Genomic DNA, 71,930 nt, shown 5'->3' with positions numbered 1-71,930 from the left:
CCACTTACTCCTATTCTTTTAGGGGAATATCCTAAATTCGCGCTCCAAACTCTCAACTTCTGATGGAGTCCATTGAAAGTTTATATCCAGGGGCGTCTAGGTGCTTCTTTTTCCCAAGCTGTTCCTACCCACACGAGCTCCTTTTTAAACTTGCATGGTAAGACGCTGGATGTGAGATCTGAAGGCCGGAAGGGGTCCCGGGTGGCCGGAGGGCAGAGCCTGAGGCGCCTCGCTGCCCGCGCTCGCCCTGCTCCCCCCGACGCCCGGCTCGCCGGCGCTCGGTTCTCCTCGTTCCAGTCAGCGTCCCTCAGTCTCAGCATTTCTTTTTTACGCCTTCTGATGAAAAGTATAGGTATTACCTAATATGCAATGGAGCCAGTTATTAATTAGTCCTAGAAATGATTCTTTCTTCTGGCTGCTCTCGGCGTGGGGAGAAGCACTGACCACAGCAGAGGTCCTCCCGGGTCTGGCCAGCGCCCGCGGTGTCCCGGCACCGTGCCGGAGCCTCCATCTGTGTCAACTCATCAGCATCCTTAAGGCCATTTCCATAAATAACCCTACGAAATAGCATTCATTCTTTTACATGCTACTTGTGATGCAACTAAGGCTCAGCAAAGTTAAACCGTTAGAGCCGCTAGCCTTTCCCCTGCCGCGCTCTCTACGCGTGTGAGAGGCATGTTCACTGGCCCGTGCGTCTCCCACTTAGGCCACGGGATGCGGGACAGCTGTGTTGTATTATTTCCTTTAAGCCTCGCCTCTCTTAATCTATTCCTAGGGAGAGATGTATAAAAATTGGCAGAATGAAAATTATAATTACAGAGCAGCAAAGACTTTATCCTACTATGTGTCAGTCACTGTTCTAAATATCTTATCACTGTCCTCATTTTAGAGATGAGGAGACAGAAGAACAGAGAGAACAAGTGATGTGCTCAAATCACCACAGCTAATAATACATACACACTGTACTGCCTGAAAACCAAAACGATGGGACTTTATTCCCCGCGAGCATGAATTGCAGCTTCATTCCAGGACTCTCTCTTCCTTCCTCACTGATAGAAAAACAAACAGCAAACGAACCAACCCTCATTCCCCTATCTCAATCTCTCTCTCTTTTTTAAAAATAAAATGACATTTCCTCCCGTGCTCCTACTCTGATTTCTGTTTTAGTTTTTAAGATTATTCCTCTGATAATGATTTTTTTTTTTTTAGCTTAATGCCACAGCATGCAAGTTTCTTAAATCCTACTGGACTTTTTGGAAAACCTCTGAATTGCCAGGCTCTAAGCTCTGAGTAGGGTAAGTGCCCTTGTCAGCCCTCCCCTCCCACTTCTAGAACTTTCTGCCTTAAACCTGACTTTCAGCAGTCTGCTCTCAATGCAGCGTTCCTTCAGGTAGTTGTTTTCCCTTTTTGTTCTGGAAGCACACCTTCCCTGCCCACAAAATGATTGGACTGCATCAAATGAGCAGGGAAGAGGCCTAGTAGTTCTCTTTTTTTTAATATAAACTGATTCATGGTGAAAGGATATGATTATTTGCATCATTTCCATGTACGGTAGGCAGCATAATGGTCCCCCAAAGATGTCCACACTCTACTGCCCCAAATTTGTGAATATGTTATGTTACAAGTTATGGACCTAAAGATGGGGAGAGTGTCCTGCATTGTCTGGGTGGGTCCACTCTAATCACCTAGGCCCTTAGAAGGCAGAGAACTGTCCTGCTGCAAACAGAAAAGAGATGTGAGAGAAGTGGCAGGAGAGATGAGGCAGAGGGGAAGTCTGAAGGAGTTAAAGCGTGAGGACTCAACAGGCGCTTGCTGGCACTGAACATGATGGGGCCACCAGCCAGAGTTCAGGCAGCCTCTAAAAGTTGCAAAGCTCGAGCTGACAGTCTGCAAAGAAAGGAGGTCGTTGGTCCTACAGCAGCATGGAACTGGATTCTGCCAACACCCTGAGTGAGTTTGGAAGTGAATTCTCTCCTAGAGCCTCCAGTAAGAAATGCACTCCTGCTGACAACTCGATATTAACCTGGTGAGACCCCTATTGGACTTCTAAGCCACAGAACTGTGAGGTAATAAATAGGTATTGGTTTAAGCTGCTAAATTTGCAGTAATTTGTTATGGCAGAAATAGAAAACTAATAGAGTAAGAATTTTGTGAAACCATCCACACTTTATCCTGGATCATATTGCTTTCTCCAGTACAGTGTAAGAGAAAATATTATTTTTAAATGAGGGGGAATAATTTTCAACAGCATTAACACAATAAAAAGAAGAATAAACAAAAGGCTTCGTTTAGAACAATCTGAAGACCTATTTAGAAATTAAGGATTCTTTAATTAAGTAATACAGTCACATGGTTCAATACCCAGGCGCTAAGAATAATAAATAACCCTACGAAATAGCATTCATTCTTTTACATGCTACTTGTGATGCAGCTAAAGTTGCAGTATACAGTGAAGATTTTCTCTTCCCTTTATATCATTGTCGACTCAGTTTTCAACATTATCTCTCTATTGCCAGTTCTCACTACTTCTCATATATAACTACTATTCTTAATTTCATATATATAATTCCTGATTTCTTTATGGATATAGATATAAATATGAATATTTTAATTTCCCTTTCTAGTTATATAAAATGTAACATTATACACATTGTTTTGCATCTGACTTCTTGAACGATATATCTTGGAGATCTCTAATTCATCAGCACTTAGAGAACTTTCAAAGAGCACATTTAACATTATATATTTCACAGAAACAGAAATTGCTTTCAATTGACAGTCAAACAGACAGTCAAAGTTCAATCTAGAACTTTTAAATCCATTCCATCCCTAAGGGCAAGAAGAATAGAAGCAGGACTGGAGAAGGTGAGGGAAAATGGGCACCTTTAATTTTCTGTTATAATGCAAATGGATCTCTTTCGGTGTGAAGCCATATGCTATTTCAAGGTGTTCTAAACTTGGGTTCAAAATCACCCTCTCCATCAAAGGAAATTATTTATTCACTCGTCTAGGAGTCACCCCCAGAGAACCTCTTTTGTTGCTCAGATGCAGCTTCTCTCTCTAAGCCAACTTGGCAGGTGAACTCATTGCCCTCCTCCCTATATGGGACATGACTCCCAGGGGTGTAATCTCCCTGGCAACGTAGGACAGGACACCCAGTGATGAGCCGGGCCCCAGCATCATGGGGTTGAGAAACCCTTCTTGGCCAAAATGGGGAAGAGAGAAATGAGACAAAATAAAATTTCAGTTGCTCAGAGATTTCAAATAGTCGAGTGGTTATTCTTATGCATTATATACATATTCCTTTTAGTTTTTGGTGTGTTAGAATAGCTACAAAGAAATACCTGAACTGTGTTCCGGTAGCCTTGATTCTTGTAGACAATTGTGTTACTATATAGCTTTTATAATGTGACCATGTGATTGTGAAAATTTTGTGGCTGATGCTCCCTTTATCCAGGGTATGGACAGACGAGTAAAGCAATAAGAACGATGTGCTGGTTTGAAAGGATGTATGTACCCTAGAAAAGACATGTTTTAATCTTAATCCCATTTCTGTAAAGGCAGCCATTTCTTCTAATCCCTATTCAGTACTGTATGTTTGAATCTGTAATTAGATCATCTCCCGGTGATGTGACTCAATCAAGAGCAGTTGTTAGACTGGATTAGGTGGAGATGTGTTTCCACCCATTCGGGTGGGTCTTGATTAGTTTATGGGAATCCTACAAAAGAGGAAACATTTTGGAGAAAGCAGGAAATTCAGAGGGAGCAGAGAATGCTGCAGCACCATGAAGCAGAGAGTCTACCAGCCAGCACCTTGGAGATGAAGAAGGAAAATGCCTCCCCGGGAGCTTCATGAAACAGAAATCCAGGAGAGAAAGCTAGTAGATGATGCCACGTTTGCCATGTGCCCTTCCAGCCAAGAGAGAAACCCTGACTATGTTTGCCATGTGCCTTCTCACTTGCGAGAGAAACCCTGAACTTCGTCGGCCTTCTTGAACCAAGGTATCTTTCCCTGGATGTCTTTGATTGGACATTTCTATAGACTTGTTTTAATTGGGACATTTTCTCGGCCTTAGAACTGTAAACTAGCAACTTATTAAATCCCCTTTTTTAAAAGCCATTCTGTTTCTGGTATATTGCATTCCAGCAGCTACCAAACTAGAACAAACAACAAATAAATAAATAATAGGGGGCATAAGGGGTAAAAACAATTGGGTAGATTGCAATATTAGTGGTTCAATGAGAGGGAGGGATGAGAGGTATGGATATATGGGGTTTTCTTTTTATTTCTTTTTCTGGAGTGATGTAAATGTTCTGAAAATGATCATGGTGATGAATACCCAACTATGTGATGATATTGTATAAAGGTTTTATACTTTGGATGGACTGTATGGTGCATGAAGATATCTCAATAAAAAATATTTTTAAAAAATAATTTTCAGAAAAAGTAAAACCATGACTCTCATACAGATATAAAAATGATCACATGATCAAAAAGAATAAAATATTCAGGAATAATATGTAACCAAGGAGATGAAAGTCTTCTATACTGAAAACTGCAAACAATTTTTGAAAGAAATTAAAGATAAACTAAAGAAATGCAAAGACAACCCATATTCATGCATTGGAAGATTTAATGTTGTTAAGATGAAACACTACTGAAAACAATCTAATTCAATGTAATCCCTATGAAAATACCAATGACATTTTTTGCAAAAATGGAAAAGCTGATTCTAAAATTCATATGGAACTGCAAGGGAGCCTGAACAACCAAAATAATCTTGGGGGGGGGGGGGAACAAAGTTGGAGGGCTCGTGCTTCCTGATTTTAGAACTTATTACAAAGCTACAATTATCAAATCACTGTGGTATTGGTATAAGGATAGATATACAGTAAATGAAATAGGATTTAGAGTCCAGAAATAAACCCATACATATAAGGCCAATTAACTTTTGACAAGGCTCCAGGACAGTTCAATGGGGGAAAGAATAGTCTCTTAAAAATGATGCTGTGACAACTAGATAATCACAGGCAAAAGAATGAAATCTGACCCCTATCTCACACCATTTTAAAAGACTAATACAAAATGAATCAAAGACCTAAAACTTCAGACTAAAACAAGGATAAATCTTCATGACTTTGTATTAGGCAATGGCTTGTAGCCATGTCACCAAAAAAGTAAACAACAAAAGAAAAAAATAGAAAAATTAGGCTTCAGCAAAATTAAAACTTTTGTGCATCAAAGGGCACTATCAAGAAAGTGAAAATATAACCTACAGAATAGGGGAAAATATTTGCAAATCATATATCTGCTGAGGGTCTTGTGTTCAGAATATATAAAGAACTCTTCTTTTTTTATTAATAAAATCAATCAACATACAATACAAACATTCCTAACGTATGAACATTCCATACTGGTATGCAATCATTGGCTCACTATATCATCACATAGTTGTATATTCATCACCATGATCATTTCTCAGAACAGTTACATCATTCCAGAAAAAAAAAAAAACTCAGACATACCATACCCCTTACCTCTCTCTCTCATTGACCGCTAGTATTTCCTTCCACCCAATTTATTTTAACATTTGTTCCCCCCTATTATTTATTTATTTTTAATCCATATTTTTTTACTCATCTGTCCATACCATAGATAAAAGGAGAATTAAAACAAGGTTTTCAGAACCATACAGTCACTTGTGAAAGCTATATCATTATACAATCATCTTCAAGAAAGATGGCTATTGGAACACAGCTCTGCAGTTTCAGGCACTTCCCTCTAGCCTCTCTAATACACCTTAAACTAAAAAGGGATTATCTATATAGTGCGTAAGAATAACCTCCAGGATAACCTCTCGACTCTATTTGAAACTCTCAGCCACTGACACTTTATTTTGTCTCATTCCTCTCTTCTCCCTTTCAGTATATAAAGAACTCTTATAATTTGACTAAAAAAGACAAACACCACAATGAAAAAATAGGCAAAGGATTTGAGTAGACATTTCTCCAAAGAAGATATACAAATGGCCAATATGCATATGGAAAGATGTTCAATATCATTAACCATTAGAGAAATGCAAATCAAAACAACAATGAGATACCTCTTCACATCCACTTGAATGGATATAATTTTTTAAAAAAGAGAAAATAACGTGTTGGTGAGAATGCAGAAAAGTTGAAACTCTCATGCATTGCTGATGGGTATGTATAGTTGTGCAGCCATTGTCGTGTCAAAATGTTAAACACAGAATTACCATGTGACCTAGCAATTCCACTCCCAGTTATATACCCCCAAAGAATTGAAAATAGGTATCCAAACAAACACTAGTGCATGAATGTTCATAGAGGCACTGTTCACAATAGCCAAAAGATGGAAACAACCCAAATATCCATCAGTTGATGAAAGGATAAGCTAATGTGGTATATCCATACAGTATAATATTCTTCAGCATAAAAAGTCCTATGTAAACATTCTCATTCAATCCTATATAAATAATTCTTGTTTCACTGGGCATTGAGCTAGCAGTTATAACGGCAAATGAAAATGATTGTCATCATTTATGTAGGGCAAAGTGCCCAATTTCTCTGCTCCTTTTTCAAGTGTTCTTGGAGACATAATAAGTCTGGGTCCATACTCTAATCTTCAAGTAGGGATAACTATTTCTAGGAAGTAAGCTCCATCTCCAGTTTTTACAATGTAGAGGTGTCTCCAAGGTCCTGGAACAAATAACCTCTAAATATGTCCTTCAGAATTAGCTCAGGGCATCTCTCATAAGATGTTGGAGACTGTCATGAGTTTTAGCCCTTTATTTCTTCATTTTCATCCAAGGTGATGAGATGGTGGTTGCTCTTTCTTCAGCGTTACTGTATAAAATGAGACATTATCCTAATCTTGTCACCACTTTCATGCTGTTATATGTATATAAATCTTCTAATGTACACTCACTAAGTGGTGTTCTCTCTCTCTCTCTCTTCTATTGATGTGGAAGGGTACTTTTGTTGGCAGGATTGTCTTATTTCCCCCCAAAGAGTCTAAAGAACCCAGTTTTATGAGTTCTAGAAATGTTGGTTGGTATGTGGTATGGTCTTGAAGCTGTTTAAACAATACCATCAGAAGTCCATAGCCAAAAGCACCTGGCATGGTCCTTTTTCAGAGATCTTTGTTGAAGATAGAACACTCTGACCTGTAGCTGATTGCAAGTGCTTTCAGGGAAGCATCAAAGGAAATCAAAATAACATATGTAGATGACAAAATATTGCTTTGAAATCTTTTACTATTGTTTATTATGATGTCTATTAATTAGGGCAGAATATTTTATGCTTTAGTGACAGACATCCTAACATATCTGTGACTTAGCAAAATAAGTTCCCTCCCCCACCCAACATCTTTAAAGAAAAAAAATCTTAGATATTTTTGGCTATTTCTTCATTCGAAAAAATGTAGAATCACCATCACCTCCTCAACCCTCCATACCTTCCCCAACATTTCCCAACTGGAAGTTTTAATTAGAATTTTTTTTTTTAATTGACAAACCAAAACGGCATACAAACACGAACATTCTTAACATTTAAACATTCTATACTTGGTATACAATCAATGGCTCACAATATCATCACATAGTAGTATATTCATCACCACGATCACTTTTTAGAACATTTGCATCACTCCAGAAAAAGAGATAGAAAGAAAAAAGAAAAAACTCATACATATCATGTCCCTTACCCCTCCCTCTCATTGGCCACTAGTATTTCCTTCTACCCAACATATTTTAACCTTTGTTCCCCCTATTTTTTTCTATACCCCTTACCACTCCCTTTCATTGAGCACTAGCATTTCAATCTACTCAATTTGTTTTAACATTTGTTCCCCCTATAACTTATTTATTTTTAATTCATATTTTTTACTCATCTGTCCATACTGAAGAGAGAAGGAGCATCAGATACAAGGTTTTCACAATCACTTAGTCACATTGTGAAAGCTATATCATTATACATTCATCTTCAAGAAACATGGCTGCTGGAACACAGCTCCACAGTTTCAGGCACTTCCCTCCAGCCTCTCTAACACACCTTAACTAAAAAGGGGATATCTCTATAATGTATAAGAAAACCTCCAGGATAACCAGGATAACAGTTGACTCTGTTTGAACTCTTTCAGCCACTGACATTTTTTGTCTCATTTCTCTCTTCTCCCTTTCGTGCGAGAAGGTTTTTTCAGTCCCTTGATGCTGAGTCCCGGCTCATTCTAGGATTTCTGTTTCATATTGCCAGGGAGGTTTATACCCCTGGCAGTCATATCCCACATAGGGGGTGGGGAAAGGGCAGTGACTTTGGTTGCCACGTTGATTGAGAGAGAGAGAGGCCACATCTGAGTAGCAAAAGAGGCTCTCTGGGGGTGACTCTTAGGCCCAATTTTAAGTAGGCTTAGTCTATCCCTTGCAGGGATAAGTTTTATATGAACAAACCCCAAGATTGAGGGTTCGGCCTATTGATTTGGTTGTCCCCACTGCTTGTGAGAATATCGGGAATTCTCCCAATGGGGAAGTTGAATTTTCCCCCTTTCTCGCCATTCAAATAGTTATTTGCAAATAGTTCTTTATTCACTTTATTTACTGACAGAGTGACCGTCAAATCACTCTGGGGTTTATCGGGGCATCACACTGGACAAACCTACAAAATCTCATTGTTCAAATTCCATGTACTTAACGGTGTTCAGTTAACCTGTCCATATAAGTTATATTAGGAAATGCACTAGAAATGATAAAGTATTTTAAATCGCTGTGATTGTTTTATTTATGATAATTTTCAAAAATAAAAGATTCTTCCCATGCAATTCATCAATACTAGCATATAAGATAAACCTAATTATTTTTATCATCTCTCTTTTTATAACATGAAAGAATAAATGTTTGTGATTTTTTAGGGGAAGTCTGGAAATTTTGAAAGACAGTTTTAGATGCAAAATATTCTGAAAGTTTTATTTTACATTTAGGATTTGATTTGGGAAAGGAAAATTAAAAGTTGTTGGGAGAACACTAAACTTAAGAATCGAGCATAGGTTCTTGAGAAACAATTCTTAGGTATTGTTTCAAAGTGACAATAAAACTTTTAAAAATAAACACAGAAGGCCACATGATTGTAAAGAACTTTAGCTCATTCCTAAGTGAGAAATCTTTGTTTTCTTAAATTAAGGATATAATAAGGTCGACATAAACCATAAAATGTTATTCTGCAAAAACACAGAATATTTGCTAAGCAGATTACACAGGGGGAAAGCAACCTTTCGTATTGTAGGTGAAGGCAATAAACAGTAAAGCAAAGCCATAAGCCTATCAAAATTGAAAAATTGTTTTCAACACTTTTCATAGCTTTTCAAGCTATTATAAACAAAGGCAAACAGAAATCATTTTTAAGGTTTTTCCAGCATTATGCTCTTTCATGCTCTGGAATAACCTGCATTTCATTTTAGAACAGATCTGAGGAGTCCACAAGGTGACAGCTAATTTCGTAATATTACTAAAATGTGTTTGTCTTTGCTATCTTCAATAAATTATGTAATCATTTAAAAAAAATTGTGTTAGAGTTGTTTACCAATGGAACAAGCATTTCTAGTTAGCAGTTTTAGATCCTTAAATCAAGACTTAGTTTAATTCATTGCTTATACTGTTTTTCAACAGCAGCATTCCAATTCAAAGGGCCTTTAAATACTGGTGACAAATGACTATGCCCCCAACTGAATCGATGGAATCACTGGAGAATTAAACAAGAAGCAGAAACCTCCTGAGATGTAATTCTCTGAGTAATGTTCTGCCTATCCTTCCAGAATATTAAAAAAAAAAAAAAACCGTAATTAAAAATCATTTTTCAGGGTCTGATTTATAAATCTAGCTCTTTAAAAATCAGAGCAACTGCAAGTAAATGGCCAGATATTCTATTCTTAAAGACTATTTTTCCTTTTACTTGAAGTTTTTTTAATGTGTTTAGGTTTGTCTGTTTTGCTTTCTTGACTCTACTTTCATCATATTCTTTCTAAGCACATTCCATGTCACTGCTTTATAAAAAAAGCTTCACCGATTCCCTCTTATCTTGCAAAATGTTAAATGACTTTGGCACTATATATTCTGTCTCATCTTCTGTTATTCTTTTTACCTTCCTTCTTCAACTTCTTAGAAACAGAAGAGTAAAGATTTTAATACTGGAGGAAATCTCCCTTCAATGGGGTAGTTGGAGTTTGGAGTGACTGGAAGGTGCTAAGTGGGCAGAGTTTGGCTTTTCATGTGTGTGCTCTATTTAATATTTCAGGCAAGAATTTTTTGGGGGGGGGTGCAGGTGGATACTTAATATGTACCTTAGAACATATTTGTCCCTCTAGTGATAAGATAGGGCAGGAATGACACCTTAATATATCACATATAGGTCTAAAGATGTTTTCAGCCTTTACTGGATTCAGTTCACAAGAAGAAAACACTTGTAGCTTCCAAGTTATGTGGGGCTTTTAACCATTGCTTTGGCTTACATTTCTTTGAAAGTAAATGGGAAAGAACTGCTAGGAATAATATAAGCATCCCCAAACCAGGTTTATTGGAGGTATAAAGGGAAATTCAGGCAATGTAGCACTGCTTTACCCAAGTGAAAAGAATGACTGGTGGAATGCAAATCATAACCAGTGACTCTCTACATAAAAATGGGAAGCCCAATGTGCAGGTCAGGGCTGCATAGAACTTAGCTTATGAACTATCATGTTGCTTAGGATTCAAGAAAGTGATCATCCATTTGTTGTTTCCTCAAAATGTCGTTGAGCGCCAATCATTTTCCTCCCATTCAGTAGGTTCTAGTGATGCACAAACAAATATAACAATTCTTAGAGTTACACAAAACTAAAATGGGGAGTCTAAAGTTCACAAATCCTTTTTCTAGTTTTCGAAACTAAGAGTCTGACTCAAAGTCAGATGCCATAACTTTTTTATTCTTTTCCTAACAAACTCCACCATGTAGCTGAAAATATTTGGGACCACAGGTTAAGAAACCTAAGACTAAGCTTCCAAGACAGGTGTTGAAATGTTGTTAGTCTCTAAACTTATTGAAATGAATTCTTGCACAACCCATATGACATTTGATGGTAACACATTATTGAGAATGGAAAACACAATGGAAAAGGCCCCGCTGGGATTCGAACCCAGGATCTCCTGTTTACTAGACAGGCGCTTTGACCAGCTAAGCCACAGGGCCCACCTTAGAAAGATGCCCATTTATATCATATTTATAATGCTTTTATGAAATGTAGTAATTTGCCAGAAGTTTACTTGATTTCATGACAAAGAAAACGTATCTGTGTTTCGGAAAATATACAAAAGCAAAACCTCCAACATGAAACAAATGTGTTTTTCCATGTTAGGCTTTTAAATGATTTCAAATAGAAATGAACAAAATTCCCATTTTGTGGTGACTATCGCACTCTAGAGGTAATATTGGATATTACGACATATTTTCAACATATTTCTCCGTAAATTGATTCATTTTGCACACACATGTTGAGCTGCTACTGTGTGTCAGGTACTTTTCTAGTTATTACAAGTAGAACAATGAACAAAACAGACAAAAATTTATGCCCTTATATAATTTATAACCTAGTGAGAGACGAAGAAGTGTGATTTAAAAAAATCTTCCAGAAAAATTTCGGCATGTCTTTGACGTTGTGGGCACAAGCAGAAAAAGAAAATAGAAAGAAAAGAAAGAAATTGAAGGATGCAAGAGCAGACCCCCACTACTGAGGGCTCAGAGAGCCCATGGCGTTACCTTCTTGTAACCGAGAAATCAGGATTTGAGGGATGATTTTGATTTAATGAATCATTATATAGAGATTCTTTTCTGCTTTCTGATATATTGGAGTAGATAGAGGGAAATTCCTGAAATCTCTGAATTGTAATCCGGTTGCCTTGATCTCTGGTAATGATTGTATAGCCCTTATCTTCTGCCCCTGTGATTGTAAAATCCTTGTGACTATCCTTCATTTGTGCCCAGTTACCCAGTTTTTCAACTTTAGAATCTTGTAATCACTAAAGACAGCCTCTAATGATTATTAATGAAGGGTCTTGGGTCAGCCCAGAACTAACCTGTATCAAGTCCAAAGTTTTCTTGATAACCAAGACTGGATCTCACCAAGCGGGCCCACCTGACATGAGCAGCAGTTTAGACTCTAACTTACAAAGCACCTATACCTCATTCGCCATTTTCTTACATAGATTCTGTGACTAAGCATGTAATCAATCTGTCTATGCTCACTAATTAGATCACTTCTCATTACATCATCTGGGGCCACTGGGCTCATTATCCTAATCCCTGCCCACCCTTTCTCTAATAAAACTATCAGAATTACTGCAGTTTGGGGGGGACAGATTTTGGGTCATAGGCCATCAGCTCTCCTTTTATGTACTTAGCAATAAACTCTCTTTCTTTGAAACCCCGGTGTCTTGGTCATTGAGCAAGTCAGGCAGGGAACTCACCACCTTTGTCCTGTAAGAAAACCAGGCTTATGCACTGTGTGGTGGACAAGAGCCTGGAGACATGCGAAATCCCATAGTTCTCCCTGTGATAGATGCTCAGCAGACCTGGTTTCCTCTGGGCATCTCCCAGTTCTCCCTTCCCAGTCTACGCTGTATCTAATCTACTTTCCCTTTCTCGACACTCCAAGATTCACTCCTTTTGTCCTATGTTCTGCTACCATTTCTCTCCTGACATAAGCAAAATTTTCCAATTTGTTTATTGTGTATCATTTTGATTATATCTATTTTTGCAAAATTGACATTTTTGCTTTGTGGACATATACTTTGAATATACATAAATGGTCTCTTATGTATTCTTATGTCTTCTATTAAGCATTTTCACTTTAAAATCCATCAATGTTGCCCTGTGTATTCCTAATTCATTTCCTCTAATTGCTGAAGTAGGTCCCAGGTTGGGCATTTACCATATCTTTCTTATCTGCTCTGCCAGTGATGAACCCAAAGTTTGCCTTCATTGTCCCAATGCTCAAAATAACAACCTTTACACATCCATGCTCCCTAATATATCAGTGTGAGAATTTCTTCTGAATGTATATGCGGTTGCAGAGTGGCTAACTAATCTCTCTCTAGTCTGTCTACACACCCAATAGTACTGCATGTCCCTTTGTCCCTGTAAGCACTTAATATTATCCAGTCTTCTACTTTGTAATCTTATATGGATGGAGTGATGAATCTCACCATTATTTTTAAAATTTGCATTTACATGTTTTCTAAAGACTTTGAGCATTGGTATGTGTTTATCAAATTGTATCTTATGTACGTTGACTTTTCCTATCATTTGCCCATGTTCTTGTCAAAGTTCATGTATTTTTGACTTGATGCACAGAAGGTCTATTGTGTATTGTAGTTACTAGTCCATTGTCAATTTCAGACTGTACAATATTGTTTACAATTACATTACTCCTCTGTTGCCTTCTTTAAAGGGGAATTTAGCAGATCTTTGATTTGTGCAATCAAATTTATCTCTTTTTTGTGGATATACTGTGCTTTAAAAGTTATGTTTAAAGGGTCGTTCCTTGCTACCAGGTCAAAAAATATCCTCCTCCATTAAAAAGAAATGAATACATAGACTTTCTTTTTCACATTTGGGATGTTGATTCATCTAGATAAGTATCTTAGTTTGACAGATCTGCTGGCAAACTAATGAAGTATCACAGACCCGTTGGTTTAAACAACAAAAATGTATTATCCCACAATTCTAAAAGGTAGATGTCTGAAATCAAAGATTTGACAGGGCCATGCTTCCTCTGAAGTCCGGTGGTGGCCCGCAATCCACGAGGTCCCTTTACTTGTGACCTAACTCACTTACTAAACGGAGGTTTAGTAAGAGGCTCAGATGTGTTTCCTTTAGCTTAACTCCTCACATTTTCGTGTAGTTATCTGTTAGACTATGGCAGCGCAGCCAGGGAGAGTTCAACCATTCCCTCACACTCGGCCCAACTCAAAGCGTGATTCATGATTGACTTTAGGCGGCGAGGCGGAGAAGACCTCGGTGGGTTAGAGCCCCGCGGGTGGGGAGCGGCCTTCTGCCTTACCATTGGACTGGAAAGCTATAGACTTGATTTCAGAAAGCATTTCTAGTCTCGGGTTTGTTCCCGGAATGTTCGATTATTTTTTCTGTTTCTATATACTAGATCTTTTCTCCAGAGCCTGAAAAAGATGTCCTAGCAGTGGGTTTGACAGGCTAATGGTTGAATTTTTCTACCATGGACTAGCCCGCCACAGATTTGAGATAAAAACCAATCGAGGTCATCGGTTTCTAAGGCTGGTGTGTTTTGGTTCTAAAGAGAAATAAAATTTAAGTCTCTGGATGGCGCAGAAGAACAAGTAGAAGTAGGCGGCCTGGGGCGCCCGCCTCAGCCGCGCAGGCCTGGGGAGCCGGACCTTGAAGGCGGGGCATGGGGAGCGGGGCCTGGAGAACCTGGCCTGGGGAGCGAGGCCTGGACGGCGGACCTGGGGGGCGGGGCCTGGACGGCGGACCTGGGGGGCGGGGCCTGGGCTGCGGGGCCTGGGAAGCGCGGTTTGGAGACCCGGGGCAGCCGACGCGGACCACTACTGTGTTATAGAAACAGTGCTCTGGGCGAAGGGTTAGGACAAATTTCCAGCTAGAAATAGAGGGGAAAAGAGAAGCATTATTTATTAGTGCGTGTTATTTGTTGGGAACTAGAATTCGTGCATGAAGGTGTTTTCAAGTGTTGCACTGCTCTCTCCGCAACATCTTGACAAGTTCTTGGCACGTGGTAGGCTCTCTAAATAAACCCTTTTTTTTTGCAAAATGTTAGTAGATGCACAGATCAAGAGTGCTGTTTTAGACATTTTAATATTTTTTCTCGTGTGTTTACAGATGTCTCTATGTGAGTATATTTCAAACTTGTTTGCGAGTGAGATGTTCTGGAAAGATAATTTAGTACCGAAGCCCCATATCCTTAAAATTATCTGTCTTTGAATCTAATAACTACATGTGTGCCATGGTGTGAGAGTGTGGTTCTGAGAGTTTTTATGTTTGAGAACGTGAATCACCGTGCATCGGTTGGTTCCGTAGTGTAGTGGTTATCACGTCTGCTTTACACGCAGAAGGTCCTGGGTTCGATCCCCAGCAGAACCAGCTTACGCAGCACTCCATTATTTTTATTTATTCATCTTTAACTCCTTTCAGAGTAAGTAGTTTACTTTTTGGGTGATAACGAAGCACTGCTGATTGTTCCTAAACTTTTCTTTGGAAGATCCACTTTCGGAAGACTGCTTAGCTCTGGGGCGTCGCGGATTGTCACTTTGTCATAGAAACTCGCTTTGTTTCTGTTGACTCTAGCAGAGTGTGTTACTCCAGACATGAAATATTTTTCATGAACTCAGAATAAGGGCCTAATCCGCAGGGATTCCGCACTAAAACTGACGAAAAGGGTGGCCGCGAGGATCCGGCTTTAGGTCAAAAGGGAGAAGTCCTGGGCCTCAGGTTAGAAGCAATACCAAAGAAAGTCGTAGGTAGGGAGGGATAGAGGCCGACGCCGCCAGCAATTCTCAATCCTTCCTGCGGGAAGGGAACAAAGAGGAGCCGGGGGCTGGGCTTTTCCCAGAAAGTCAAGCTCTCCCAGCTCCTGACCAGGAGTTCTTTTGAAGAAGATGCAAGTTATTTTCTCAGGAGGATGACCTGGGAGGCATCTGCATTTGCGATTCCGAACTAAAAACAAGAGATATCTACGAAAACCTTTATCTTCCACAGTGAGCTTTCCTTGCCCCGTTCAACTCCAAGTCCACTCACCATGGACAAACATCTAGTCAACTTTCCAAGACCCTGTTCTTAATCATGAATAGTAAAATCAGAATTATTACATGCTGAAGAATATGGTAAAGAAAGGTGTAAAAAACCAGGGGAAAAAGGAACTGTGGGACAGAGGCTACATAGGTAGAACAATGCAAAGAATAAACCAATATCAATATATTCAGAGAGATAGGATATAACATCAAATGCTGAAATAAAGACAGGTGTATTTACAGGAGGAAAAAGGCTTTCATAAAATTAAAAATATATATTATAAAAAAATGAAAAATCCCATAAGTAGATAATAAAGCATAAAAATATCCTGGAAAATAGAGCAAAATGTTAGTGACAAAAGAGAAAATAAATGCAGCCTATAGAGGAAGAGTCCAGGATGTACACTATTTAAATAATATTACTTTCAGAAATAAAGAATAGGAACAATAGAAGGAAGATAAACCTCAAAAACATTAGGTATCCTTGATAGCACTGCAGAAAATAAATGTTTATATAGATGGGGATAACTGATTACCCAGCAAAAATAAAAAAAATTTATATGTATACCCCACTACTGAAGAAATAGAGAAAAGCATAAAATACTCCAGATGGGAAAAACAATTCAGGAAAAGGACCAGTAATCAGAATACCTGCTTTCTCAAGATCAACACTGGAAGATGGAATACAACAGACCAAAGATTCAAATCTGAAGGAAGACAAAATCCATCCTAGAATCTGTACCTACCAGAATATCTGGCAAGTGCGGGTATGTAAAACAGAAGCATTTTTAAATAAACATTGTTTCATACAATTTACCTCCCATACTCCCTTTCTCCAGATCTGTTGGAAGATCTGCTCCATCAGAATCAAAAAAAGGAACTTAGGAAGATTTAGAGTACAGAAAATATGAGATGCAAACACAGCACTGGAGAGCAGTGGAGGGATACACCAGGATGAGGGGGATACTGAGGACATACAGTATAGCCGGGAAGCAGATCAGGCTGCAAGAATCCAGACATGCCCAGAGAAGAATTCTTCAAGTAGATGAAATTGAGAAAGCCCTAGAATGAATAAACACTCTGAAAGAAGATTTAAATAAATGGTGGATGATTTAGGGGTTAAAATAATAAGACCTACAGGAAATTATGCAAGTAAAATATGTTTTCTTATTCCATGTAGGGGTGTGGGAAGCAGTCCTAGTTTGTTAGAAATGTTTAATATTAGACAAATGTATAAGGTCTGAACAGGAAGAAATAAGAGATTATTACTTGCAGATGATATATCTACAGAGAAAACTATTGGAGAACCAGAAAATGTTTAAAATCTAGAAATGAGTTTAGCACATTTGCTAGATAAGGATAATAATTTTAATTCAGAAACACGCAGAAAATAAAGTTTAAAAATTTTTACCTAAGACTCTGACAAATGATATATAATACTTACACAGGAAAAATTGTTAAATAGTATTGAAAGATACTTTTTAAATGTGGAGCTACACTATGTTAATAAAAACAATTCAATATCGTAAGAGTGCAAATTCTTACTAAAATTATACGTATCCATTTAAAATACATAGAGAAATAGATTTTTAAAATATCCATTAGAGTCTAATTCTTGGAAGAACAAATTAACTTTAGCAACCTAGATTATTTTTTTGAAAAAGAAGATAGTAGAGTTTCTTATTGTTCTCAATATGAGATATATTGTAAAGGATAGTAATTAATACATATGGTATTTTTGCAGAGAAAGGTAGGTAAACTATTGGGACACAATGGATAGCAACTATAGACCAAAACAAATAATGTAACATAATCTCTGATATAGATAGCACAGCAGATAAGAAGAGAAATATGGACTATTCATTAAGAATGCTGACCCAATTTTACATATAAGAAATATTTCATTTGGATTTCAGGTTTAACTCTGAAAAGCATTTCAGCTGAAGGCACCTAAAAACTCTCCTCAACCAAGGGTCTACCAAGACCTGGGACAGAATCAATGTGAGCTATGATTTACTTCTCTTCTCATTGAGATTGCCTTCACCCATTCAGCTCTGATTAGAGTTTGCTATCACATCTCTCCTTTTCCAACATCTGCCCATAGGAGTCTATTCTTCCCTGGGCCTCACATTTAGGTACAGGAAAAACTAAGAAGGTGGAGAAGTGCCACTGGAAGCCTATTCGGGTTGAGGAAGAGTTTCTACTCCATCGCCAAAGGTCCTGAGGTTCTACTTACTACCTGATTCATCACAAGGCCAGGATCCATAATTTTTTCTGCTGAGGTTCTTTGTGAGATTCAGTTATTCCACGACTTCTGATTTTCACTGACAGGAAAGGGCTTCTTGATTCTTGCTGTTTTGGTTTGCTAACGCTGTAGAAAGCAGTATACCAGAAATGGGCTGGTTTTTACAATGCGGATATTAAAAAGTATATTTGTTTTGAGATATCTTCATGCACCATACAATCTATCTAAAGTATACAGCCAATGGCTCACAATATCATCACACAGTTGTGTATTCATCATCATCATTATTTTTAGAACATTTGCATCACCCTACAATGGGGACTTATTAATTGGCAATTTAGAGTTCTTAGGCCATGAAAATGTCTGACTCAAGGCATCAACAGGATGATACCAGGACTCTGAAGACAGGCTGCCAACATCTAGGACACCTCTGTCACGTGCAAAGGCAAGTGGTCAGCATCTGCTCGTCCTTCTCTCCTAGGCTCATTGCTTTCAGCTTCTGGTTCCGGTGGCTTCCTCTCTGAGCTTCTGTGGGTCCTCTTCTAGCTTCTCCAGGGCTTTTTTCTATGAGCTTCTCTTCATTTCATCTCTAAGCTTCTGTAGGGGTTTTATGCTTTTATGAAGGACTCCAATACAAGGATTAAGACCCCCCCAGAATGAGACCAGTCACATCTCAACGCGAGCCTCCCCGGACCAACTGAGAGAGTTGGGTCGGAAATCCCCAGACTGCGGAGAACAGTGACCGGGGGGTCCCTTCCAAACACGTGACTCCCCCGTCCAGCTGGGAACAGTGCACTCTCCCGGGCTGCGACAGCTGGCGCCCTCCTGCCACGCTTGGCGCCCCGGGCCGACTAGGTAATTTGGCCGGGCGCTCTCCCGTGCTGCGGCGGCCGGCGACCCTCCCCGCGTTCGGAAACCCGGGCCGGCTGGCACTCTTCCAAGACGCTTCAGCTGCTGAACCTCCCCTACGGCGAGAATTTTCCAGAGTTAAAGGACCCACAGCAACTTTCACTGGTGGAACCCGTAGACAAACGTGTCCCACGAGCGCCACCTACTGGGCAGGATAAGAAAAACAGAACCCAGAGATTTCACAGAAAAATCTTTCAACTTGTGGGGTCCAACACCCAGGGAAATCTGACTAAATGCCCAGACGCCAGCAGAAGATAACGGATCACGCTCAGAAAATTGAAAATATGGCCCAGTCAAAGGAACAAACCAATAGTTCAAATGAGATACAGGAGCTGAAACAACTAATGCTGAATATATGAACAGAAATGGAAAACCTCTTCAAAAACGAAATCGATAAATTGAGGGAGGACATGAAGAAGACATGGGCTGATCAAAAAGAAGAAATGGAAAAACTGAAAAAACAAATCACAGAGCTTATGGAAGTGAAGGATAAAGTAGAAAAGATGGAAAAAACAATGGATACCTACAATGACAGATTTAAAGAGACAGAAGATAGAATTAGTGATTTGGAGGATGGAACATCTGAATTCCAAAAAGAAACAGAAACTATCCGGAAAAGAATGGAAAAATTTGAACAGGGTATCAGGGAACTCAAGGACAATGTGAACCGCACAAATATACGTGTTGTGGGTGTCCCAGAAGGAGAACAGAAAGGAAAAGGAGGAGAAAAACTAATGGAAGAAATTATCACTGAAAATTTCCCAACTCTTATGAAAGACCGAAAATTACAGATCCAAGAAGTGCAGCGCACCCCAAAGGGATTAGACCCAAATAGGCGTTCCCCAAGACACTTACTAGTTAGAATGTCAGAGGTCAAAGAGAAAGAGAGGATCTTGAAAGCAGCAAGAGAAAAACAATCCATCACATACAAGGGAAACCCAATAAGACTATGTGTAGATTTCTCAGCAGAAACCATGGAAGCTAGAAGACAGTGGGATGATATATTTAAGTTACTAAAAGAGAAAAACTGCCAACCAAGACTCCTATATCCAGCAAAATTGTCCTTCAAAAATGAGGGAGAAATTAAAACATTCTCAGACAAAAAGTCACTGAGAGAATTTGTGACCAAGAGACCAGCTCTGCAAGAAATACTAAAGGGAGCACTAGAGTCAGATACGAAAAGACAGAAGAGAGAGGCATGGAGAAGAGTGTAGAAAGAAGGAAAGTCAGATATGATATATATAATACAAAAGGCAAAATGGTAGAGGAAAATATTATCCAAACAGTAATAACTCTAAATGTTAATGGACTGAATTCCCCAATCAAAAGACATAGATTGGCAGAATGGATTAAAAAACAGGATCCTTCTATATGCTGTCTACAGGAAACACATCTTAGACCCAAAGATAAACATAGGTTGAAAGTGAAAGGTTGGGAAAAGATATTTCATGCAAATAACAACCAGAAAAGAGCAGGAGTGGCTATACTAATATCCAACAAATTAGACTTCAAATGTAAAACAGTTAAAAGAGACAAAGAAGGACACTATATACTAATAAAAGGAACAATTAAACAAGAAGACATAACAATCATAAATATTTACGCACCGAACCAGAATGCCCCAAAATACATGAGGAATACACTGCAAACACTGAAAAGGGAAATAGACACATATACCATAATAGTTGGAGACTTCAATTCACCACTCTCATCAATGGACAGAACATCTAGACAGAGGATCAATAAAGAAATAGAGAATCTGAATATTACTATAAATGAGCTTGACTTAATAGACATTTATAGGACATTACATCCCACAACAGCAGGATACACCTTTTTCTCAAGTGATCATGGTTCATTCTCAAAGATAGACCATATGCTGGGTCACAAAGCAAGTCTTAACAAATTTAAAAAGATTGAAATCATACACAACACTTTCTCGGATCATAAAGGAATGAAGTTGGAAATCAATAATAGGCGGAGTGCCAGAAAACTCACAAATACATGGAGGCTCAACAACACATTCTTAAACAACAAGTGGGTCAAAGAAGAAATTGCAAGAGAAATTAGTAAATACCTAGAGGTGAATGAAAATGAAAACACAACATATCAAAACTTATGGGACGCAGCAAAGGCAGTGCTAAGAGGGAAATTTATTGCCCTAAATGCCTTTATCAGAAAAGAAGAAAAGGCAAAAATGCAGGAATTAACTGTCCACTTGGAAGAACTGGAGAAAGAACAGCAAACTAATCCCAAAGCAAGCAAAAGGAAAGAAATAACAAAGATTAGAGCAGAAATAAATGAAATTGAAAACATGAAAACAATAGAGAAAATCAATAAGACCAGAAGTTGGTTCTATGAGAAAATCAATAAGATTGATGGGCCCTTAGCAAGATTGACAAAAAGAAGAAGAGAGAGGATGCAAATAAATAAGATCAGAAATAGAAGAGGAGACATAACTACTGACCTCACAGAAATAAAGGAGGTAATAACAGGATACTATGAACAACTTTACGCTAATAAATACAACAATTTAGATGAAATGGACGGGTTCCTGGAAAGACATGAACAACCAACTTTGACTCAAGAAGACATAGATGACCTCAACAAACCAATCACAAGTAAAGAGATTGAATTAGTCATTCAAAAGCTCCCTAAAAAGAAAAGTCCAGGACCAGACGGCTTCACATGTGAATTCTATCAAACATTCCAGAAAGAATTAGTACCAGCTCTCCTCAAACTCTTCAACATAATCGAAGTGGAGGGAAAACTACCTAATTCATTCTATGAAGCCAACATCACCCTCATACCAAAACCAGGCAAAGATATTACAAAAAAAGAAAACTACAGACCAATCTCTCTAATGAATACAGATGCAAAAATCCTCAATAAAATTCTAGCAAATCGTATCCAACAACACATTAAAAGAATTATACATCATGAACAAGTAGGATTCATCCCAGGTATGCAAGGATGGTTCAACATAAGAAAATCAATTAATGTAATACACCACATCAACAAATCAAAGCAGAAAAATCACATGATCATCTCAATTGATGCAGAGAAGGCATTTGACAAGATTCAACATCCTTTCCTGTTGAAAACACTTCAAAAGATAGGAATACAAGGGAACTTCCTTAAAATGATAGAGGGAATATATGAAAAACCCACAGCTAATATCATCCTCAATGGGGAAAAATTGAAAACTTTCCCCCTAAGATCAGGAAAAAGACAAGGATGTCTGCTATCACCACTATTATTCAACATTGTGTTGGAAGTTCTAGCCAGAGCAATTAGACAAGAAAAAGAAATACAAGGCATCAAAATTGGAAAGGAAGAAGTAAAACTATCACTGTTTGCAGATGATATGATACTATACGTAGAAAACCCAGAAAAATCCACAACAAAATTACTAGAGCTAATAAATGAGTACAGCAAAGTAGCAGGCTACAAGATCAACATTCAAAAATCTGTAGCTTTTCTATACACTGGTAATGAACAAGCTGAGGGGGAAATCAAGAAACGAATCCCATTTACAATCGCAACTAAAAGAATAAAATACCTAGGAATAAATTTAACCAAAGAGACAAAAAACCTATATAAAGAAAACTACAAAAAACTGCTAAAAGAAATCACAGAAGACCTAAATAGATGGAAGGGCATACCGTGTTCATGGATTGGAAGACTAAATATAATTAAGATGTCAATCCTACCTAAACTGATCTACAGATTCAATACAATACCAATCAAAATCCCAACAACTTATTTTTCAGAAATAGAAAAACCAATAAGCAAATTTATCTGGAAGGGCAGGGTGCCCCGAATTGCTAAAAACATCTTGAGGAAAAAAAACGAAGCTGGAGGTCTAGCGATGCCAGACTTTAAGGCATATTATGAAGCCACAGTGGTCAAAACAGCATGGTATTGGCATAAAGTTAGATATATCGACCAATGGAATTGAATAGAGTGCTCAGATATAGACCCTCTCATCTATGGACATTTGATCTTTGATAAGGCAGTCAAGCCAACTCACCTGGGACAGAACAGTCTCTTCAATAAATGGTGCCTAGAGAACTGGATATCCATATGTAAAAGAATGAAAGAAGACCCGTATCTCACACCTTATACAAAAGTTAACTCAAAATGGATCAAAGATCTAAACATTAGGTCTAAGACCATAAAACAGTTAGAGGAAAATGTAGGGAGATATCTTATGAATCTTACAACTGGAGGCGGTTTTATGGACCTTAAACCTAAAGCAAGAGCACTGAAGAAAGAAAGAAAGAAATGGGAGCTCCTCAAAATTAAACACTTTTGTGCATCAAAGAACTTCATCAAGAAAGTAGAAAGACAGCCTGCACAATGGTAGAAAATATTTGGAAATGACATATCAGATAAAGGTCTAGTATCCAGAATTTATAAAGAGATTGTTCAACTCAACAACAAAAAGACAGCCAACCCAATTACAAAATGGGAAAAAGACTTGAACAGACACCTACCAGAAGAGGAAATACGGATGGCCAAGAGGCATATGAAGAGATGCTCAATGTCCCTGGCCATTAGAGAAATGCGAATCAAAACCACAATGAGATATCATCTCACACCCACCAGAATGGCCATTATCAACAAAACAGAAAATGACAAGTGCTGGAGAGGATGCAGAGAAAGAGGCACACTTATCCACTGTTGGTGGAAATGTCAAATGGTGCAACCACTGTGGAAGGCAGTTTGGCGGTTCCTCAAAAAGCTGAATATAGAATTGCCATATGACCCAGCAATACCATTGCTAGGTATCTACTCAAAGGACTTAAGGGCAAAGACACAAATGGACATTTGCACACCAATGTTTATAGCAGCGTTATTTACAACTGCAAAGAGATGGAAACAGCCAAAATGTCCATCAACAGAAGAATGGCTAAACAAACTGTGGTATATACGTACGATGGAATATTATGCAGCTTTAAGACAAGATAAACTTATGAAACATGTAATAACATGGATGGACCTAGAGAATATTATGCTGAGTGAGTCCAGCCAAAAACTAAAGGACAAATACTGTATGGTCCCACTGATGTGAACGGACATTCGAAAATAAACTTGAAATATGTCATTGGCAACAGAGTCCAGCAGGAGTTAGAAACAGGGTAAGACAATGGGTAATTGAAGCGGATGGGATACAGACTGTGCAACAGGACTAGATACAAAAACTCAAAAATGGACAGCACAATAATACCTAATTGTAAAGTAATCATGTTAAAACACTGAATGAAGCTGCATCTGAGCTATATGGTTTTTTTTTTTTTACTATTATTACTACTTTTATTTCTTTTCTCTATATTAACATTTTATATCTTTTTCTGCTGTGTTGCTAGTTCCTCTAAACCGATGCAAATGTACTAAGAAACGATGATCATGCATCTATGTGATGATGTTAAGAATTACTGAGTGCATATGTAGAATGGTATGATTTCTAAATGTTGTGTTAATTTCTTTTTTTTTGTTTCCATTAAAAAAAAAAAAGAAGCCCTTTGCATCTCCTCTTGGAAAGATTTTCAAAATAAAGGCAAGTGTTTTAACATAAAGAGGGGGTATTGCTACAGACAGATGTCTGCACATTTGAGAAAAATTAACATTACCAAAACACTGCCTAGAGTGCTCCTTCTGGATTTCTGCTGCTATTAGAAGCAATGTTCTCTGGTATAAAGTTTCTAGTCCTAATATCTTGACTGTTGGGGCCACTATTCCTAGGATCTAAGCCTCCATGCCTTTCCCAAATTTATGGCTTACTATAGCAAATATTTTAGCCATTATCAGTCTTTTAAATCATATAATTCAAGCTGAAATCTTCAATTAAGTCACAATCCTGAGGACAGAAATACCATTTCTGTTACGGAATTAGCAAATCACCGTCAAAAAAGCAGATAACTGGAGTCAATTTAAGTAGATGCAGAGTCAGCACCAGCATATGCAGCATCACTACTGCACAAAGGGCTTCCTCGATATAAGTAGCAATGCCGTTTGTTTACTTAACAATAATAACACTGGCTAATTTATATGTTTTTGGCTTGTACCTCACTGAGCTAGGGTCATTGTGCATATTATATCTTTAAATCTTTAGAATAATTGACTTCCTTTGAGAAATGAGGATGATGAAGCACAGAGAAGTTTAAAAACCAGTTCAAGATCACAAGCGTCATAGAGTTAGGCATTTTTCTTTCTGCAAATGTGGTCGACAGATCATGTAAAATTCTCTCTGACCCCTGGTAGTGCACTTATAAAAGGACACCGGCAAAATAAGCTTCTCTGCTTAGTTTATACCAATTTGTTAGTGATGCTTACTCAAAGTTGCACAATAGCTTTGTGAACCAGACAACTTAACACATCTAATATAAACATATGCTTGATACCAGATACCATATAATGTGTGCCACTTAAGCTCTCTGTATTGTTTTGTTTTGTTTTCCCCCGCTCCCTGTTTTTAAGCACATGACTGAGCAAGTTTTCTCTTTGCTCCAGTTATTCACCACACATTACAAACTTATTCTGTGCCAGGTCAAAGGCCTTATCCATTTTGCTAAGAGTTAGCATCTGGGCCATTGGCCATAGAGGTTTGATACTCAGGCCAGTAAGAGCCAGAGGAAATGTGTTCTTGAGATCAGCAAGATTAAAATGCTTGCTTCTGAAAGATATATGATGAAGACTGAGATGGTGTAATCTAGGAATGCCGAGAGTGTACAATGATGGTGACTAAATGTACAAATTAAAAACTGTATAGCATGATGAAGAACAAAAGGTGTTGAAAATAGATGGTAATTAATATTTTCAAACTTTAACATATGTGTGGGACTAAAGCAAAAAATACTTATTTGATACAAAATTTATATTTTGACTAGTGCATTTCCTATTATAACTTATGTGGACAGCTTAATTGAACGCCATAAGTACATGGATCCTTGAATAGGGCATGAGGTTTTGTAGGTTTGTCCAGAGTGATGCCTCGATAAATTCCAGAAGGATTTGAACAGTGAATAAAAAAGTATTTGCAAAGTCCCCTTGGGGAAATGATGAGAAAGGGAGAAAATTCAACTTGCCCAAGTGAAGAATTCTTGATATTCTCACCAGCAGTTGGGACAACCAAAGCAAAAGGCTGAGCCCCCAATCTTGGGGTTTGATCATATGAACTTAATCCCGCAAAGGATAGGCTAAGCCTACTTAAAATTAGGCCTAAGAGTCACTCCCAAGAGAACCTCTCTTGTTGCTCAGATGTGGCCTCTCTCTTTCAGCCAACACTACAAGCAAACTCATGGCCCTCCCCCTCTCTATGTGGGACATGACTCCCAGGGGTGTGGACCTTCCTGGCAATATGGGGCAGAAATCCTAGAATGAGCTGGGACTCAGCACCAAGGGATTGAGAAAACCTTCTCGACCGAAAGGGGGAAGAGAGAAATGATGCAAAATAGAATGCCAATGGCTGAGAGATTCCAAACAGAGTTGAGAAGATACCCTGGAGGTTATTCTTATGCATTAAATAGATATCATCTTTTTAGTTAAGGTGTAACAGAGAGGCTGTAGAAAACTGACTGAAAATGTAGAGCTGTGTTCCAGTGGCCATGTTTCTTGAAGATGATTGTATAATGATATATCTTTTGCAGAGTGACTGTGTGATTATGAAAACCTTGTGTCTGATGCTTCTTTTATCTACTTTATGGACAGATAAGTAAAATGTATAGATTAAAAATAAATAAATAATGGGGGAACAAATGTTAAAATAAATTTAGTAGCTTGAAATGCTAGTGATCAATGAAAGGGAGGAGTAAGGGGTATGGTACGCATGAATTTTTTATGTTTTCTTTTCATTTCTTTTTCTGAATTGAAGCAAATGTTCTAAGAAATGATCATGATAAATGAATATACAACTATGTGATGAAAAAATAGAATGTTCATATTGTATGTTGATTGGTTTTGTTAATAAAAATTGAAACACACACACACACACACGTTTGCTTCTGTCCTAAATCTGAGTTTCCTTTTCCTCTTGTCACAAAAGAACTGACAGGAGCTGACCCTTCTCAGTCAATGCATGCTTAATCCCTGTTCTTACTCATGGTAAAGTGAGTAGAGATAAAACACATAAAAGAGAAAATTGAGGTGGTGAGTGACACAGCCTTGAACCTGGGCTTGCTGGAGGGAAGATGTTCTAAAGTATGAAACAGCTCAGCCTTCAGTTAACAATTTTTCTGAAGCTTTGTTAGTGAGTCTTGGAATCTATGTTAGGTGGACAACTGGGAAAGACACAAGGACTATTTTAGCTACAAGAAGGGAGAGCCCTGGGACAGTGAAGAGAATACCCTCATATTGACACTCCTGATAAGCTGCAAGAGTATGAGAATGAAGACTAAAAGCAGCATTTTTTGTGACTCATAATCCATGAGGGCCAGGAGAGATAGAGTGTCACTTATGTGTTTTCAGACTGCTGCGTAATGGAAGGTCTTTAGGGGATCTGGTCTCCAGTCCCCACATGGCACCAACTGTTTCTCTTCTCCACCCACCTTCCCACCTGAGATCAACACCCCACCACTCCCACCTCACCCAGTCAACTTGCCCCTTTGTAACAGCCTAGAAACTGAAGGAACTGGATAGGAGCTATTTCTTCAAAATTCTTCCAATTTTCTCCGGATTATCAAAATTTGAAGTTGCTCAACATTGGCTCAGCCCAAATACTTAGAAATCTGTGATTTATAATCAGTTCTTTGTGTGTTAGGAAAGAGGGCTACATAAGTCTTCATCTGTTTTTGAACAGCCTTTCCTCAAGACTCTAGTGTTAAAAAAGGCATTTTTTTCTTTTTAAGCCCAGTTTCTTCTAAACATCTAGCCAACGCCAACAGCACTGTGTGCAAGGATTGGAGAGAAAAAAAAAAAAAGGAAAATAACCCCTTTGACTTGGGACACTGGCTGACTGGTTGTTGGGTGGAGGGACAATCGGTATCTGTCCTTTGTGTTTACACTGCCTCTGTTGCAGCAGGATATAAAAACAGCAACAAGTAGCAACCCCAAGCTACTGCCGTGACTCGGATTCGAACCGAGGTTGCTGCGGCCACAACGCAGAGTACTAACCACTATACGATCACGGCACGCCACCAGGAGCTACCTGCGAAGCTATGCTTCATCTTCCTGTTTTACAATCCTTATTTAGGATTGCCTGTGCAGTTTATTCCCTTGTCATAATTATTTTTTAAAAAATATATATTTTGATTCTGACAAACCAAAGCAAACAAAAATTAACAATCATCTGCATGGACGTTTCCCAACCCTTTCTGGGATTCGTAACACTGAAATCTTCGCAGCGTTCACTTTCACCGTAAAACGTGCACGTCTCTTGTTCAAGTTAAAAAAAAAAAAAGTGTGATCCTCTGGCCTCTGGTAACGGGATGGAAAGGGCGCTGCTCCAAAGGGGACGTTTCTGGGCCCCCCTTTAAGCCAAACTGGCAGGAACCTCCCAGCGTCAGGCATGGATGGAATTTGCATTTTAGCAGGCGCCAGAAAGTGCTTCCCTGACCCCCTTTAAGGCGCGACTCCTTACTGTCCACCTTTCCCGGCCCTCTGGGACTGTGGGCCTCATAGGACTCTCCGTTCTTCCCGTGATAATCTCGTTCCAGCAAGCTGGGTTTTAACTCTGAGAAAAGTGCTCAGTGTGTTGGGGTGTTCAGGTTTCACCGAAACTTCCCTGTCCCTGCCTCCTAGGTTGTCATAAAGCTCAGAGCTCTGGCCTCTGCCCCACTTCCACCCAACCCCTTCTTCCCCAATGTCGCCCACCACCCCCTCTCGGATTGCTTTCCCACAAATGGGCCTTCTGGAGGCAGGGTCTTGGACGTGCCCTCCCTCGGTAGGGAAAGGATTTCCTTTCTTCTCTTGACCTGATTAAATTTACTTCATGCCTCTGCTTCGCTTCACCTGGGAGCTTTTCCTGACCTCCCCTCTCCACCAAACCACCTTCTACCCAAGTCAAATTTCTTTCCTTCTGTGTTCCCTTGATCATTTTCCTTCAATACACCTGTATGGATTTGTTACAATGTATTAGTCTGATAATTTGATTAATGTCAGCTCCCCACAGCCCCATTCTCCACAGGGCCATTATCTGTTTGCTCAATAGTCTATCGCCAGGACAGGTTTCTGATGGGTGGGGGTGAAGTTAGAGATGATCTAACTACTGAGCATGTGCAGAATGATGACATGCTTAGTCACAGAACATCTGTAAGAAAATGGTGACCTTAATATGATGATGGGTGTGATTTTTAGTATCATAATGAGGTATGGGTTATTTATGGGTCAAAGTTTAAGCTGCTGTGTATGTCAGATGAGCCCATTTTGGTTATATCTAGCTTCATCTAGTAAGATAGTTTAGGAATTGGGGTGGGTTAGTCTGGGCTGACCCAAGTTCCTTCATTAATAAACATTAGGGGCTGTCTTTGTAATCATAAAACTCCAAGGTTGTAAAACAGGAAAAGGGATACAAGAGGGGTCAATCATGAGGCTTTTACATTACCAGATAAAGGTTATATAATTATACAATCATTATCAAAAATCAAGGCAGCTGGGTTACAGTTTAGTGAGCTTCAATAACCAGTGACTCTGGTTATTGAAGGTCAGATCATTCCATCCTACAGCACAAATGCCCCCAGTGCCATCCCACCTCACTCAGATGAAAAGTGAAAACTCTTGAAATGGCCAATTCCTCAATGATCTGGCCACTTGTAAGTCACTTAATACATTTCCTCTTTTCTCACTCCACTATAGCCACAAATAAATTGGCCTCATTACTGTTTCTTGACTATAGTAGATAAACTACTATATCAAAATTTTACCTTCCTGTTCTCTCTCTGTTTGCAATACTCTATTCCAAATAGAATCAACATTGACAACCTTAAGATTTTGGAGCAAAGCCATGGTCTCTTCTGAAGTAATTGCAAGTAGTTGCAACTGGATCCTGGTGTGACTGATGGTCTGATCATAAGCTGTCTGGTAACCATGCACACTCAGCGTCTCATTATTGTGAAATTGACATTTCATCTGATGAACATGCCCAGAAGCAGCCTTCTTCCAGTAGGAGTTTATATAGACTCTCTGAAAAGGTTCTGAAAACATAATTAAGTTGCAAGAATAATTTGTTCAAAGACCCAGAGTATCTTACTGCTACAGTTAATGCTTTCCCTAACCTCAAAAGTAAAAACTTATGGGGAGACCTCACGGTATTTTAACAGTTGACTGAGGAAGACAAAAAAATTGAGTGTAAGTTACAGTGACAGCTGCTCTGGGTTCTGGCTTATTTAGCATCTCATGGGAAGGCACATGGCAATGTCTGCTGTGCTCCTCTCTCGGCTTCTGGTTCAAAGGGCCCCCCAGATCCTGTGTGTCCTTCAAGCATTTTCCTCTGCATCTCTAAATGTCTGTGCTGAGCTTTCTTCAAAATGTTTCCCTGTGGCGGCTCTTTTAAGGCCTTTAGTAAACTAATCAAGCCCACCTTATATGGGTGGGGTCACACATCCATCTAATCAAAAGTTCACACCCACAATCAGGTGTATCAAGTCTCCATGGAAACAACCTAATCAAGAGGTCACACCTTACAATATTGGATCAGGATTAAAAGAATGATGACATGCTTAGTCACAGAACATCTGTAAGAAAATGGTGACCTTAATATGATGATGGGTGTGATTTTTAGTATCATAATGAGGTATGGGTTATTTATGGGTCAAAATTTAAGCTGCTGTGTATGTCAGATGAGCCCATTCAGGTGTATCAAGTCTCCATGGAAACAACCTAATCAAGGTGTATCAAGTCTCCATGGAAACAACCTAATCAAGAGGTCACACCTTACAATATTGGATCAGGATTAAAAGAACATGGCTGGCCACACAAAATTGGATTAGAATTAAACGTGCATGGCTTTCCTGAGGTACATAACAGTTTCAAACTAGCACAACCTTAAAAAATTGATATCCAGATAAAAGGATCAATGCTATTTATTGACAAATGCTAACTTTTTTTCTATCTTAATAAAAAGAATCCAAATTTAGGAAGAAAACTATGTACCCTTTCAAAGCAGGACAAGAGTGTGGTAACAAAATTTACTACTAAGCCTCAGATGCTATAAATTTAGATGTTCATTTTAGAAAATTGATAAGTTGCTAATGATTTTTGTTCAGGAGAGATGAAAATGAATTGTGTTCAGTTCCCCAAATGTTCATTCTACATTGCCTGTTCTAAACTATGTTTTGAGAGCTTTGCTAAAAAGTTGGAAAGTATGTCTTTCAAGATCCCTTTTGCCTTTGTTTCATGACTGCTATACCAAATACCACATAATGAGTTGGTTTAACAATGGGGAATTTATTGCCTCATGGTTTCAGAGGCTGAGAGGCTTGACTCGTCCCAGGGTCAGCAGAGATACGGAGGGTTGGCCATGCTTGGGGTTCCTGTGCTATCTCATCACATGGCAACGTCCTCTCCTTTCCTTTCCGGTCTCCATTGACTTCCATCCTCTTCCATTCATGTGGCTTTCTCTTTATAAAGTGCCTATTAATAGGATTAAGGCCTAACCTTTTTCAATTGGGCCATACCTTAACTAAAAATAACATCTTCAAAAGGTCTTACTTACAATGGGTTCATCCCACAAGAATGGATTAAAATTAAGAACATGTTTTTCTCTTGGGTATATATAATTCACCTAACATACTCTTCATTTATGGTAGGGGTTAAAGTAGGAATAATGTAAGATTTGGAAGGTGGAAGGGAAATAGAAGCCATTACTCATAGAAGTTTATTGTGCTCAGACATAGTAGCAAGAGATACAAAGGTGGCTGGGCCCCACAGTTTGTTGTCACTCTACATCTTCCTTGTCTACTGAATGCTAGCCCTGCTGACGAACAGTGACCTCCTGCCCACTACCAAGATACCTGTGGTTGTTACACTGCTTTCTAGAGGTGGTAGTTTCCATATAACCATCCACATCCATGAATGACCCTTTAACAGTCTGACTTTAGCAGCCAGGTGGTTTTGGCTTCTTGGATTTTTCTGCAAGCTCTAACTTGTCCACTTACCTTGTGCTCCAGGAGGACTGGTTAGTGAGTATTTCTGCGACCCCTTGTAGACACTGTCCTCCCCAATTGCTTCTACAATTGTTTGAGGTCAAAATATATCCCCATAATGTGTATAGTATAGCGGTTCATTTTTCTCTGACTGAACACTGAATATATCTATAGAACATTAACCAGTTTTATATCTAATTCCTCTTCCCTTTGAAAGTACCATTTTCTCCTCTCCGAATTTATTTGAGCCAGTTCTACTATCCTGCTATCTCCCTCATTAATGAGTTAGATAAATCTTTGACACTTTCTCTTTGCATATTTGATGGGAGGTATATTTTTAATTTATGGAAAATTCCAACTTTATGTGGTTCCTGTGGTTATTTTCCCAATCTCAGGATGTATAGTGGAAATAGATACATGCAGCATCAGGCAGAATTCCCAAAGTGGTTCCTTAATCTCAGGAATATCATCTATTATGGGAGTAAGGCCAAAGTGCAAGCCACTGGAACTGTCACCTCCTGATTAAGACTGTAATCTGAAGCAAGACAACATCCTTGGGTAAATGAAAAGATTAATGCTATAATGAAAAACTTAAAAATGCATGTGTGTTAAGTCCTACCATACCCACATTTTACTTGCCTGTTTGGCTGGTGCAAAAGTTAGGTATTTAATTGGGTATTTGTTCTAGTTTGCTAGCTGCCAGAATGCAATATTCCAGAAACAGAATGGCTTTTAAAAGGGGAATTTAATAAATTGCTAGTTTACAGTTCTAAGGCCGAGAAAATGTCCCAATTAAAATAAGTCTATAGAATTGTCCAATCTAAGGTATCCAGGGAAAGGTACCTTGGTTCAAGAAGGCTGATGAAGTTCAGGGTTTCTCTCTCAAGTGGAAAGGCATATAGCGAACATGGTCAGGGTTTCTCTCTCGGCCGGAAGGGCACATGGCGAACACAGCGTCATCTGCTAGCTTCCTCTCCAGATCCCCAGGAGGCATTTTCCTTCTTCATTTCCAAAACTTGCTGGCTGGTGTACTCTTTGCTTCGCGGTCCTGTGACGTTCTCTGCTCTCTTTGAATCTCCAGCTTTCTCCAAAATGTTTCCTCTTTTATAGGATTCCAATAAACTAATCAAGATCCACCTGAATAGGTGGAGACATGCCTCTACCCAATCCAATTTAACAACCACTCTTGATTGAGTCACATCTCCAGGGAGATGATCTAATTACAGATTCAAACATACAGTACTGAAAAGGGATTAGAAGAAATGGCTGGATTCACAAAATGGGATTAGGATTAAAACATGGCTTTTCTAGGGTACATACATCCTTTCAAACCAGCACAGTATTGATACCAAGTGTCACTGCAGTGTCTGATATTGTTCATTTGGTGGGGTGGGGGGCGGGTGAAGGGATGTAGGGGAAGGGCAAATCATATTGACTTCTATACCTGGTGCAGTGGTTTAGAGCTATATGTACCCCAGGAAAAACATGTTTTTAAGCTTAAACTATTCCTATGGGTATGAACTCAGTGTTAGTAGGAAGTTTGATGAGATTACTTCAGTTAAGTTGTGGCCCACCTCAATCAGAATGAATCTTAGTCCTATAACTGTAGTCCTCTATAAGAAGATTGAAATTCAGACAGATAGAGAAAAAACCACAGTGGGAGTATCCAGAAGTTGAACACCCATGGAACCCAGAAGAGAAAGGAGAGCTCAGGAGATGCTACCATGTGCCTTGCCATGTGACAGGCTAAGAGGCAACAATTGTGGACAATCAACTCCAGAATGTCAGTATTGGGGAGAAAGCAATACCTTACCTTGATGATGCTTTGGATTTTCTCTTAGTCTCAAAACTGTGAGCTAATAAATTCCTATTGTTTAAGCCAGTCCTTTACATGGTGTTTGCTTGAGCAGCCAAAGAAATTAAAACACCTGTATGCACCTAGGGAATATTAAAAGAAACAACCACAAAAATACACAAAATCTAGTTAGTAAATAAAACTTGAAACTGCCCTCCAGTGGAAAAAATATATATACTGCACTATTTGCCAAAAGTCTCTGAAAATTGTTCTATCATAATGCATTTCAGAGAATTGTAATCCTTTCTTACCCTGCAAAATACCATGCTGGTCCATTACAGTGACAACAATTTGCCAGTTGGTCCTGGTGACCAGGACCAGAAAGTATCGAGTAGATGCCTTATAATAGATGTGAATACCAGAGTTTAGAGATAAAAACCCTGAAAGTTAGAGGACCTGCTGCAGAGAATTCACAGGTATCTAGTCCTCTGGAGTATTTCAGGATATTCTTTCAATAGTGAGAGACAATTTGCTCTACCTTCCAACCTCCACCTTAAGAAGGAGGCCCAATGCTTGGTGGGCTTCTTTGAATTTTGGAAGCAACATATACCATATTTGGATGTGCTATTCTCACTGTAATCTGTAAAACTGCTAATTTTCAATGGGGCCCAGAGTAATAAAGGGCTCTGTAGTAGGTCCAATTTAAAGTGTGAATGCCCTGTCACTTGAGCCTCAAGACATAGATACATCGGTCTGAATTTATCCATGGCAGACAGGAATACTCTAATGAGACTCTTATAAAGCTCATAAAGTGTATCACAACTGGGGTTCTAGAGTATTCTTTATTTGAAAAGCAGCATCTGGCATCTACTGAGCCATTTTAATGTTACTAGGAGTGCCTGACCATGGGACACAAAGTGAATATGTATCCCAAAATATTCGCTAGAATGGGGTGTTATATGACCTTCTGAATTATAAAAGTAGGCATGCATAACCACAAAATGAAATTCTATAGACAAGAGCAGACCAGAGGTGGTCTGGAAAGCATGTGGAATGCTCAGACTCTTGTGGTATCTGCTCCTACTTCTTTGCCAACTCTTCTTTAACTCCTTTTTGTAACCTCATGGGAAACTTATCATACCCAGTTAACAGAAGATTAACAGCCATGAGCCCATTTTATGAGTAGCTTTGCAGAGTGTTTTAGCACCAGGTGGAACTGAATGGTAATGCACTACTACATTTAACACCTCTGCTTAGAGATGGGATGCCCTGACAGAGGCAGTAGTGAAGGGAAATCTCCTCTGTGAGCAGAACATTGGGTGCACGTTTGGTAGTTCACTTTTTAAGGGAGGAATCTGGCCCAAAGCAGGAAAAGTAAATCCATTTGTATTTTTACTAATTTACGGATAGTGACTAATGGATTAGCCAGCTGGTCAAAAACAAGATTAGGAAATTGATATTATGAATGTCTTATGTGAGTGGACCCAGACAGTACCCAAAAAATACTCCCTTGAGGGCTTTCTCTATGAAGGAGGCTGTGGATAATCAGGTAGAAATGATGACCTAAGCTGCAGATATCATTCAGCCCCTTTCCCCAGCTAACCCAGTGATTGCAAAATTGTCTATGAATAGATTTAAATCACCAACTCACTACCACCAAGCTGATTGGATAACTGACATTGCTGCGTGTCTTACCAGCAATAATAGAGGCCATTACTGAGCCCCTCTATAACATTATTTCCCAGGGGAATATCAGCTTGCCACTAGTCTGTAAGTTGGTCATACTGGACCCTTCTTTCATGGAGGGAGCACTTTGCTTTCTTTTTAAGGATACACATGTATTTGGGGGGAGGGACTTATTTTCTTGCCTGCATGTTTCAACTCCCACTATCAAGTATGAACTTACAGAATTCCTTTTCTATCATCATTGTATCTCAAACATTGCATCTGAGCAAGGCACACAACTGCAATAGTAGAAGGGCAGCCATGGCTGTGAACCATGAGATTCACCGGTCTTACCACATACCTAATCACCCAGAAACTGATGGCTTGATAGAATCGTGGAATGGCCTTTCAGAAGCTCAGGTATAGCACCAAGTGGAAGACAAGCATCTTCAAGTTTTTGTCCTATAAGATGTGGCATATGAAAAAAAAAAAAAAGATGTGGCATATGCCTTAAAATAGTGGCCAATGCATTCATACATAGTCATCCATCCCTAATCCAGAATGCACATATCTGGGAATCAAAAGGTAGAAGTGGGAGGGGCTCTTCTTATTATTACACCCAATGATCTATTTGAAGAATTCTTTGGTATCTTGTCCCTGTAAGCTTGAGCTCTGAGGGATTAGCGGTCTTAGTGTCCAATGGAGAAATGCTTCCACTAGGGAACACTGTCACCCTAATTGGAAGCTGAGAAGCGTTTCTGATCAATTTAGTCTTTTCATGCCACTGAACCAATAGCTGGGATGATTGATCCCAATTTCCAGGGGTAATTGGGTTTCTCATGTCCAATGGAGACAGAGGATACTACTGGAACTCATGGAAGCCTCTGAGTATTTCTTTGCCCACAAGTCCTGTTAAAAAAAAATTGCTGCAAAGCTAAGGAAAGACCATTTAGGACAGAGATCCCACAGGAATTCAGGTGTAAATTATACGACCGTGTAAAGAATCCAGCCAAGGTTCTGACAGAGATCAGGTAGCAAGGAAGGAGTTTTAGAAGAAGGGAGCTATGATTATCAACTTAAGCCTCATGGAAACAACTACAGAAACAGCGTCCATAGTACCTTTGTATTATGTTAACTAATTGTGTACCAATTTTCACTCTAACACCTTCTAACATTTTAGGTCTCATGTGGGATTGTGAACAAAATGAATAATTCTACAAAGCACGCTATTTATACATATCCAAATATACATATATGTATACAATTATATATATGATTGCAGGAGGGACACAGTATCATAGAAGCAAATGTGCTTAGGAAAAGGGAGAATACAACATATATTTTCTTTTGACTGCCCAGATTCACTCTCCCCTTCTTCTATCTTCTGTCCCTATGACCTATACATGAATGGACTTCCTTGCCCTCTGGCTTCTGGATTTGGCCATTGGGCCAAATCCTCCTGTTGCCCTTTTTGGTCTAGCTATGGTAACTGCCTTTAAAGGATAAACTACTCCACGGCACTGCATTACTTTTGTGGTTTCCCAACACCTTGCTCACTCCTTTGCAAAGAGACTCTCTAATAAACAAATTTCAAAGTTGCTTGAGTCTCCCATTCCTTTTTCAGACAGGATGGCTAACTGAACTAGTTTACGTGCAAGTGGTGATAACAGACATTAAATGTAAATACAAATAAAATATTTATTTTCAAAATGTCATAACTGACATGGAGTCGACTAAACCATGGTATGATCTAATAGAAGAGAAAGGTGTCAGAGAGATATGTAGATTAGGAATCGGTATATTTTGTTCAGGGAAAGACCGGCCAGATAACCACTGTAGGCCTAGGAAAGAGTAAAGGTAAAACCACTGAGTTACGAAAAAGCTTGATATACTCTAAGTCCAGGAGAGGTTCGAGTTTATTTAGCACAAACACCAGATCAAATCATGCAGGCCAATCCCTCAACCCACTTTCTGATTCTAGCCTGATGATCATATCAATTCAAAGTTTTCAGGCATTATGGAATTCCTGATTTTTGTTTAAAAATAGCAATTAGTTTAGCAGTTCTGCTGGGAACAGCAGCATAGCCCACCAAGGTCTTTGGATACTTGATGGCCTCATCTGAGTCAAGGTATCAGTCAGTCTGCCTTGAAGATAGTCAGCTCCTCCCAGGTGTTTAAGCACATGAAATCTAAATTTTAAGTGAACCCATGACAAGTCAGCCTTATACAAAATTATATTTTTATGTCCTCAAACACTCTTATAATCCACATAAATAAAAATCTCAAATATTTCTGATTGTATTATCTATATCATGCAGCTACTTTGGAGCAAAACATTCACGTTTAGATTTTAGTTGCTCCCTACAAACTGCACTACGACTCCATCCGGTAAAGCATGAAGATGAAGGTGTGTAGGGTGGGACACGAAGAAAAGCACTTTAACTGAGCCACTCTAATTTTCAGGAATCTTTAGTTATCCATTTTAAATGCTATTTGATTAAGTCTTTTATTCCAATGTAGTCTTTTGGTTGAAATCTAACGATATACAACATTTAACATCTTTCAAAACCTCCTTCAATAGACATGTAAAAACGTTTACGAGTTTTCTACACACCTAAAACAGTTTTTCTTTTGTGGATCCCGTGTTGAAATGGATAGTCTTCTACAAGCTGAGAACTTGCTTGAGTAAACTTGAAAACAGTGTACTTACTGAGGAAAGAGCACTTTAACATGGCAGACTAAAGACGCAGACAATACGTGCAACTGCTTTCTCTGGGAAAACGTAGGTGGCTCTGAAAAGAGCCTTTTGTTTTCTACGCTTCTAACTTTCCCCTTTTACTTAGTCTTGTGATGGCTTTCGGTCTTCTTGGGCAGCAACACGGCCTGAATGTTGGGCAGGACGCCGCCCTGCGCGATGGTCACCTTGCCCAGCAGCTTATTGAGCTCTTCGTCGTTGCGGATGGCCAGCTGCAGGTGGCGCGGGATGATACGCGTCTTCTTGTTGTCACGGGCCGCGTTGCCTGCCAGCTCCAGGATCTCGGCCGTCAGGTACTCCAGCACCGCCGCCAGATACACCGGGGCCCCGGCCCCGACTCGCTCGGCATAGTTGCCCTTGCGGAGCAGGCGGTGCACACGGCCCACCGGGAACTGCAGGCCCGCCCGGGAAGAGCGCGTCTTGGCCTTGGCGCGAGCTTTGCCGCCCTGCTTGCCGCGTCCAGACATGACCAACACCACTACGCGAACAACAAACTACTACACCGCAGAAATACGACAGCTACACTTCTTATAACCATTATTGGGCGCGAAAAAAGACAGGTGTCATTGGCTAAAAGTCCTGCTGCATTCTGACCAATGGAAATGCGGCGTTAGCAATACTTCATTCTGATTGGACTAAACTAACTATGACGTAAATCTCAGTAGCCACCAATCAGAAATAGTACTCAACTCATCCCTTCATTTGCATAAACGCTTGTATTAATGGCGACATAGAAGGCATCAGAAATCACTCTGTTATCTTGTGATCTTCAAAGGTGTTTTTTCAGTCATGCCTGAGCCGGCTAAATCCGCTCCTGCCCCGAAGAAGGGCTCCAAGAAAGCGGTGACCAAGGCGCAGAAGAAGGACGGCAAGAAGCGCAAACGCAGTCGCAAGGAGAGCTACTCGGTGTACGTGTATAAGGTGCTGAAGCAGGTCCACCCCGACACCGGCATCTCGTCCAAGGCCATGGGCATCATGAACTCGTTCGTCAACGACATCTTCGAGCGCATCGCGGGCGAGGCGTCGCGCCTGGCGCATTACAACAAGCGCTCGACCATCACCTCGAGGGAGATCCAGACGGCTGTGCGCCTGCTGCTTCCCGGGGAGTTAGCCAAGCACGCCGTGTCCGAGGGCACCAAGGCCGTCACCAAATACACCAGCGCAAAGTGAGGCTTTTCTTTTTTTTTTAACCCGAATTCCAAAGGCTCTTTTAAGAGCCACCTAATGTTGTCGGTATTAGTGCTGCAAAGCTTGTCATATGTAGGTTTCTAAGGTGAATTCCTTTTTTTACTTGTGAGAATTCCATTCTACCACGTGTACTAATCAGCGTTTGTAACTTTTTATCTATGGTGATACTATTTCTGTGTGGTATTATAAAAACATCGGATGTGCAGGACACTTAACGCAAAAAATGAGTCCCGAGTTTGGGTCCTTAATTGGGTGGGAGGGGGTCAGATAAATGGTGTAAACAGCTAGTCTGTCCCGTTCTTTTTCCTCTATCAGGATTCTAGTCTGCGTTTCTGCAGTGAATCTATTCGGTTTCTACCGACCAGGTGCCGGCCCTTATCCCACGATCTTCTAGTGAATGTGACGTGATAAAAGAATGTGGGGTCGGGCGGGGTGGCTCAGTGGCAGGAGACCCGAGTTCTATTCCTACCGTGCAAAGAAAAAAGTAACAGGAAACTTTCAGCCTACTATTTTCTCTATCCGTTGCTTTCCACACACACGAAGTCGGGACAATGCGGGGCTACCGAATTAAGTCAATGGGTGCCATTGATGGCAGTTCACGAGTAGTTACTCTTACTCTAGATATTTATTATACCAACTGTTCGAGTGTTAAGTACAAAACACAATGCAGACCTTACGTACCAGGTCCTTAGCCAGCGAAATCTAACACCTATCTATGGTTATTCCGGATGGAGACGGAGGAATCAGTTGTGCCAGCGCAGTATAGCTGGCCAGGAGCTAGCGGCCCACAGATAGAATCCTCATGGGCTGTCCTCGTGGACATACCGTCCGCAGCAGGTAAAAATGCTCCTCCGCTTGTTTGTCTTCTAGATGTAAAGTAAATTATACACTTAGGTATTGTAGCTTAGTACTGAATAGTGAATGGAGCTCCTTCGGTGGCAGAGTGGGGGCCCTTAGAAGGGCCTTTTTAGCAGACGGTGACTCCTTAATGACGCTCCTTCAGCCGCCGAAACCGTAGAGGGTGCGGCCCTGGCGCTTGAGCGCGTACACCACGTCCATGGCGGTGACCGTCTTGCGCTTGGCGTGCTCGGTGTAGGTGACGGCGTCACGGATCACGTTCTCCAGAAACACCTTCAGCACCCCGCGGGTCTCCTCGTAGATGAGGCCGGAGATGCGCTTCACGCCACCGCGCCGGGCAAGACGGCGGATGGCGGGCTTGGTAATGCCCTGGATATTGTCGCGCAGAACCTTACGGTGCCGCTTAGCCCCGCCCTTCCCAAGGCCTTTACCACCTTTGCCACGGCCAGACATGTTTTGTAGATCAAAAACAACAGATAGTACTTGGTAACAGCAAGCATCTTTTATAGACAGCCCTATGCGGACCAGAGTGGAAACCGAAATGACTGGCGGGAAGTCCCTCTGCTTTGGGGGAGGGAATCTTAAAGGAGAAGAAGCCTGATGATACTCGCTTCTGTTCTTTCAATTCTTTATGCTCAAGGCTTTGTCTGTTTTTCTCCCTCTTTTCTCATTTAATTTGCTTCCCCCACCACCCTCATACACAACAAAACTTTTATCTGGTAGATAAGAAAAAAAAAAACAAAACAGAAAGCAATTGGTTTATTTACTATAGCTGCTTTTGCATATATACAAGTATTTTCTTCCTCTTGAATAAGACTACATACCATTTTGTTCCGTTTTTCGTTTTCATATATAGTTGAAATGCATTCTTTCAGATAACCTCTTCGAATGAGATGGTCTAAGACAATGGGTCATTTTAAGACCTAGTTGTGTTCCTAAATTTTCTAACACCAAGTGTGTACCCATTTCCATTTAGGAGTTTTTGTTAGAAAGAAACTTTTAAAAGTGAACCAGCTGGTTATTGAGTATAGTATATTAAATATTTTCCCTACTGATTTGAGAAATTTCCCATGTACTGAATATTTTACTTAAAATTTTTTGTTTGTTCTTCTGAAGATCAGACTATGTGTAGAGCTCATTTACTTGTAACTGAAAAGTAGTTTTATTTCGTACCGTGCTTGATTATTTTTTCAAAAATTTCCTACTCTTATCCCCACTTATTCTACAGGAAATTATAAGTCCTTTTATCCAGTTTGAAGGAGATAAATTTCTTTAGGATTTTACTTCAAACTGTTAAATATAAACATTTGTTAGGGTAAATATGACATCTTTGAAATATTGTGTCTTAACCTGACAAATATTGTTTCCATCAATCTAGGTCTTTATGTATATTACAGTAAAGTTTTTTAAAATATATAATTTTAAAAGTTAAAATACTTTTCATTTATTAAAAAAGCAATTGATTTTCATTAATGAAAAAGAAAATTCAAATGCGGGGTAAAAGAGTTTTATATTTCTAAGAACATCTTAATTAAGAGAATGAAGGTATATTTCATATATTTTTTAATGTTCAAACTTGATTTTTCTTTTTAGGTTTGTAGAAATGTTCATTTCTTTCAACATCAGCAGGTAACCTTATTCAAAATGTTTTTCTTTTGCTGTCCTTTATTTCAATAAGTGATTTTAGCAATGAAGCAGTACAGTAGTTTCATAGCATTCCACTTAAATTTCATCAAATTAATAAATATATTCTTCATTAAAATATTTAATTCTCTCAAATTAGGTTTCAATAGAAGAAAAATTGCCAAACAATAGTTGGAAAAAAAAAACACATAAAATTGACTTAACCAGTGGGAGTGCAACTGAGAAATTAGGATTTAAGAATGATTATGGTTGCTGCATCATTATAGATATTCATTTGTACTTTCTGGTACATTGGAGTGGACAGAGAGAAATATCCACAGTCTTCGAACTGTAGTCAGTTCAAAGCAGATCAACTGCTTTGATCTCTGATGATTGTATAGCCTTTATCTTGTGCACTGAGATTGTAAAATCCTTGTGACTGACCCTCGCTTATACCCATTTTATCCAGTTTTTCGACACTGGAGTCTTGAGATCACTAAAGACAGCTCCTAATGTTTATTAACCGAGAGCCTTGAGTCAGCCTAGAACTAACACATCTCAAGTTCAAAGTTATCTTGATAACTAAAACTGGCTCTAAGCAAAATGAGACCACCTGACATTCACAGTAGCTTAGACTTTAACCTATATGTCACCTATACTTCTGTGATACTAAAAATTATGCCCATTATCATATTAAGGCTGACATTTCTAGTTTCTATGTAACTAGGCATGTAACCAATCTATGCATGCTCAATATCATCGAGTTATATCATCTGGAGCCATTGTGCTTATTATCCTAAAACCTGCCCATTTTTTGGTACTATAAAACCCATCAGAATTATTGTACTTTGAGGAGACAGATTTTTGGGCCAATAGGTCGTATGATCTCTTGCTTCACACCTAGCAATAAACTTTTTTTCTCTTTGGAAATTCCAGTTTCTCAGGAATTGGCCATTGGTGCACATTGGGCAAAAAGTCCACCACCTTTGTCCAGTAATGGGAGCAAAATAAAGTATATTTTATACAGGAAGTAAATAGCATAGATAATTCCAACCAATCATCTGGAATAAATTTTAGAGCGCTTCTTCTATTTTAAAATAAAAATCAGTAAAATTCCTACCAACCTGAAATTTCCCTTATCTGACTTCATGAGTTTTTGCATATATAAACCATACATACAGCAAGTCATTTTATTAAAATGTGATAATGCTATTCAGGCCTTTTTACAACATGGTACCTGACTTAATACATCAAGATAAACTCAGATTGAAATCCAGGTATTTTTCTGCAACCTCACATTCTTTTCTACTAGACGCAAAATATGTAACCAAGAAATTAATAATTAAATATAATTCTGAGAAACAAACCCTGGACATCATCAGCCTTCTTGAACCCAGGTATCTTTCACTGGATGCCTTAGATTGGACATTTTTATAGCCTTGCTTTAATTTGAATATTTTCATGGCTTTAGAACTGTAAAATAGCAACTTAATAAATTCCTCTTTTTAAAAACTAAAAAAAAGAATTAACAAATAATTACGATGACAGAATCACTATATAGATGCCATTTTCTTACTTTCTAGTATATTGTAGAATAGCCAAAAGGAAATACACTGGGCTATAACCCAGATGCCTTGGTCTTTGACAATGATTGTATGACTACGTAACTTTATCTTATGATTGTAAAATCCTCATGACTGGCTTCTCTTGTTTGTACCCACTTATCCTGTTTTACCACTTTACAGTCTTTTTTTATGCAGTGATCACTTTAGAGTCTTATGATCACAAAGACAACCCCTTAATGTTTATTAATGAAGGAACTTGAATAAACCCAGAGCTAACCCATCCCAATTCCAAAACTATCTTACTAGATGAAGCTAAATCTAACCAAAATTTGCCTGCCTGACATATGTGGTAGCTTAAACTTTAACCTATCAGTAACCTATACTTTTTTATGGTATTAAAAATCACACCCACCATCCTAGTAAAGCCACCATTTTCTTATATATGTTTTGACTAAGCATGTAATCAATCTGCGTGCTCAATAATGAGCTCACCATTATACTCATGATCCTAAAACCTGCTCATCTTTTGATACTATAAAATTGTTGTAACAGAGAAATTAGGATTTAAGGGATGGTTTTGATTAGTGAATCATATTCCTTTTTGCTTTCTGGGATATTGGAGTAGATAGGGAATACCTGAAATCCCTAAACTATAATTTAGCTGCCCTGATATCTGAAATAATTGTAAAAGCCCTTACCATGTGCCTTTGTGACTGTAAGAACTTAGTCTCTCTATTTGGTCACTTTCTTGTAGGGCAAAGGTCTAACGCAAATGAAGAATTTCAAGTCAGGCATTAACTAGCTTCAGCCCCAGACATTTGTAAATCATATCAGCTAGACTCTGCTATTGAAAGATAACTTGTCTCCCTTTCTTTTGGCTTACACTTTCAGTATTGATGTGATAGCGCTGTCTCCTCTCTTGTCCTGTTATGTTCTCCTGTTGAAATGATAATGATAAACTGTCTCCTTTTCTACTTTGAACTTGCTATTCGAAACGATTTCATCTCCCCTTGCTAAAATCCATAAAAATCTTGAACTCCCTAAACTCAGGGAGACAAATTTTGGGCCACTAGGCCAACTGCTGTCCTCCTACACACCAAGTAATAAATTCTTTCTCTCCTTGAAACCCCGGAGACTCAGAAATTGATTATTGAGTGCGTTGGGCAAAAGAATCCACAGACTTTGTCAGTAACACTATCAGAGTATTGCAGTTCAGGGAGACAGGTCTTGGGCCCATAGGTAACAATAAACTGTTTCTTTCAAAGCCCTGGTAGCATAGTTTGGCTGTTATGCTCATCAGGCAGAGAACCCTACATTTGATTGGTGTCAAATACAGTTGCAACTTTATTAGTTATGCTTGGAAAATACACCCTACACCTAATAATAGTCCATTGTGTCTGGTTTACGCCAAGTCATCATTACTTCTCAAAAGGTACTGCAGTAGGCTTCTGACTTACAACCTTATATCCAAACTTTGTATTCACCATACATTGTCTTAATGAATTTTCAAAGAAATGGAAATCAGATGAAGTCATTCTCCTGTTCAAAACTCTGAGAATGGACTTTTAGAATCATTTTCATACTCATACTAAAGCACATGAAGCCCTACATGAACTGACCTCTGCTTACCTTTAACCTCCCCTCCATCTCTGTTGCTCTTCCTTAAAAATTCTTGAACTTCCTTAAACTTTTTGATGTTCCTTAAACATTTTAAGTTGTGTTACTGCCTCGGGTATTTGCATTATCTTCTTTGCTCAGAATATTTCACCAAAAGAGAAACATAATTTCTTTCCTGGATTTATTTAAATCTGCTCAAGTACTGTCTCCTCAGAGTTCTTCCAGTCACCCAAAATAAAATGTTCACACCTCTCCTTGTCTCTCTATAGACTCTGAACCGGATTCTGTTTTCCATATAGCCCTGAATACAAACAAAAATAAATATTTTAAAATGTATTTTTTTTCTCATTGGAATGTAGCTGCTGTGAGGGTTAGGGACTTGTCTTGTTCATTTTGTATGTCCAGTTCCTAATTTGATATCTTATAGGAAATTTTTTGAAGGAATCAATGATTTCTCTTAAATAGGTAGTAATATTTTATTTTGTGGGGAATTCTGTAATTTGTTCAAAAATACCCTATTAACTGAAAATTTTTTCCAAATTGATCCCACCATATTTTATTGAGTCTAAAATACACATATTTTCACATTATAGCATCTATTATAGTGTGTCTTGAAATTGATGGCATGTTACAAATATTATCAGCACCAGCTTTTTATGTATTGGTACATAATGGTGCATATTACACTTGATGAAATTTAGTATTAAAACAATGTTGCAGTCTCCTCAAACATGTCTTTATGCATTTGATGAGATATTTCCTTGGAATAAATTCTTGCGGGAAGACCAAATTTTGGGTGAGGAATTTGGTCTTCTCATTCTTCACCAGGTAGAAAGTCCAGCAGATTAGTGATTGTAGTCCTGGAGCAAAGAGACCTACAGGTTTTTTGGTATTTAGTTTGCATATTATTTCTAAAAACTGTGTCATGGAGGTCAGTATCTTATAAATTTTGACCTCAGGTGTCATTCCACATAAGAGAGAAAACCAAGATCGGGCCTTTTATTCCCCTTTGGGGATGGAGCTCACCAGTAAATTGATTAGGAAACAGTCAGTTATCTTTGTGGGGCAAGTATAGGTTCTCAGAAATAAACTGGCCCTGGAGAAGGAAAGAGAAGCAAGCAGAGTATTTAGCCCTGACCAGATTGGTGATCAGGCTAAAGGAAGAGCTGCTCATATTACTAAGAGTCTTCCCTCCCTTACATGTCCCATTTTTCCTGTAATCCCTATCACATTCATCCGTTTTTCTTAACCATCCCTGCCCACTATTCTAAAATATTCTCATCAAACCTATCTAGAAAGGAATAAATACCCAAACTGCTTCTAATGGAAATAAAAATGGCTACAAAAAAAAAAAAAAAGCTCAATTTCACTATTAACCGAGAATGGTAGAGCTTTTCTCCCTGAGGATTTCTGGACAAGACCTGTCCAAAAAGAGTTGGGATGGTTTTAGAACATTGGATTTTAAGTGGAAATAAATTACCTTAAAGTGTTTTAAAGAGAGATCTTTAATATACTTTAAGCTTTTCTTTAGAAAGTCTCTCATGTATCACTTAAAATATAATGCCAATTTCAAATTTTCTATTAATATAGACCTGATAGTATATATCAACAAAATAATAACATTAGGTGCCGGGGATTCCCCAGAGAACAGGGAAAGAAGAGGGGTGCTGTACAAGATGAAGAAAAATAAGACACAGTAGAAAAGTGGGGTCAGGGGACTCAAGTCTTTATTCAGACAAGAGCCACGAATAGCCTCAGTATAACATATTTATTCTCCAGATCAACAGAAAGTAAAGTTTTATTTTAACCAAGCATTCTCTGAGTTGTTTCTGCATCCTGCATAGGTAAGCGCTAGGTAAGCGCTTAATGTTTAAACCAAATTCTCATAACACAAAAATATCTTAAGAAACATCTTATCGGGAACTGCAGGGACAGTTTCAGACTCGGACATAAACTTTCTCAAGAACCTCGCCTCAGTGGTCTGCTCACTTGGCCGATAAGCATGGCATGCCAATGCTTTGAGTTCTTGATTCATAACCAACTTAGAGTCTCCACCACTAGTCTCCGATAATTAGGTATTTGAAAATAGTGCAGTATATTGAAAATCGGTCTTTTCAGTAAATAAAGCCAAAGGCAATGACTGTAAATGTGGTTTGTAAGATTGTTGTTCCTGTGAAGATTTTTAGAAATGATGAAAAAAAAATCCTATAATGTAACTGGAACATAGTTGTCTAATAAATGGCAGCCTTTGATATCATCATCGTCATAAGAGAAATAACATCTGGCTATTTTCTTAAACTTAAGTTTATACTTTCTGGCAGGAGTGAACAAATATATCTGTTAGGTTTTTTTTTTTAGGACAAAGAACCACTGAAACTGTTTGCTTAATGATTAATTTAAATAAATCAGAAGACACTTGAATACAGAACAGTTGACTGAGTAAAATCATTATTTGGGTTATACAGTTTCTAAAAATTCTATCAAAAGTTAAATACTGTATTATCTAGGAAGGTCATTTCTGTGCCTATCATTATAACTGAAAAATAAGAATTAACAAATGATTATTATATCTGAATCATTATCTAAATGTTTTCTTTTTGAAGCCCTGGTGTCATAGAGCACATGGGGCAGAGAACCCATTGCTTTTGTCCATTATCATCATTGTAAGATATGGTTGTAGATACTTGCTTTTATTTGAAAAAATCTTATTCACCCTGGCCCTGAGATTAGAAATAATTCAATTTTAAATATGAGAAGTAGAAACAATGAAAGGAGTGAATATTTGAGATACCAGTATTCTAAAGAAATTCTAGAAAGGAATAGAAGGGTTTGGGGGAAAATTAAAAATCAAGCTGAAAAGGAATGGGGTAGGCCGATCAAATTTTAGAGCAAGTGTAACCAACAGGACAAAACGTGGGGTGAAAGTAAAGTCTGAGTTTGGATGGGAAGAAATTTATAATTAACCTCTAACTGAACTTCAGCATTTCACTTTATTTTTAATTTAGGCCACAAACCCAGCACCTGTTACTTTGCCACCCAATAGAGAGAACATTATAATTGATGTGCAGTTACCTTAAAACATTAAAGTAATTAGATGTGCAGTTACCTTAAAATTTCTTTATAATTGATGTGCAGTTACCTTAAAAACATTAATTAGATGTGCATCTAATTACTGATGGCATTACCTAGGCTCAGTCAGAGATCATATTGGGCAATGTGTTAACTATATAAGCACATACATTACTCTATCGAATTTGTTTTAAAATATTTTGATAATTGTAATGGAATAAAATTGTGCATGTTGTTTTTATTTTTCTTTGAAATCTTTGCATCTTATACATTTAGAACATTCTCAGAAGGATTACATTGAAAGTCACCAGACAGCCAAAGGTGTCCACCTATACAAGAAAAAAAGTTCAGAACTTCTATTTGAGTTTTATCAGTTAAGAGTTCAGTGATCAGAGTATCAGCAAGATTCCACAGCCTGGGCTATAAAGACCATTGGCATGGATATTCTTTCAAAATTACCTTAACCTCTATTTGTATTATTTCCCTTCTCCCCGCGGACTGGACGATGTAGTCACACATTTGAATGGTAATAATTATGGTAGACATTTCTCCTAACTTCATTGGTTTGAAGGTTTACTACAAGTCTATCCTGCCAAGTGCGCCTGAGTGAACACCTCTTGAAACTAGGGGTACCTCAAATCCCTTTCAGCCTTTCCCCGGGTTTCAGGGTAGTCATCCCTTTATTTCACTCATTTAAATTCTAAATAGGGTAAACTTAGGTACAGGAACGCGGAAGAAGTACCTCGCAATTCAGGGGATGAAACAAAGAACCGAGTTTGTCTACTGTCAGGGAAAGGTAAAATATTGTGGCCGACAGCATTTGGGGAGGCGTGGACGATCGCATCACAATGCTCATTTATTAGCGAGCTGGATGTCCTGGGGCATGATGGTGACGCGCTTGGCGTGGATGGCGCACAGGTTGGTGTCCTCGAAGAGCCCCACCACTCGCACACTTTTCGCAGCACCATCACGGCCAAGCTCTGGAAGCAGATCGACCTGCAAAGTCCTGCGGGATTCCCCCCCACACACAAACACCACCCACTAGAACGGCAGCTTGCGGATCAGCAACTCCGTAGGCGCTTCTGGTAGCAGCAGGTCTCGCGCAGCGCCTCGGTGCCGGGCTGGGCGGGTAGCGGTGCGGCTTCTCCAAGCCGCCTACCGCCAGCTGCTTGCACGGCGCTTTGCCGCCCACCTGCTTCGCGGGCATCAACGAAGCAGTTAAACTTGGTGACTAAGAAGTGGGCTGTATTACACGCAGAAATATTGACTGACCTTGAGACTTTTGAAAAGTCCCGCGCAGTAAAACCATTGGCTGAGCAGTGAGCGGAGAGATTGGCGAATAGGCACTTTGCTTTGAGGAATTACTCCACTGCCCCACCCCTTCTCTTTTTACAGTCAGATCCAGGGAAGCTATTTTTCTAGTATCCCGGTTCAATGTTTTTCAGTTTGTAATGTCCATACCAACTACTTGGAGACCTTGGAAATATGCTGTTTCTGACTCAGCAGGTCCGTGGTGGGGCCTGATATTCCCAGCACCACGATTTGAGAACACAGGTAACTGCATTTTGTTTTCTCTCTCACGGTGAATTTCCTGAGTAAACCCACTAAGCGTCTGGAAGGCCCCCTCCTGCATCCACTCTATAAAGCCTTTGACCTTGTGGCAGGGTTTCTGGGCCGAGTACCTGGGAAATTCGTGAGGTAAAGCGCCCGGCCGGGTATACAACGTGGCGCAACATGTTAATTGCCTTCCCGATGTTGGCCCAAGTGGGGATTCCCGCTACCTTGAATTTGAAAAGTCCACTGATTATTTGCCAACTGTTCAATACCACTTCCTTGATTTCCCGAGCCCTTGACATATCAGCTTACCTCACCGCCCACCCTCATCCCCTCCACTGGTTGAAATATTTAGTGAAAATTGGCTTTTTCCTGTCTCCCTTCAAAGATTTAACACAGTAAAACAGCAATTGTAGATTGTTGACCTGTCCGCCTAAAAACCTCGTTTTGTAAGTGGCCGGGAAACTTGTCCCAGCACTACTAAAGCCCGTAGTTGAAGCTTTAATATCTTCTGGAGGAAGCATAGCTTTCCTCGTCAGCACCCAAGTAGTTGTCGGTGTACCTTGAAAGTCACATGCGGTGAGAAAAACTTAGCTTACAGGTGGGGATGTGAAAATTGTTGGCAGTAAAGAAAAAGTTGCAGGTCTTTTATGTGAGAACGTGGGTGGCTCTGAAAAGAGCCTTTGGATAAGATGTTGATAGCCGCACGCAGTGATGTCTCCATTTCATTTGCCCTTGGCCTTGTGGTGGCTCTCGGTCTTCTTGGGCAGCAGCACGGCCTGGATGTTGGGCAGGACGCCGCCCTGCGCGATGGTCACCTTGCCCAGCAGCTTGTTGAGCTCCTCGTCGTTGCGAATGGCCAGCTGCAGGTGGCGCGGGATGATGCGGGTCTTCTTGTTGTCGCGGGCCGCGTTGCCCGCCAGCTCCAGGATCTCGGCCGTCAGGTACTCCAGCACCGCCGCCAGGTACACCGGGGCGCCAGCCCCGACCCGCTCGGCATAGTTGCCCTTGCGGAGCAGGCGGTGCACTCGACCCACCGGGAACTGCAGGCCCGCCCGGGAGGAGCGTGTCTTGGCCTTGGCGCGAGCTTTGCCGCCCTGCTTGCCGCGTCCAGACATTCCGAAGTCACCAAACGGATCGCAAACACTGCTGAGTGAGAAGCGGGGAGCAGCACTTCTTATAACCATCATTGGGCGCGAAGAAAACCATGTGCCATTGGCTAGAATTGCAGCTGCATCTTGACCAATGGAAATGCGGCGTTGAAAGTGCTTTATTCTGATTGGCTCAAAATAACTACCAATGTTAACCTGAATACTACCAATTAGAAATACGCAGTAAACTCTGCTTCATTTGCATTAGAAGTTCTATATAAAAGGGACACATCAGATCTTCCTGCATTATTTTTTTTTTTTCTCGTGAGTACTTATCCAGCCATGCCTGAGCCTGCGAAATCCGCTCCGGCCCCGAAGAAGGGTTCCAAGAAGGCGGTGACGAAGGCGCAGAAGAAGGACGGCAAGAAGCGCAAGCGCAGCCGCAAGGAGAGCTACTCTATCTATGTGTATAAGGTGCTGAAGCAGGTCCATCCCGACACTGGCATTTCGTCCAAGGCTATGGGCATCATGAATTCCTTCGTCAACGACATCTTCGAGCGCATCGCGGGCGAGGCCTCGCGCCTGGCGCATTACAACAAGCGCTCGACCATCACCTCCAGGGAGATCCAGACGGCCGTGCGCCTGCTGCTGCCCGGGGAGCTGGCCAAGCACGCCGTGTCCGAGGGTACCAAAGCCGTCACCAAGTATACTAGCGCCAAGTAATCTCTGAACCTAACCCTAACGGCTCTTTTAAGAGCCACCCATATCCTCAGAAAGAGCTTAATGCTTGTTCTCCATGCAAGTTTCTTACTTTAGCTTCCCATTCCTGAGAAAAGCTACTTGCTTAAAAAAGCCCTTATGCCTTAGGCTAGACACCGCTAGCAAAGACAACTACTGAGCAATCATAGTTTAGGGCCATTTCGGTCAAGACAAGGCCGGTGTGACCCCGAACTCTTTGACATCCATTTCCAACTTTAAAGTAACTTGATCTGGCAAAATTCTGGAACTCCTTTTAGGAGGAAATACTTCAGGCTTTTTAAACTGCCACCTAAGGACTTCGTAAAGTAGCTTGTCCTTAAGTCATTTTAGCTGTTAGGGTGAAGTAAAACGAGATGGGAGAAAAATTAAGTTGGAAGAGAATTCAAGTCCTGCGATCACCGGTTGGGGCACAGAGCTGGACTCGCCAGGGGAGAGCGGTTGCGCGGGCAGTTTGAATGTGCCCGGGGAGTGCCCTGATTGGTGGCCGGCAACCCGGAAGCGACGTGCCGTTTGCGTGTGCTCAAGGAACCCGCCCCCCCGCACCGGCTCCCAGAAACCGTTGGCTACGTCTTTCCTTTTTGAATTAGGATTTTATTCCTAGCAGGTATGAGATTTCTTTGCTATTTTCTTTTAGCTTTCGCTAGAGAAGGAAATCTGAGGGATGTAATTTCCAGTCGGAGAAAATCAGTGCTTTGTTGTTAAGATCCTGGGGCATTAGGAAACTTTTCCCTTTATCGTAAATCCGTAATAGAATACATAATTTGGAGTTGTGATAAAGGCAGAGAATCTTGAAAACATTTATTCCAGCCTCCCTTCTGAAACTAAAATCAGTCTATTTTAAAGCCCAGATACTTGGTATTTTTTATTTTGATTTTGGCTAGAACCACTGAGGAAAAAGAAGTTCCTCGTTGTTCAGGTTGTCATAAATGAAAACCAAACACGTTAACGATGATAACGTTTCGCTAAATTATAGCTATTCAAAATTATTTGTCCCTTTTAGATGAAAAGCCAAGGTCTGTAAAACGTTTGGAAGCTCCCACTATGCCTGCGTTTTAATTCAAGTAATTTTAAGTAAGTTAGCACCTAGTTTATCCGAAATGGATCTAGACGTAGCGCTGTAATCATGTCTGAAACAATTAGTACTTTGTTAAATCCACTTTCCTCAAGCATCAGGTTGGCAGGAGGACTCTACCAAATCCACAACACAAGCTCATCCTTCAGAACAGTGGAATGGCAGCCCGACTTTCCCCAATCCCTGGGGAATGTTCCACCCTCTCTGAAACCTGGGGCAGCAGTACCCTTACCAAACAACAGGGTAGCCAAACTCTCCTGGATTCCCCAGGCGTGGATTCAAAGATAAAAATGGGCTTTTCTAGGGTATGTAACAGATTCAAACTACCATACATCCCAAGCAATTTGTCAACAAGGTATCCAGGGTGGCAGTGGTAGAGGTTTTGCATGAGCTCTATAGTGTAGATTTAGCTCACCACGGCTGACTGAAATACTTACACTGCCAAGTGTTCCATATGTTAGGATCCAAGTATTCTTGGATCCATTTTGTCACAGATGAGGCAGGAATATGCCTTCACTGGAATAGACACTTTTTCTGTATTTGAATATGCTTCCCTTTCTCTTATGCTTATCTATGGGCTTATGAAATATTTTATACATCATATCTCACAACATTGTTATGACTCAGATCTACACATTATAGAGAAGAGGTAAGGCAATGCTTTGATGGCCATGGAACTCACACATCTTAATGTGTACCACATCCCTCAGAAGCAGCAGCCTTACCAATTGTTGGAAGACTATGTTAAATTGGTATCTAGGAGTTAACCCTATTGGAGTGCTGTTCAACTGGATTTTGTATATGAGCTGAACATTGACTACAATATGGCATAATGTTTCCTGTAGTCAAAGTACACTGGTCAGAGAACCAACAGCTGGAAATGGAGTGGTATGTCTTTTATTACACTTAATAACCAACTCAAAAATGTTTTGCCTTTATCCTTGCAACTCAGGTCACTGCCAGGTTGTGTTGTTGCTGTTTTTAAATTTTAGCATTCAAAGAAGGAATGCTTCCACCAGTGGACACAGAGATGACTCTATTAAATTTTATTGATTTACAAAAAATTATTTAATTTTGATATTTATAAAGCTAAAGCAATTTTAATTGGATTCCATAGCTGGTCTAACAGAGCTATGGGAAGACAAGAGATCTGTGCCTTTGGATTCCCCTGTTTCCATCTTCCTCTTTCTGTTTCTGTTTTCCTTCTATTTTCTCCTCTGTTTCCCCTTTTAAGTTTCTGTCTACTCTGTTTTAGGAGGATGGGCGAGGGACTAGGACAGAGACAGTTTTGGTGTGCTCTAAAATGGTGTCATAATAAATACACAATGTAAACGGTCAACTAAACTGCCCCAGAAATCATCACATACAATTTAAACTTTATCGGCTAGTGTAAATTACTGTAAAATTTTATAGGAATAAAGTTTAAGTAATTTTTAGGAATTGATCACTTGGTGAATGGTTTTTAGATAACTGACTTATGAAAAATTGTCCTATCAGCCCACATTTTCTCCTTGACATTTCATTAATATATGTTGGTGGTGTTACAGTGGAACTAAAAGAAAAATGGATTCTGGATTAGGAGCCATTTTCTGTAACTCAAAAAACTTGGCATGCTACCTTCTTAGAGATAGAGTACATATTCAGTTGTATGACTGAGAGATGGATTATGGAAGTGGAACAGTTATCATTGTAGTTATCATCCTCATCACGAAGAATTAAAGTGTGGAAAAGAGTATATATTTTTTATCTGCCAGTTAAAGGTAAGGTATACAACGGATATTTCTCAAATTACGAAAATTAGTTGAATTTCTGTGTAATACAAAACTTTTTAAGCTATTAAATATAATGGCCCTAGAAGAAATCCAGTGATACAAGACTCTTATTTAAAGACATTAAGTGGAAAGACGTGTTCATAGAAAGGAATATTGAATATTATAAAGATTTCAATTCTTATTAAATTGGTATCATTATTCAAGATTATTCCAGTCAAAATCCTAGCAGGTTATTTTTGGAACTTGAAGAATTAATTCTAACATTTATTTGAAGATCAAAGTAGCAAAATTAACCAGAAACTCCTGATGAGGTAGAACAAGATTTAGAGATAAAAGAACTCATGGCTATAATATTGAATGATGTTGGCACAGTTTACCAACTGAAATAGATAGAAAGCCAAGGATCAGATCCTAATTTTTTATTGATTTGATTTTTTGTTGATATGATTTTAGAAATGAGAGGTGGGATTAGTGAGGAAAAGATGGGCTGTTCAATAAATTTTTCAGGGCAATGTTTACACATAAAGAAAATAGTTCCTATATGTAAAAAGAAAACCGCTAAAACCTTTTAGAAGATAATGGTCTCACTACAGGGAAGGAGTTCTTAGAGAATTGAAAGCCCTAGCCATGAAGAAAAGAGTGTTACGTTATGCTTCATTTAAAAATTTTTTAGGTTATTTCACATCAAGTATTCTGTGTTCTTCCTCGATTTTGAAAGGAGAAAATATTAGTGAATGGCAGCTTGGAAAGTCTCACTCCATTGAACTCTGACCTAGCCTAAGGTCAGGTTCCTTCCCTGCCAGCCATGTGGCTCACACTTTCTCCTCTGGATCTCCCAGAGTAACCACTAGGACCCTGGGACCTGGGAGGCCCATACGTATTCTCTAGGCTGATAAAGCTGGGGCATTGCAGCCACTGAAAGCAAAGGGAAGATACACTTGTCTTGTTTTCAGCAGTTGGCTATTCTCTAACATTCTTACAGTTATTTACCAGTAAATAAGACCATAACGGAAACATAAGGAAAGATCAGTGACATCAATAAACTCCTCATTACAAATATTCCAGACAGAGAATGTTCTGGAGAGTGAGGAATATAAAGTCAGATAGCCTAGGAAAAACCATATGTGTAGAAGGCAATCCCAATACAGCATGTGTACAATGTGCCTTCATTTACAAAATCTGTGCATTTGTTCGAATATGTAATATCTGGAGAGACATCAATATGATTATGTCTCTTTCCATTACAGGTATGTGACAATGAAAATAAGAATGAAAAATAAACATCAAGACATCAGGTCGGCACAAGGCACCAAATCTAGTTGTTTTTCCTGGCGGTGCAGGAATTCCTGCCACAGCTTTGCTTTCCAGAGGTTCCTGTGTGTTTCCCTTTGCTTTTCTGGTCTAATCATGGTCATTTTCCAGCTACAACAATCAAGTCCAAGTGTCGACACAATATATTCCTTGTGCAAAAATCACCTTCCTGATGATGGAAGGTCATCTTTTGGTTAACGGACTACACAGCACCATACATATGCGTAGTATGTAAAAAAGATGATGCTTTACTTGAGAAAGAAAGTAATACCTGATTGGGACCTCAGATTTTTACAGGAGAAACAGAAGCTTCTATAATTGACCATTTAAAGAACTAAAAATTTTGCATTCCTGCAAAGCATTCTTTTTCTCATTTTAACATAGAAAAGAAACTGCCTCCCATTTTCCAGTGGAATTTTGAGATATTTTTGTTTTTACTGAAAATCTTATATATTTTTAAATGAGTATACATTTCTAGTAAATATTTTGGATTTGTAACTCAGAACAGATTTTCATTCCTTCATTCTTTATATATATATAAAGTGAACTTTATATACCTTAAAAGTGTGCTGTATACCTTAAAAGTGTGCTGATTATATCTCTATGAAATCTCTTTAGAATTATCTATAAAGCGGATTATGTATATCATCTAGGACTCAGCATTTCACCTCTACAACTATCCCAACATATAAGTATGCTAAAGGATACATAAACTAAAAAGATAAGTAAGAAAAAATTCCTAACAAAGTATTTTATAATACCCCGTTTTGAAAAATATCCATTAACAGTAGAATAAATTGTGAATGTCCAAACCATGGAATAGTACACCTCAGTGAAAATAAATGACAATAGCATGGATCTGTCTTGCTAACAATATTGTACAAATGCCAGACACATGAAATACTTTCTGCTAGAAATTCTTATTTAAAATTCACTTTAAATAAATAAATAAAATTCAATCACAGGAACAAAGTGACATGGTGTTAGAAATCAATAAATGTTGCATTTGTGGAGGAGTGAGATATTAGTAATTGTAAGGGGACACAGAGGCTTCTGAGGTGAGCAATAGACTAATATTTGGCCTTGGATAGACAAGTGTGATATAATATATTGAGCTATACACGTATAATTTATTTAAATATATTATACTATAGCATGAAAAGAATAGTAACTGATGTGCTGAATTAAATAAAATGTGAACAAATGTTAGGGCACCAACTTTTTCTGAAAATTGGTGAATAAATAGAAACAGGCAATTATCTTGCCTTCCGTATAAAATATATTTCAGGCTAACAAGATATTTGATGAAAGAAAATTATTCATCACAAAAGGATTCCTAGTACTATATGTTGCAATTTTTAGTGGAATAAAGGGCGTAGGCAAAGATCATGAAGTTACCCATGGATATTTAACTATTAGGTTACAAGTTGCTGGGGGACTTTATAATGGATAGATTAGGCTGTAAGTGCATCAACTCTCAAATCACACTTAACATCAATTTACATTATATACCTCCTAATGAATGCACTTGGAGGTACAAAGTTCTGCTTGAGAAATATATTTGTAGAGAGAGATAATTGATTCTAAGTCTAGTCGTCTTTTGGTTTAATTGCTAGTTTTCATAAAGGAAGGGGGATTAATAGACGTAGTCAATGATGTTGTAAAGGTTTTAACACCTTGACTGTGGCTATCAGCCAAATCCAGGATGTGAAGAATCCTCCAAGACAGGTTACCCTAGTTACATCAACAAATACATGGCCTGAGGAAAAATTTAAGGGAGGGTTATTTTGAAGTAGATCTTAAAGACGTATAAATCAATGTCCCTTATTGAGCATTGATACTCTGTAAAAAAAAAAAAACATTTTTAAACAATTTGTGTAAATTTGAACTAGACATTATTGAAGAATTATTGCTAATTTTGTTAGATGTAGTCACGTATAATCTCCTTATCCAGTAGAGACACAGGGAAAATAATTCCCAGAATAATAGGAAGTCAGAGTTTTCTGACCCAGGGTGCGTCTTCATCTCTTTCTGGAGTCCTTTATGAAGAGAGGGAGACTGCCAGCCATGGAAGCAAGAAGCTGAAATCAACCGATCCAGAAGGGAGAGACCAGCAGGAGTTAAGGATGGCCAGCAGCTGGTCTTCTGGAAAAAAAGCATCACCTTGTTGATGCTTCTATTTGGTCTCAGCCTCAAAACTGTAAGCTTGTAAACTAATAAATTCCCATCGTCAAAACCAGCACATTCCATATGATCCTGAAACTGGTTGCTCAGTGCATACCTGGAGGAACTGAGTGTGAGAACACGAATGGACATTTGCACACTGGTGTTTTGGGCTGCAGTGTTGGCGATCCACAAAGAATGGAGGTGGCCTAAGGGTGCAACAACTGAGGAATGGAAGGGGGAACTATGTTGTATATATACAATGGACTACGGAGTTGCCACAAGAAGGAATGAAGTTGTGAAGCATGAAACTAGATGAATGAAATTTAAGAGATGTATGTTGAATGAAATGTCAGGAACAAAAAGACAAATATCATGCCTGAATCATATGGACTAACTATAATATAAAAATTCGATGAACTAAAGTTGAGAGCATGAGTTATCAGGTTGCGGCTTATTGCAAAGGGTCTTGGATTGTAAGCTCTTACTGCAGTCACATATAGTGAAGAGGTGTAACTGTTCATTCTAAATTCTGAGATACTGAGCTGTTTGTATATAGCATGGCTTTTCCCAGAAACTTTGGGTGTTTATGGACACCTGAGACTCAGAGTTAGAGCTCTAAAGCTGTGAAAGTCAGCACTGCCCCATACAGCAACTGTTTACAAAGTTGAAAAAGTGGTCAGACATCAAGTAGAGACATGAATGAAGCTGGTCTGGATAGAACTAAGGTATAGCAGAAAACTGGATAAAAAGGATGATATCACCCATGTTTTAAAACTTCAACTTCTGTGTGAGACTGAAAGGAGAGATGTTTGTTTGGTACAAAATTTTTATTTTGGGTAGTGTATGTCCTAATTTAGCTTGTATGGTCAGTTTAGTTAACACTGTAAGTACATGAATCAAATAGAGCATGAGATTTTTTTGGTTTGTCCAGGTTAATGTGATATCCTGATAAATTCCAGAGAAATTTGGACAATGAATAAAGACATATTTACAGAGTCTCCTTGGGGGAATGGGGAGAAAGGGGGAAAAATTCAACTTCCCCATTTGAAGAATTTCTGCTATTCTAGCAAGCAGTGGGGACAACCAAATCAGTAGGCTGAGCCCTCGATCTTGGGGGTCACCACTATGAAACTTACTCCTGCAAAAGATAGGCTAAGCCTACTTAAAATTAGACCTGAGTCACCCCCAGAGAACCTCTTTTGTTGCTTAGATGCATACTCTCTCTCTGAGCCAACATGGCAGGTGAACTCACTGCCCTCTACCTTTGTGTGGGACATGACTTCCAGGGGTGTAAACCTCCCTGGCAATGTGAGACAGAAATCCCGGGTTGAGATGGGACCTGGCACCAAGGTATTGAGAAAACCTTCTTGACCGAAAGGGGGAAGAGAGAAATGAGACAAAATAAAGTGTCAGTGGCTGAGAGATTTCAAGCAGAGTTGAGAAGTTATCCTGGAGGTTATTCCTATACATTACAGAGATATCCCCTTCTTAGTTTATGGTGTATTGGAGTGGCTGGAGGGAAGTACCTGAACTGTAGAGCTGTGTTCCAATAGCCTTGTTTCTTGAAGATGATTGTATAATGATATAGCTCTAACAATGTGACTGTGTGACTGTGAAAACCTTGTGTCTGAAGCCCCTTTTAACTAGGGTATGGACAGATAAACAAAAAAATATGGAGGGCGGGCCACGGTGGCTCAGTAGGCAAGAATGCTTGCCTGCCATGTCAGAGGACCTGGGTTCGATTCCTGGTGCCTGCCCATGTTAAAAAAAAAATGGATAAAAATAAATAATAGTGGGAACAAAGGTTAAAATAAATTGAGTAGATGGAAATGCTTGTGATCAATGAGAGGGAGGGGTGAGGGGTATGATATGTATAAGTTTTTTCTTTTTACTTTTACTTTTTCTGGAGTGATGCAGATGTTCAAAAAAAATGATCATGGCAATGAATATACAACTATGTGATGATATTGTGAGCCATTGATTGTATACCACCTATGGAATGTTTGTATGTTAAGAATGTTTGCGTATTTGTGTATTGTTTTCTTTTTCTTTAAATATTTTTATTAATAAAACAGCACATTTCATGGTACCTTCTGTGAGCAGCCTGGGAAACTAAAACACTCCTTTTCTCAGGCTTCCTCCAGTAGGAGTTTACCAGATTTAACTTTCTAAATTGATTATATGAAGCATCCCATTTAGATAATACTGAATATCAGTTCCTTATCTACCATAAAGGAAAGAATATTGTGGCTTATAAAGGGGTAAATCTAAGGATACTGTGCCAATAGTTTTAGAATTTTTAAAGATGTATGCGGGACCAGAAGCTGGGAGACGTCTTGAAATACTCTTCTTCCTTTGCTAAAATGTCCTACAGCTGGTGCTCAAACCCATGTGTGTAGAGTACAATAGGTGCACAGCCCCTTGCCTTAATTTCCTGCCTCCTAGTCGGGATGCAACGTTATGACTCAACATCTCAATCACTCCATAACTTTATCCCAACATGCTTTTGTTCTCGCTGAGCATTTGTTTTCCAGGCTTTGTATATAACAACTCATCTGACTGAATTATTTATCCAGTCTTAGGTTGTCAATTTAAAGCTTAATAAAAAAAATTTTAAATTAATGTTTAAAACCTCAAGTACTTCAAAAGGATGAAGATACAAAGAAGTGGTCCTTCCTCCTATCTTATTCCCTCTTGGTACAGACGAAGATTTTCAGCTATTTGGCTTTGGGTTTTTTCTGTTTTGTTTACATTATTGTTTTTTGGCCATAAGAGAAAAGAAATGCCTTCCACTCTTCTCCTGCAGTACCTGCTTGCTAGAAAAGGCAACAGCACAGGAAGGAAGGAGTCACAAAAACAGAAAGATGGGAAACACCACGGGAAGGGGGTGTCTCGAGGTAGAAGACTGCAACCAAGGCCGAGCGTGGAGCCAAAGAATCACCCTAGCATTGAATACACTCTCAGCCATTACATGAGAAAGCAGCAAATGTCTTTCCTTTAAGGTATAATTCTTTTAGAATTTTTTTGGAGACGAGAGAGAGGAATAAAAAGAAGATAAAATTGTTTTCTAGCCAATGTACTTGCTTTTAGTGCTGCTTATTGCTATTTTTCAATTTTAGCATCATTTTTCTTTGATTTTCCACTATGCAAAAATGATTCGCCTGCTTTTCTCCCTTAAGTTCCATCACCTACAGACACTATTAACTTTACTTCCCAATATAATTATATCATTAGTTTGGTTGCATTGCTATTTGCTTTTTTTTTTTTTTGCAATTTATGATTGGCAAATATTATTTAATCAGTCATATAGTAAAATCTTTCATGATATGTGTGGTACTTAGATTCAGTTTTCAACTTGGCCAGGTGAAGATGCCTAGTTATATTGCTGTGGACATGAGCCGATGGCATGTGAACCTCATCTGTTCCTGATTACATCTGCAGTCAGCTAGGAGGCATGCCTGCTGCAATGAATGATGTTTGAATTAATTGGCTGGTGCTTAGATGAGAGAGCGCAATGTAGCACAGCCCAAGCAGCTCAGCCCACCTCATCTTGGCACTCAGCAGCTCAGCCCAGGCCTTTGGAGATGCAGAAAGGAATCACCCCAGGGAAAAACATTGAAACCCAGAGGCCTGGAGAGAAGGCCAGCAGAGATTGCTTTGTACCTTCCCACGTAAGAAAGAACCTCAGTCGAAAGTTAGCTGCCTTTTCTCTGAAGAACTATACGTTAACTAAAATCCTCTTTTATTGAAGGCCAATCCATCTCTAGTGTGTTGCATTCCAGCAGCTAGCCAACTAGAACAATATGTTTTATTATTTTTTCATGATATGTTTTATTATTATTTCTGGATTTTGAGAGGCTGTTATGTATATATATATCCTGGTATTTAGAGATAGGAACTAAGCCAATCAGGTCAGGACTAAATTCAGAACACAGGGGTAAAGAAGACATTGTCTGTATTTTGGAACCACACATACTCTTTGAGGCCAAAGGAAGAAAGGTTTATTTTGTCTGGAACCTAAATTTTCTTTAGCACATAATCTAACTCAACCTATCTGTATAGCTCATTTGAACAACTGAAACAGGGAGCCCAGAATAAGAATGAGGGCCTTTAATCCTGTATAGCTTAATATAATGCCTAGATACACCCTAGAATATATTAAATAGATAATCCAAAAGTAATGGGAAAATCCCTTGAGGGATGTGAGAAAAAATATGGAACTATTAAACTTTACCATCAGGGAATCTCCTGATACTGTGTCAAATATTACACAGGCTAAGCCCTTGATCTGGAGGCTTACTCTTGTGAAACTTCTGTAGGTAGTGGAGAAGCTTACCCTACCCATAAGTAAGCCTAAGAGTCCCTTCTGGAGGACCTCTTTTGTTGCTTAGATGTGGCCTAATTCTCTGTATTAGTTAGGGTTCTCTAGAGAAACAGAATCAATGGGAAACACTTGGAAATATAAAACTTATAAAAGTGTCTCACATAACCATGGGAACACAGAGTCCAAAATCCGCAGGGCAGACTGTGAAGCCAACAATTCCGATGGAGGGTCTGGACGAACTCCACTAATGAGGCTTGTCGGCAGAAGCAGGAAGAAAGCCTGTCTGTTCTGAATCCTTCTTAAAAGGCTTCTAGTAATTAGATTACACATCACTCAATGCAGAAGACACTCCCTTTGGCTGATTACAAATGGAAGCAGCTGTGGATGCAGCTGACATGCTCATGATTTAATTCTATGAAATGTCCTCATCACAACAGACAGGCTAGCACTTGCCCAACCAGACACTTGCCCAACCACCACTTGGCCAAGTTGACACATGAACCTGACCATGACACTCTTTTTAAGCCCAACTCTGCAAATGAAATTATTGCCCTCCCCTCTACATGAAACATGACATCCAGGGGTGAAAGTATCTCTGGTGGCATGGAAAATGACTCCCAGGGATGGGGCCAGCCCTGGCACCGTGGGATCAACAATTCCATCCTGACCAAAAGGGAAAAGAAGTATAGCTAATAAAATATCAGTAGCTGGGAGAGTTCAAATAGAACTCTCAAGTGGCTACTCTGGAAGTCACCCTTATGCAAGCTTCAGTTAGACATTGCTGCCCATCATAACTTGCCAAACCCATTTCAGCCAATCATGAAGAACACCTAGGGCAAAATAAAAGATTCTACAAAGGTTCCATGCAGTAAGATAACTTTCCAGAAACCTACAACCTCCAGATAGGTCTTTGGATCAGATAAGTCCTGAAATGCAGAGGGCCCAGCCTCTCCAGAACATCAACTAGTTCCATCTCCCTACCCCATATTATTGATAGCCACTTCCAACATGAAAAAGTTAGAATGGCCATAGCCCAAATACCCCTAAAGAGAGAGAGAGAAAGATCAAAGGTGATGGTTCAGTTATATAGAGAAGGTAGGATTTAACAAATGAATATGGTAGCTGAATCATTAAATTGATATTTCTTTTAGTATCTAGTATCTTAGAGCAGCTAGATGTAAAAGCCTGATTGTGCAATCATAACCCATACCAAACTCTGCAATCTGTTCTATAACTAATTGTTGTGCTGTGCTTTGAAATTTATTGATTTTTTTGTATATATGTTATTTTTCACAAAAAAGAAAAAAGCTGATGGTGATGGTTAAAAAAAAAACTTATTCCTTCTAACCTCCTATATTCTGGAGCAGCTGAAAGGAAAAATCTGAAAGGATGGTATGGTAGTCGATGACAAACTCTGTGATATGCCCTGTCACTACTTGTTGAAGAGTGCTTTGAAAACTATTGCTTTTTTCTTCCTTTGCTTTGTATATATGTTATATTATACAATTAAAAAAAGTTAAAAAAAAAATGAAAGCGGACCCTTACTTACACCCTATACACAAATTAATTCAGGGTAGACCAAAGACCTAAATATAAAAGCCAGTACGATAAAACTCCTAAAAGAAAACATAGGGAAACATCTTCAATACCTAGAAATAAGAGATAGTTTCCTAAACTTTATACCCAAAGCACAAGCAACAAAAGGAAAAAATAGATCGATGAGAACTCCTTGAAATCATATGCTTTTGTGCCTCAAAAGACTGTCAAAAAGGTGAAGGGGAGTCAACTCAATGGGAGAAAATACTTGGAAATCATGTATCAGATAAAGATTTTATATCCTGTGTACATAAAGAAGTCACACAACTCAACAATAACAGAACAAGTATAAAATAGGCTAAAGACATGATTAGACATTTGTCTGGCAAGTAAATACAGATGGTGTCATGGTCAGGTTCATGGGTCAACTTGGCCAGGTGGTGGTACCTGTTTGTCTGGTTGGGCAAATGCTGGACTGTCTTTTGCTATGAGGACATTTCATAGAATTAAATCATGTTCACATCGGCTGCATCCATAGCTGATTCCATTTGTAATCAACCAAGGGGAGTGTCTTCTGCAATGAGTGATGCTTAATCTAACCACTGGAAGCCTTTTAAAGAGGATCCAGAAGAGACAGGTTGTCTTCCTGCTTCGGCTGGTGAGCCTCTCCTGTGGCATTCATCCAGACCCTCCATCAGAATCGCCAGCTTCACAGCCTGCCCTACAGATTTTGGACTGTGTGTTCCCATGGTTACGTGAGACACTTTTATAAATTTTATATTTAGGAATATTTCCTGTTGATTCTGTTTCTCTAGAGAACCCTAACTAATACAGATGGCTAAAAGCACATGGAGAGACTCTCGTTTTCATTAGCTATAAGGGAAATGCAGATCAAGACTACAATTTGATATCTGCTGACACTTATAAGAATGGCTGCTATTAAACAGGAAACTACAAATGTTGGAGAGGATGTGGAGAAATTGGGACACTTATGCACTGCTGGTGGGAATGTATAATGTTACAGCCACTATGGATGACAGTTTGGCGGTTCCTTAGAAGACTAAATATCGAGTTGCCCTATCACTTAGCAATACCACTCCTCAGCATATACCCAGAAGAGCTTAAAGCAGTGACACAAACAGACATTTGCACACTGATGTTCACAGCAGAATTATTCACAATTGCCAAAAGATGGAAACAAGTGCCATCAACAGAAGAGTGGCTAAACAAAATGTGGCATATTCATATGATGGAATGTTATACAGCATTAAGATGAAATGATGCCCTGAAGCATATGACAACATAGATTAACCTTGAGGACATAACGATGAGTGAAATAAGCCAGACATAAAAGGATAGATACTATATAATTTCACTTTTATGACCTGGGTAAAGGTAAATTCAGAGGATTATTATACAGAATATAGGGAACCTAGAGATACATGGAAGTTAGAGATGGGTGGACAGTTAGCTAAAAAGGTTGAACATGAATGTAAAGGAATGGATAGAAGCAAATACAATTTATTATTGGTTCTATAAATAATACTGCCATACTGAAGGTGAACATGATTGAAAGAGATTGTGTAGAGCCATGTATCCCACTGTTTAACACTGCAAATACAAATAAGTTTTTGCATGAACTACTTTAAAGTTTTGAATCTTGTACAAAGAGTTCATAATATTAGGGTTTAGGGGAAAAACTATCATTGGATGCTATGAGCTATGTTTACCAGGAAGACAGCAGCAGTACCACAGCAATACTAAGGCAGTACTAAATATTTGAGGGGTAAGGACAAGAGTTAAGGAGAGGTTTGGATTTTCTGTTTGATGAGGGTTTGTTTATTGGTTATTTTTCTCTTAGGAGCAATGAAAATTGTCTAAAATTGAGAGTGTTGATGATTAAACCACTAAGTGAGGATAATGCGAGACAAGGAATGTTTACTTTGGACATTATACAGGATGCTCAACAAATGGAGGTGGATGAAGGATACACTGACTGAGAAGTATAATGGTGAACTGTGGTGTATAAATGATTGAATATTGTGCTGCTACAGAAAGGAAGAAAGTTGTGAGGCATGCAATGAGGTGAATGAATCTGTGGGATATTATGTGACGCAAAGTAAGCTAGAAATAAAAGAGCAAATATTGTATGGTCTCATTTAGAAAATACCTATAGGAAGTTTGGGGCCTAGATTGTAAGCTCTTATGGCAGTCACTTTTAGTCCAGAGTGGTAATTGTTATTTCTAGATTTTGAGAGGCTGTGCTGTATATGCATAACTGGTATTTCCCTGGAACTTTGGGTACCTATGGGACATTAAGGCTCAGAGTAGGAGTTCTGCAGGCCTGAATGTCAGCATGGCCACATCTAACAACTGTTAAATAAATTGAAAAAGAGATCAGGTTTCATACAGAGATAAGAATGAAGCTGATTGGGTTGGGACTAAGGTAAATCAGAATATAAGGGTAAAGAGGACTTTGCTGTATTTTAGAATTTCACCTACTCTATGAGACCGAAGGAAGAGAGGTTTATTTTTCCCAAAACCTAAATTTTCTGTAGCACTTAATCTAACTCAACCTGTCTGGATAGATCATTTAAATAACCCAAACACATGGAGTCTAGAATGGGAAAGAGGTCTTGTAACTCTGTATAGCTTAATGTAATGCTCCGATACATCCCAGAGTATGTTTAGCAGATAATTGAAAAGTATTGGCAGGGTGGTGCAACAGTGGCTTAGCGGCAGAATTCTCACCTGCCATGCTGGAGACCCTGGTTCGATTCCCTGAACCTGGCCAGGCCAAAAAAAATATATATATATATATGTATATATATATAATAAAATTTAAAAAAATATATATATATATAGTATTGGCAAAGGCCTTTGAGGGATGGGAGAAAAAATTGGGTACTATTACACTTTACCACATAGGAAATCTCTGATACTGTATCAAACATTGGCAACTCCCAAGCAATAAGCCAAGCCCTCGATCTTGAGAAATGCTCTTGTGAAGCTTATATATGTAGTGGAGAAGCTAAGCTTCCCTATGGTTATGCCTAAGAGTTACTTCCATTAAACCTCTTTTGCTCAGATGTGGCTCTCTCTAAGCCCAAATCTGCAAGTAAAATCATTACCCTCCCCGCCATGTGGAAAATGAGTTCCAGGGGTAAAAGTCTCCCAGGAATGACCCTGGACCTGGCATGATGGGATCGACAATGCCTGCCTGACCAAAAGGGAGAAAAGAATCATAACACATAAGATATCAGTAGCTGAGAGAGTTCAAATAGAGTCAAGAAGTTACTCTGAAGGCTACTCTTTTACAAATTTCAGCTAGATGTTGCAGTTTATCATGGTTTGCCAAACCCCAACCAAAACCATTCCTGCCAATCCTAAAGAACACTTATGGCTTCATCTCACATTCTACAAAGGTTTCATGCACTGTGATTACTTTCTAGAAACTTACAACTTCCAGATGGGTTCCTAGGCCAGATAAGTCTAGAAACCCAGAGGGGCCAGCCTCTCCAGAACATCAACTAGTTCCATCCCCCTATCCCATGTGATTGACAACCCCTTCCAACATGAAAAATTTAGAATAAGCATAGCCCAAATACCCCTAAAGATTGGGAGAAAGACCAAAGGAGAAGGTGACGATAGGATTTAAAAAATGAGAATGACTGCTAAATCATTATATTGATTTTTTTTTTCGTCTCCAGAGTCTTAGAGCAACCAGAAGTAAAAACCTAAAATTGTGGAATTATAACCCATACTAAACTCTGAAACCTGTTCTATAACTAATTGTTGCCATGTGGTTTGAAATTTATTGCTTCGTGTATGTATGTTATTTTTCATGTACACACACAAGAAGAAATAACAGAAGAGACAGGAGTATATTTTCCCTTTAAAAATAGTAAATACAAAGTTGAGATTTTCCCCTTTTCCACGTGGAAGTCATTTGTAATCAACAACAATAACAAGAAACACAAATGCAAATTTCATTAGAAAGAAACTAGGAGACGCTTAAAATTTCGACCTAGAAAAACAGAGGAAGCATGCCAAAAGGAGTATAAACAAAGAAGAAGGAAACCGAGATAATGTTGACTTCTGGAAGAGAAGAAAAGATGCTGTTCTCCAGTGTCAGAGGCACATCTTGAGAGGCAAAACCAAATTCCATCTGTTGTCCAGTTGTGGAATTGTGCCATGAGATGCTAACTGAAGCGTTCCTAGTCACATTTTGATTTTGAGAAGAAAAACAGATGAAACTGAATTACAAAATGAACAATTATCTGTCCAAATAAAAACAATTATTTATACCTTTTTTCGTGTATCAGGGGTGAGAAAATACTTTGTATGGTGAATAATCCTGGAGCATCCTGTCTCTATTGACCAATAAAAAGTAATAACAAAAAAAAACTCTGTTCTTAGTCATGAAAAAATATTCTGGTAGCTTGGGACACTGTGGCACCACAAAAGGGTAGTACCAAAAATAAATTGAAACACATTCTAATGATGAATACCAGGGAAAATATTAGCCATGAGGATTCAGCTGCACATTTTTAAAAATGACCAAGTGGAATTATTTTATATGTAAGCATAATTTAATACTAGAAAATCTATGAAAATAGTTACTAACGCATAGAGAAATATGATTATTTTAAATGAAGAAAAAAAGCACAACTAAATATAATAAATTAAATTTGTCTAGTGAACAGAGGGAGTAGAAAACCAGGAAAAGAAGGTATAATACTTTTCTTCATTGCTCATAATAGGAAGTTAATAGTATATAAAAAATGATTGTGTAAGTATGTTATGTAAAGTCATAGGTACAGAAGTTGCACATACACAAAACAAATTTTTAAATGTATGTTTAAATATTGTGAAAACAAAAAGTAGAACATAAAATTAAATTATATAGTAACTCTGGAGTTACATATCTATCGTGTCAGTAAATGGCCTAAAGTCAGTGTTCTAGTTTGCTAGCTGCCAGAATGCAATATACCAGAAACAGAGTAGTTTGAAAAAGGGGAATTTAATAAGTTGCTAGTTTACAGTTCTCAGGCCAAGATAATGTCCAATCAAAGGTATCCAGGGAATGATACCTTGGTTCAGGAAGGCGGACGAAGTTCAGGGTTTCTCTCACAAGTGAGAAGGCACATGGCGAACACAGTCACAGTTTCTTTCTCAGCTGGAAGGGCACCTGGCAAGCAAGGCATCAACTGCTAGCTTTCTCTTCTGGCTTCCTATTTCATGAAGCTCCCCAGGAGGCATTTTCCTTTTTCATCTCCAAAGGTCACTGGTTTGTGGGCTCTCTGCTTCTCGTGGCTATGTCATTCTTCTTTGCTGTCTCTGAATCTCTTTCATTCTCCAAAATGTTTCCTCTTTTATAAGACTCCAGAAACTTATCAAGACCCACCCAAATGGGTGGAGACATGTCGTCACCTAATCCAGTTTAACAACCACTCTTGATTAAATCACATCTCCAGGGAGATGATCTGATTGCAGTTCCAAATATACAGTATTGAATAGGGATTATTCTGCCTTTATGAATCAGGATTTAGATTAAAACATGGCTTTTCCTGGGGACATGCATCTTTTCAAACCAGCACAGTCAGCTGCTGTTGTAGGCTGAATAATGGCTAATTCCTAGAATTTGTGAATACATTATCTTACATGGCAAATGTGATGAAGTTGAGGCTCTTGACATGGAGAGATTATCCTGGATTATCTGGGTGGGTCCAGTGTAATCACAAGGGACCTTATAAGAGTGAGGCTGGAGAGTCATAGTCGGTGGTGGACTTGTGTCCCCAGAGGCCGAGAGAAGGGAGGAGAAGTGACAATGAAAGCTGGGTCACAGTCAGGGAAAGAGATTTGAGGCTGCTGACTTGAATATGAAGTATAGACCATGAGCCAAGGAATGCAGGTGGCCTCTAGAAGTGGGAAAAAGCAAGAAAGTGATGGTTGGGCAAGTGTCTGGCCTGCCAAACCTTGATGTTAGCACAGTGAAACCTGTATCAGACTTCTAACCTACACAACTCTTAGGATAATAAATTTACACTGCTTTAAGTTACAAAGTTTGTGGTAATTTGTGACACTAGCAATTGGAAATTAATACACCTACTTAAAAAGTCTTATAGAATGGTTTACAAAACAAAACTACAATCTGAGATCATAAGAATTACATAATAAGAATTACAAGATAGATTTGAGATTGAAAATATAAATACATGCAAAAGAATTTTAGATTAAGGCAAACAGTAAGCAAGGTTAATGTCAAGGGAAATGTGAAAAAGAAGAAAACTTTGTAGTAAAAAATGGATGTATTGTGAGGCATGCAACTAGGTGAATGGTCCTTCAGGACAGTATGATGAGTGAAATAAGCCAGAAATAAAAAGACAAACATTGTAACACCTCACTAATATGGACTAACTATTATCAAGGAAAGCTTATCATACAGATTTCTAGATTGTAAGCTCTTACAGCAGTCACATCTGTTCCTGAGATGTAACAGTTATTTCTAAATTCTGAGATGCAGAGCTCTTTGCGTATAACCTGGTTGTTCCCTGGAACTTCAGATATTTGTGTGACACCTGAGACTCAGAGGTAGAGCTCTGCAGCTATAAAGTCAGCATTACCCCATACAGCAACTGTTTAAAAAGCTGAAAAAGTCATCAGACTTCAATTAGAGATATGAATGATGTAGATCTGGCTAGGACTAAGGTCATTCAAAATACAGGATAAAGGATGATATTGGCTGTGTTTTAAAAACTTTAACTTCTGTGTGAGCCCAAAAGAAAAGATATTTATTTGGTGCAAAATTTATATTTTCTATAGCACACTGTCTAATTTAACTTGTAAGGTTGGTTTATTCAAAGGCCCTAAGTACATGGCACCTTGGATAAGAAGTGTGACCTTGTTGATTTGTACATGTAAGTGTGATGCCCCGGTACATCCCAGCGAACTGTGGGCAGAGAATAAAAAAGTATTTGCAAAGCCCCCTTGAGGGACTGAGGGAAAATGTGGAAATATTAAACTTCCCCACCTGGGGTATTCCTGATAGTCTCGAAAGCAATGGGACCACCAATTTAATAGGCTGAGCCCTCAATCTTGGGGCTTGCCCTTATGAGGCTTATTCCTGCAAAGGAGAAGCTAAGCCTACTTAAAATTATGCCTAAGAGTCACCCCCAGAGGACCTCTTTTGTTGCTCAGATGTGGCCTCTCTCTCCAAGCCAGCTTGGCAGGTGAACTCACTGCCCTCCTCCCTACATGGGACATGACTCCCAGGGGTGTAAATCTCCCTGGCAACGTGGGACATGACTCCTGGGGATGAGCCTGGACCTGGCATCATGGAACTGAGAAAGCCTTCTTGGTCAAAAGGGAAGGAGAAATGAAACAAAATGAAGTTTCAATGGCTGAGAGATATCAGATAGAATGGAGAGGTCATCCTGGAGGTTTTTCTTAAGCATTATATAGATATCCCTTTTTAGTTTTTAGTGTTTTAGAATAGCTAGAAGGAAATACCTGGAACTGTTGAACTGTAATCTAGTAGGCTTGATTCTTGAAGATGATTGTATAACTTTATAGCTTTTACGGTGTGACCATATAATTATGAAAACCTTGCATCTGAGGTTCCGTTTAACCAGTGTATGAGCAGATGAGTAAAAAAATAAGAACAAAAAATAAATACATAATAGGGAGGATAAGGAGTATGGGATATTTTGGGTGTTCTTTTTTCATTTTTATTTTTATTCCCATTTTTTTCTTTTCACAGGAATGAAAAGCTTCAAAAATTGATTGTGGTGATGGATGTGCAACTACATGAAAATATTTGTGAACCACTGATTGTACATTTTGGCTGATTATATGATATGTGAATATATCTCAATAAAATTACATATGAAAAGTTTATTTCAACCATGCAGTATGTGAATATATGTTTTTAAATTTAAAACTGGAAAAGTGGATGCAGTTCACACTGACAATATAATAATAAGCATCTATTTACTTAGTAATATTAAATCAACATTCTTAAAGCAAACATACTAAAAGATACAAGAACAAAAGCACATAAATACCAGGTATTAATTTATTCCTTTAGTATACAAAAATTGAAGTAGGCAAAATATATAAGAATATAGAGACCTTAATAGAATAAGCTCTTAAGA

At 39.0% G+C, this 71,930-nt stretch overlaps 5 protein-coding genes and 4 non-coding genes across 11 annotated transcripts in view; 4 read left to right on the top strand and 5 right to left on the bottom strand.

The window, feature by feature from the left end:
• The window catches only part of TRNAI-AAU (transfer RNA isoleucine (anticodon AAU)), a 74-nt gene extending 71 nt beyond the window's left edge, over positions 1–3 (top strand). The window contains exon 1 of the tRNA in view: positions 1–3. This exon is cut by the window's left edge and continues 71 nt beyond it. This is a non-coding gene — a tRNA (tRNA-Ile).
• An 11,155-nt stretch (positions 4–11,158) lies between these two features.
• Positions 11,159–11,232, bottom strand: TRNAT-AGU (transfer RNA threonine (anticodon AGU)). The gene has a single exon. It is a non-coding gene; the product is annotated as a tRNA-Thr (tRNA).
• A 3,866-nt stretch (positions 11,233–15,098) lies between these two features.
• TRNAV-UAC (transfer RNA valine (anticodon UAC)) lies at positions 15,099–15,171 on the top strand. The gene has a single exon. It is a non-coding gene; the product is annotated as a tRNA-Val (tRNA).
• Positions 15,172–28,031: 12,860 nt separating this feature from the next.
• Positions 28,032–28,103, bottom strand: TRNAH-GUG (transfer RNA histidin (anticodon GUG)). The gene has a single exon. It is a non-coding gene; the product is annotated as a tRNA-His (tRNA).
• A 9,305-nt stretch (positions 28,104–37,408) lies between these two features.
• LOC143669250 (histone H2A type 1-J) lies at positions 37,409–38,869 on the bottom strand. The gene has a single exon (XM_077143881.1). The coding sequence runs from the start codon at positions 38,734–38,736 to the stop codon at positions 38,350–38,352; it is 387 nt and encodes a 128-aa protein (XP_076999996.1). The 5' UTR covers positions 38,737–38,869; the 3' UTR covers positions 37,409–38,349.
• On the top strand, positions 38,652–61,002 carry LOC143669248 (histone H2B type 1-K-like). Its single transcript, XM_077143878.1, has 2 exons — positions 38,652–39,435; positions 55,685–61,002. The coding sequence occupies exons 1-2, from the start codon at positions 39,059–39,061 to the stop codon at positions 55,944–55,946; spliced, it is 639 nt and encodes a 212-aa protein (XP_076999993.1). The 5' UTR covers positions 38,652–39,058; the 3' UTR covers positions 55,947–61,002.
• Positions 39,949–40,808, bottom strand: H4C9 (H4 clustered histone 9). The gene has a single exon (XM_077143885.1). It carries the CDS (start codon positions 40,766–40,768, stop codon positions 40,457–40,459), a length of 312 nt encoding a protein of 103 aa, XP_077000000.1. The 5' UTR covers positions 40,769–40,808; the 3' UTR covers positions 39,949–40,456.
• On the bottom strand, positions 50,105–52,059 carry LOC143669249 (histone H2A type 1-like). The gene has a single exon (XM_077143879.1). It carries the CDS (start codon positions 50,931–50,933, stop codon positions 50,469–50,471), a length of 465 nt encoding a protein of 154 aa, XP_076999994.1. The 5' UTR covers positions 50,934–52,059; the 3' UTR covers positions 50,105–50,468.
• LOC143669251 (histone H2B type 1-J) lies at positions 50,894–71,621 on the top strand. 3 transcript variants are annotated; one of them, XM_077143883.1, is made up of 3 exons: positions 50,894–52,197; positions 53,376–53,553; positions 55,685–55,794. In XM_077143883.1, exon 1 carries the CDS (start codon positions 51,177–51,179, stop codon positions 51,555–51,557), a length of 381 nt encoding a protein of 126 aa, XP_076999998.1. In that variant the 5' UTR covers positions 50,894–51,176; the 3' UTR covers positions 51,558–52,197; positions 53,376–53,553; positions 55,685–55,794. The 3 variants fall into 3 exon arrangements, with proteins under 3 accessions (XP_076999998.1, XP_076999999.1, XP_076999997.1); XM_077143884.1 differs by lacking the exons at positions 53,376–53,553; positions 55,685–55,794 and adding an exon at positions 71,537–71,621; XM_077143882.1 differs by lacking the exon at positions 53,376–53,553 and having other exon boundaries at positions 55,685–55,795.
• The last annotated feature ends 309 nt before the right edge of the window (positions 71,622–71,930 follow it).

Source organism: Tamandua tetradactyla, chromosome 25 (genome assembly GCF_023851605.1).
Source record: "Tamandua tetradactyla isolate mTamTet1 chromosome 25, mTamTet1.pri, whole genome shotgun sequence".
NCBI lineage: Eukaryota > Metazoa > Chordata > Mammalia > Pilosa > Myrmecophagidae > Tamandua > Tamandua tetradactyla.
Note: the sequence above shows the minus strand (reverse complement) of the source record. Positions and strands in the feature narration are given on the sequence as shown.

Bases quoted from the DNA above. Each gene is read 5' to 3' on its own strand.
- LOC143669249 (XM_077143879.1), bottom strand. From the start codon at position 50,933: ATGATGGTTATAAGAAGTGCTGCTCCCCGCTTCTCACTCAGCAGTGTT.
- LOC143669251 (XM_077143884.1), top strand. From the start codon at position 51,177: ATGCCTGAGCCTGCGAAATCCGCTCCGGCCCCGAAGAAGGGTTCCAAG.
- LOC143669248 (XM_077143878.1), top strand. From the start codon at position 39,059: ATGCCTGAGCCGGCTAAATCCGCTCCTGCCCCGAAGAAGGGCTCCAAG. The intron at 39,436-55,684 runs GTGAGGCTTTTC...TTTCCATTACAG, and splicing joins ACCAAATACACCAGCGCAAA to GTATGTGACAATGAAAATAA.
- H4C9 (XM_077143885.1), bottom strand. From the start codon at position 40,768: ATGTCTGGCCGTGGCAAAGGTGGTAAAGGCCTTGGGAAGGGCGGGGCT.
- LOC143669250 (XM_077143881.1), bottom strand. From the start codon at position 38,736: ATGTCTGGACGCGGCAAGCAGGGCGGCAAAGCTCGCGCCAAGGCCAAG.